At 45.0% G+C, this 71,845-nt stretch overlaps 3 protein-coding genes across 3 annotated transcripts; all 3 read left to right on the top strand.

Annotated features, from left to right (window-relative positions):
- The first annotated feature begins 30,891 nt into the window (after positions 1-30,891).
- LOC119308095 (dihydrolipoyllysine-residue acetyltransferase component 5 of pyruvate dehydrogenase complex, chloroplastic-like) lies at positions 30,892-34,362 on the top strand. The gene is made up of 6 exons (XM_037584206.1): positions 30,892-31,908; positions 31,999-32,190; positions 32,285-32,372; positions 33,615-33,685; positions 33,769-33,852; positions 33,948-34,362. Exons 1-6 carry the CDS (start codon positions 31,069-31,071, stop codon positions 34,050-34,052), a joined length of 1,380 nt encoding a protein of 459 aa, XP_037440103.1. The 5' UTR covers positions 30,892-31,068; the 3' UTR covers positions 34,053-34,362.
- Positions 34,363-34,485: 123 nt separating this feature from the next.
- On the top strand, positions 34,486-35,990 carry LOC119308096. The gene has a single exon (XM_037584207.1). It carries the CDS (start codon positions 34,983-34,985, stop codon positions 35,898-35,900), a length of 918 nt encoding a protein of 305 aa, XP_037440104.1. The 5' UTR covers positions 34,486-34,982; the 3' UTR covers positions 35,901-35,990.
- Positions 35,991-36,551: 561 nt separating this feature from the next.
- LOC119309320 lies at positions 36,552-38,253 on the top strand. Its single transcript, XM_037585346.1, has 2 exons — positions 36,552-36,610; positions 37,414-38,253. Exons 1-2 carry the CDS (start codon positions 36,552-36,554, stop codon positions 37,847-37,849), a joined length of 495 nt encoding a protein of 164 aa, XP_037441243.1. The 3' UTR covers positions 37,850-38,253.
- Positions 38,254-71,845: the final 33,592 nt, after the last annotated feature.

The raw sequence follows: 71,845 nt of genomic DNA, 5'->3' as shown, positions 1-71,845 counted from the left end.
CCTCGAGCCGCGGCCCCGCCGTCCGCCGACGCGCCCGCCGCCGCCGAACCTCGCCGTGGCCACCACCGGGCCCCGCCGCCCTCGTCCGGCTCCTCCGGCGGCCGGGTCGGGCTCCGGCGAGCCTCCCCACGCCCCTGCGGTCCTCCACCGGCGAGCTCCAACTCCGGTGAACAGTGCCCCGCGGTCAACCTCGAAGTCCGTGCCCGCGAGATCCCGATCTGGATCTCAGATCCGAAATTCTAGGGTTGACTTTTTCCCTCTCCCTCTAATTTTTATGCATTCTTTGACTGCTCGTATCTCCGCAACCGTAGATCCGTTTTAGGCGTATCATATATCAAAATCTTTGACTCGACATGTACATCATTTCATTCCATTGCATCATTTGCATTTGAGGTCATCTTGATACCCAAAATGCTGTTAGAAGGAGGCTTCGTGAGTTAAATTGCAGATCCGTTAGTTCATCATGCACTTTTGTCATTTTTGCTATGTTTAATCCGTGCATGATATGCCTGTGCCCCTTTGGGATGTATTGTGAAGCATTTTGTCTTCTTTCCAGAGGTGTCACCCATGCATTTTTAGGATGTGTGTGTTGTCTTGTGCAAGCTTGCGAAGAGAGGTACCTGAGATTGCAGATTTTAGGGACTTAGTGATTTTCGCTAAGTCTGGGATATTTTAGTTCATGATGCTATATGTCCAGCTTGTTTCCTAATGATCCGTGCCTCTTTTGAGGATGATCAGTAAGGGAGTTTTGATATTTATGTCATGCTCTATCCATCCATGTCTTTGTTGGCATTTGTGGAGTGCTCTAGGTTGACTCAATCGAGCTCAACTTTTGCTTCGTTGTTAATCTGGGCAGATCGTCAACTTGTTTGCGATTTCGCCGATGCTACCGTTAGCGTTCCATGCATGCTATGCCTTCGTTCTTGCCATGAGTAGCTAGCACTTTGTGCCTTCTTGCTGGTTATATGCTTTCCTTGCCATGACTTGCACCGTAGTGAGTGCATCGAGCTCGTTTACATGCCTTCGTGAGTTAAATTTCAGCATGTCTCAGTTTTCACTAAGTCTGAAAACTGATTGTGTTCGAGCGATGTTCGTGAGCTCGGTAGAGTATTTTGTGAACCCTTTTGGCCCCAGGTCACTTTGGGTGTTTTGTTAAGCTTGTTGAGTAGCTCCATGCCATGTTCTTACTTGTCATGTTCAGGTTTTCTATCATGTTGTTTTGCTGCTCCGAAGAGAGCATCGTGATCTGAGATTTCAGACTAGTGTTAATTTCACTAAGTCTGAAATCTGTTTTGCATTTGCGTTTTAGCCATGCTTGTTTGAACCTCTTAATGGATGAATTTGCCTATGGCTCAGTGCTAGTGTTTTGTCAATCATCTTGTGTACTTCACTGCCATGGTTTTTGTTTTCATGTTTGGTGGCTGTAGCATGTTCATTTCGTTGCGTTTAGATGCCTACTTGCTGTAAATCGCAGACCGGTGTCATATCTTAAAACGCTCGCCATTTTCAAACCGTAGCTCCGATTCCATTGATCTTTATATCGTTTTCAAGCGATTTCATCCCCTCTATCCAGTGGCACACTTGGTTTTCCAAGTTGATACCAGGTTCATGCATTTCCTGCCATATCTGCATTTTGCATCCCGCATCGCATCCCGCATGGCATATCGTCATTTCATCATATTGCTTGGTCTTGCCCGTGGTTGATTGAATCCTTGTTGCTTGTTTGTCTTGTTGGGTAGAGCCGGGAGACGAGTTCGCTACCGAGGAGCCCGTTGAGTTTGCTTGTGAGGGTCCAGTTAACTCTGACAACTGTGCAGGCAAGATGATCATACCCTCGAAATCACTACTATCTTTGCTATGCTAGTTTGCTCGCTCTTTTGCTTTGCAACTGCTACAATGCCTACCTTTTGCTTGTCAGCCTCCCAATTGCCATGTTGAACCCCTAACCCACCCTTGTCCTAGCAAACCGTTGATTGGCTATGTTACCGCTTTGCTCAGCCCTTCTTATAGCGTTGTTAGCTGCAGGTGAAGATTGGAGCCGTTCCTCGTTGGAACATTTATTTACTTGTTGGGATACCATTATATTGCTATGTTATCTTAATGCATCTATAAACTTGGTAAAGGGTGGAAGGCTCGGCCTCTCGCCTAGTGTTTTGTTCCACTCTTGCCGCCCTAGTTTCCGTCATATCGGTGTTATGTTCCCGGATTGTTGCGTCCCTTACGCGGTTGGGTTATAATGGGAACCCCTTGATAGTTCGCCTTGATTAAAGCTTCTCCAGCAATGCCCAACTTTGGTTTTACCATTTGCCACCTAGCCTCTTTTTCCCTTGGGTTTCCGGAGCCCGAGGGTTATCTTATTTTACCCCCCCGGGCCAGTGCTCTTCTGAGTGTTGGTCCACCTGTCAGCTACCGGCGGCTACCAGGGGCAACTCTGGGCTGGCCTACCCGTACCTAAGACAATCTGAGTGTGCCCTGAGAAAGAGATATGTGCAGCTCCTATCGGGATTTGTCGGCACATTTGGGCGGTGTTGCTGGTCTTGTTTTAACCTGTCGAAGTGTCTTGAGTTACCGAGATACCGAGTCTGATCGGAACGTCTTGGGAGGAGGTATATTCCTTCGTTGACCGTGAGAGCTTGTCATGGGCTAAGTTGGGACTCCCCTGCAGGGATTGATCTTTCGAAAGCCGTACCCGCGGTTATGGGCAGATGGGAATTTGTTAATGTCCGGTTGTAGATAACTTTAATTAAACTTAATTAAAATGAATCAACCGTGTGTGTTACCGTGATGGCCCCTTCTCGGCGGAGTCCGGGAAGTGGACACGGTGTTGGAGTTATGCTTGCGCAGGATGTTCCTTTAGCTTCTCGCTCGTGCTTCGCCTTCTCTTCTCGCTCTCTTTTGCGTATAAGTTAGCCACCATATATGCTAGTCGCTTGCTGCAGCTCCACATATATTTGCCTTATCCATTCCTATGAGCTTAAATAGTCTTGATCGCGTGGGTGTGAGATTGCTGAGTCCCTGTGGCTCACAGATACTACAACTCCAGATGCAGGTCCAGGTGATTCCGCTCCAGGTGACGAGTACGAGCTCAAGTGGGAGTTCGACGAGGACTCTCAGCGATACTACGTGTCCTTTCCGGATGATCAGTAGTGGTGCCTAGTTGGGGTTGTCGATTCAGGACCTTGTCGCATGTTGGGGGGTCTTTTCTATTCTGGCGCCGTAGTCGGGCCATGAGTGTTTGTTTGATGGATGTTATTTATGTACTCTGATGTGACGTGGCGAGTGTAAGCCAACTATGTTATCTTCCCCTTTTATTATGTATTACATGGGATGTTGTAATGATTGCCTGACTTGCGACATTGCTTTCAATGCGGTTATGCCTCTAAGTCGTGCCTCGACACGTGGGAGCTATAGCCGCATCGAGGGCGTTACAAGTTGGTAATCAGAGCCTTCCCTGACCTTAGGAGCCCCATTGCTTGATCGTTTTTAGCAGCCGAGTTGTGTCTAGAAAAATGTTTTGAGTCCTTAGGAGTTATATATCGGAGAGCTTAGGAATTCTTTTTACTTCCCAGTCTCCTCATCGCTCTGGTAAGGCATCCTGGCGTAGAGTTTTGATTCTTCTCTTCTCAAATTTCACAAAAAAAAATTTTAGGATCACGCGAGTATCTTGGTTTTGTTCCGATGGTTTTGTGACGAGAACATTGTTCTTGGTGCCTCCTGTCTTTAGGGGTTGTGGCAGTGTCCCGGGGAGTTGAGCTCCGAGGTGTTGTCGTCACAATTTCATCGTTGCAATTCTGGTATACTTGAGATATGTTCGCCGACATCGAAAATCTCTTTTATGCAGTTCGTTGGTGAGATAACCTCGACGCCACCCAGTACTGGGGCGGGAGTTCGGGAGTATCGCCATAACTTGTATAACGGATGCTTTTCGAAGGTTGAGGTAGATGGTTTCCGAAGTTTTCTTGGTTATGTGTTGAAGGATGGATACAGCTGGATGTAGGATTTGCTAGTTTGGGTGAGATATTGTGCTTCCCCTGTATCCCCAACACCTGATTGCATAACCGGAAAGGTTCGGGAGTTTCATAGGTGGGAATTCTAGTAGCTCTAGTTCTTCTTCCACGGATATTGGTTTGAGATTGGGATTTCTTACCGATTATTCGTTCTTGATCCGTACCTTGTTGAATTATTTTTTCTTCCTTAATTCTTCGTGGCTTCTCAATTTATGGATATGTGACCATTTGAAGAGGAATGCATTCGTTCATTTTGTTCGGATGTGAAGACTATATGTTGCAATTTTCATTCCGTTGGATTCAGCTTCTATATTGTTGTCTATCTATGTGCTAATGGTGGTCAACCTCTTCAGGATGGCTCCTCCAACGCGCACGACTCCGAATCCTGATCTGCCTCCGCCTCCCCCTCCTCCGGAAGCATGGCAAGCTGTGATGGCCGCTACTAATGCAAACACACAGTTGATCATGCAAATCCTTCAAGAGCGCAATCAAGGCAGTCAAGGAAATCAAGGCCATAATCAGCACCACTTTGCTACTCTGAACCAGTTCCTTGCTAATGGCCCAAAGACGTTCAGCAGTTGTGTTGAGGCTAATGTGATTGCTGACGCTTTGAGCAGAAAAGCATATTGCAACAGTCTGATTCTCAAGCCTTATCAACCCGAGCTTTGTGAAGCTTTCCGCAAACTTAATCTGCAAGTTGTTCCTCAAGGTTTCCTCGCCAACCTTCAAGTCTCTCCTACCTTAGAAGACCAGATTCGCCAAGCCCAACTTCTTGATGCTATGGTGAAGAAGGTGAAGATTGGTATTGCAAAGAGTCAGTCCAAGTACAAGTGCTACCGACTTGATGACAAGGACGCTCTCTTCTTCGAGGATCGAATTGTTGTGCCCAAAGGTGAACTCCGTAAGGTGATCATGAACGAGGCTCACAACTCTCTCCTCTCCATCCACCCTGGTAGTACGAAGATGTATCAGGACCTCAAGCAAACTTATTGGTGGACTCGAATGAAGCGCGAGATCGCTCAATTCGTGAACGAGTGTGATGTCTGCAGAAGAGTGAAGGCAGAACACCAAAGGCCAGCAGGTCTCCTCCAACCTCTTGCCATTCCAGAATGGAAGTTTGACCACATTGAAATGGACTTCGTGACTGGGTTTCCAAAGTCCAAGCGTGGCAATGATGCTATCTTCGTTGTCATCGACAAGCTCACCAAAGTGGCTCACTTTCTGCCTATCAAAGAGTCAATCACTGCAGCTCAATTGGCGGAACTCTATACCTCTCGCATTGTCTCTCTGCACGGTATTCCTCAAGTGATATCTTCAGACCGTGGCAGCATCTTTACCTCCAAGTTTTGGGATTCTTTTCAGAAAGCCATGGGCACCAACATCCGCTTCAGCACAGCTTTCCATCCTCAAACAAGCGGTCAAGTCGAGCGTGTCAACCAAATTCTTGAAGATATGCTCAGGGCTTGTGTGATTTCTTTCGGCATGAAGTGGGAGGATTGTCTTCCTTATGCTGAATTCTCACAACAGCTTTCAAGCAAGTTCGGGCAAGGCCCCCTCAAATTCTGTATGGCAGGAAGTGCCGTACCCCTCTCAACTGGTCTGAAACCGGTGAACGTCAGCTGCTGGGTAATGACTTAATCACAGAAGCAGAAGAGATGTGCAAAGTCATTCGTGATAACCTCAAAGCAGCCCAGTCCCGCCAGAAGAGCTACTATGATAGTAAGCATCGTGATCTGGCTTTCGAGATCGGAGATCATGTTTACCTCCGCGTCTCTCCCATGAAAGGTACTCGTCGCTTCGGTATCAAAGGGAAGCTTGCCCCTAGATACGTGGGACCTTTCAAGATTGTCAGCAAGAGAGGCGACCTCGCCTATCAACTCGAGCTTCCTTCAAACTTTGCAAATGTTCATGATGTGTTCCATGTCTCTCAGCTTCGAAAGTGCTTCAAGACTCCTGACCGCACCGTCAACTTCGAGGACATTGAGCTCCAAGAAGATCTCTCCTATCGTGAGCACCCAGTTGCTATTCTCGAAGAGACTCAACGCAAGACTCGCAACAAGTCAATCAAATTTCTCAAAGTCAAGTGGTCACACCATTCCGACCGTGAAGCTACCTGGGAACGCGAGGATCACCTCCGTTCTGAGTACCCGGAGTTCTTTCAGTCCTAGATCTCGGGACGAGATCTTTTCGTAGTGGTGGAGTGTTGTAACGCCCCAGATATACTTTCCATATTTGTATCCAACTCTTGCCGTTTTCGGTGTCAAGTTATAATTATTTCTCGGGTTCGGGTCCTTGTCTCCATGTGTTGTTTTCGTTTTCATGCATCTCATACCATGTCATCTCGTGCATTGCATTTGCATACATGTTCATCTCATGCATTCGATAATTTTCCCCGTTGTCCGTTTTGCATTCCGGCGCTTCGTTCTCCTCCGGTGGTCATTTCTAGTTTTCCTTCGTGTGTGGGGATTAAACATTTCCGGATTGGACCGAGACTTGCCAAGCGGCCTTGGTTTACTACCGGTAGACCGCCTGTCAAGTTTCGTATCATTTGGACTTCGTTTGATACTCCAACGGTTAACCGAGGGACCGAGAAGGCCTCGTGTGTGTTGCAGCCCAACACCCTCCAAATTTGGCCCAAAACCCACCAAACTCTGCTCCATGTCCTAGAGCGTTCGATCACGATCGTGTGGGCGAAAACCGCACCTCATTTGGACTCTCCTAGCTCCCTCTATGCCTATATATACACCCCTCCGTTTTCGGATCTCTCCCTCTCCCCGAAACCCTAATAAAAAAAACATCCTCCGCCGCCGATGGACACGTCCGCCCCAGCGCCGGACGCGTCCGCCGCCGCCCGCCTCCGCCACTCAGGCGCTGCCACGTGGGCACGCGCCCACTTCGCCGCCGCCGGCCCGGGAGGCCCAGGAGGGGCCCCCGAGGCCCGATCGTCGCCCCGCCGCCTCACGCCCGCAGCCGCCGCCATCCTCCTCGCGGCCGGCCACCCGGGGCACCGGCGCCGCCGCTCGCCATCGTCGCCGGCCCACACCTCGAGCCGCGGCCCCGCCGTCCGCCGACGCGCCCGCCGCCGCCGAACCTCGCCGTGGCCACCACCGGGCCCCGCCGCCCTCGTCCGGCTCCTCCGGCGGCCGGGTCGGGCTCCGGCGAGCCTCCCCACGCCCCTGCGGTCCTCCACCGGCGAGCTCCAACTCCGGTGAACAGTGCCCCGCAGTCAACCTCGAAGTCCGTGCCCGCGAGATCCCGATCTGGATCTCAGATCCGAAATTCTAGGGTTGACTTTTTCCCTCTCCCTCTAATTTTTATGCATTCTTTGACTGCTCGTATCTCCGCAACCGTAGATCCGTTTTAGGCGTATGATATATTAAAATCTTCGCCTCGACATGTACATCATTCCGTTCCATTGCATCATTTGCATTTGAGGTCATCTTGATACCCAAAATGCTGTTAGAAGGAGGCTTCGTGAGTTAAATTGCAGATCCGTTAGTTCATCATGCACTTTTGTCATTTTTGCTATGTTTAATCCGTGCATGATATGCCTGTGCCCCTTTGGGATGTATTGTGAAGCATTTTTTCTTCTTTCCAGAGGTGTCACCCATGCATTTTTAGGATGTGTGTGTTGTCTTGTGCAAGCTTGCGAAGAGAGGTACCTGAGATTGCAGATTTCAGGGACTCAGTGATTTTCGCTAAGTCTGGGATATTTTAGTTCATGATGCTATATGTCCAGCTTGTTTCCTAGTGATCCGTGCCTCTTTTGAGGATGATCAGTAAGGGAGTTTTGATGCTTATGTCATGCTCTATCCATCCATGTCTTTGTTGGCATTTGTGGAGTGCTCTAGGTTGACTCAATCGAGCTCAACTTTTGCTTCGTTGTTAATCTGGGCAGATCGTCAACTTGTTTGCGATTTCGCCGATGCTACCGTTAGCGTTCCATGCATGCTATGCCTTCGTTCTTGCCATGAGTAGCTAGCACTTTGTGCCTTATTGCTGGTTATATGCTTTCCTTGCCATGACTTGCACCGTAGTGAGTGCATCGAGCTTGTTTACATGCCTTCGTGAGTTAAATTTCAGCATGTCTCAGTTTTCACTAAGTCTGAAAACTGATTGTGTTCGAGCGATGTTCGTGAGCTCGGTAGAGTATTTTGTGAACCCTTTTGGCCCCAGGTCACTTTGGGTGTTTTGTTAAGCTTGTTGAGTAGCTCCATGCCATGTTCTTACTTGTCATGTTCAGGTTTTCTATCATGTTGTTTTGCTGCTCCGAAGAGAGCATCGTGATCTGAGATTTCAGACTAGTGTTAATTTCACTATGTCTGAAATCTGTTTTGCATTTGCGTTTTAGCCATGCTTGTTTGAACCTCTTAATGGATGAATTTGCCTATGGCTCAGTGCTAGTGTTTTGTCAACCATCTTGTGTACTTCACTGCCATGGTTTTTGTTTTCATGTTTGGTGGCTGTAGCATGTTCATTTCGTTGCGTTTAGATGCCTACTTGCTGTAAATCGCAGACCGGTGTCATATCTTAAAACGCTCGCCATTTCCAAACCGTAGCTCCGATTCCATTGATCTTTATATCGTTTTCAAGCGATTTCATCCCCTCTATCCAGTGGCACACTTGGTTTTCCAAGTTGATACCAGGTTCATGCATTTCCTGCCATATCTGCATTTTGCATCCCGCATCGCATCCCGCATGGCATATCGTCATTTCATCATATTGCTTGGTCTTGCCCGTTGTTGATTGAATCCTTGTTGCTTGTTTGTCTTGTTGGGTAGAGCCGGGAGACGAGTTCGCTACCGAGGAGCCCGTTGAGTTTGCTTGTGAGGGTCCAGTCAACTCTGACAACTGTGCAGGCAAGATGATCATACCCTCGAAATCACTACTATCTTTGCTATGCTAGTTTGCTCGCTCTTTTGCTTTGCCACTGCTACAATGCCTACCTTTTGCTTGTCAGCCTCCCAATTGCCATGTTGAACCCCTAACCCACCCTTGTCCTAGCAAACCGTTGATTGGCTATGTTACCGCTTTGCTCAGCCCTTCTTATAGCGTTGTTAGCTGCAGGTGAAGATTGGAGCCGTTCCTCGTTGGAACATTTATTTACTTGTTGGGATACCATTATATTGCTATGTTATCTTAATGCATCTATAAACTTGGTAAAGGGTGGAAGGCTCGGCCTCTCGCCTAGTGTTTTGTTCCACTCTTGCCGCCCTAGTTTCCGTCATATCGGTGTTATGTTCCCGGATTGTTGCGTCCCTTACGCGGTTGGGTTATAATGGGAACCCCTTGATAGTTCGCCTTGATTAAAGCTTCTCCAGCAATGCCCAACTTTGGTTTTACCATTTGCCACCTAGCCTCTTTTCCCCTTGGGTTTCCGGAGCCCGAGGGTCATCTTATTTTACCCCCCCGGGCCAGTGCTCTTCTGAGTGTTGGTCCACCTGTCAGCTACCGGTGGCTACCAGGGGCAACTCTGGGCTGGCCTACCCGTACCTAAGACAATCTGAGTGTGCCCTGAGAAAGAGATATGTGCAGCTCCTATCGGGATTTGTCGGCACATTCGGGCGGTGTTGCTGGTCTTGTTTTAACCTGTCGAAGTGTCTTGAGTTACCGAGATACCGAGTCTGATCGGAACGTCTTGGGAGGAGGTCTATTCCTTCGTTGACCGTGAGAGCTTGTCATGGGCTAAGTTGGGACTCCCCTGCAGGGATTGATCTTTCGAAAGCCGTACCCGCGGTTATGGGCAGATGGGAATTTGTTAATGTCCGGTTGTAGATAACTTTAATTAAACTTAATTAAAATGAATCAACCCTGTGTGTTACCGTGATGGCCCCTTCTCGGCGGAGTCCGGGAAGTGGACACGGTGTTGGAGTTATGCTTGCGCAGGATGTTCCTTTAGCTTCTCGCTCGTGCTTCGCCTTCTCTTCTCGCTCTCTTTTGCGTATAAGTTAGCCACCATATATGCTAGTCGCTTGCTGCAGCTCCACATATATTTGCCTTATCCATTCCTATGAGCTTAAATAGTCTTGATCGCGTGGGTGTGAGATTGCTGAGTCCCTGTGGCTCACAGATACTACAACTCCAGATGCAGGTCCAGGTGATTCCGCTCCAGGTGACGAGTACGAGCTCAAGTGGGAGTTCGACGAGGACTCTCAGCGATACTACGTGTCCTTTCCGGATGATCAGTAGTGGTGCCTAGTTGGGGTTATCGATTCAGGACCTTGTCGCATGTTGGGGGGTCTTTTCTATTCTGGCGCCGTAGTCGGGCCATGAGTGTTTGTTTGATGGATGTTATTTATGTACTCTGATGTGACGTGGCGAGTGTAAGCCAACTATGTTATCTTCCCCTTTTATTATGTATTACATGGGATGTTGTAATGATTGCCTGACTTGCGACATTGCTTTCAATGCGGTTATGCCTCTAAGTCGTGCCTCGACACGTGGGAGCTATAGCCGCATCGAGGGCGTTACAACAGCATTCTCAATCCCAATTAAAAGTACTCATTAACAACCCAACAATATTAATTAAAGTAACATGATGAGATTCACATGATATCCAAATACTAGATACTCAAGATGTCCATAACCGGGGACACGGCTAACCATGATTAGTTTGTACACTCTGCAGAGGTTTGCGCACTTTTCCCCACATGACTCGATCTCCTCCGTTTGGTTTCTCGCACTACATGGTGTTTGAGAAACGGATGACCGAGACATAGTCTTTCAGAAGCGCTTGCACCTTAGTAACGGGTAGACCGTACCAACCTACATCCCCTACATCTGCTAGTCTACCACTGTAAGAGTTCGCACAACTTAGTCAACTATGCTAGAGCCCATAGTAGCATGTGGCTGCACACGGAAGTTTCTAGCATGAATTATCTTATGATCCCTTTGAGCCTGGGTGGCGGTCCGAAGAAAAACAGGCAAGTCCTGGAAACCAGGTGCCTCAATCCACCCAGATGTGTGTTTAAGTTGCCACCTTAAATAAACCATTAATTAACAAACTCGCATCTGTCATGGATACACTCACCCAATCCACGTCTACTAGCATAGCATGGCATAATAAGCAAACATTGAAGTAACTTCCAAAGGTTTGAATAATAAAATAGGTAATAGGTACTACCTCAAACTACTTCCCAAAACCCACAATTTAATTCAGATCATAATCATGCAATTGTTTGGAGGATTGATCTAATGCATAAAAATTGGGTATGAGAAAAGGTATGATCAAAGTGTGAACTTACCTGCAATGTTGATGAAGATGATTCGCACTCAAAACTCTTGATAGTTCTACTCGTCACACTCCGGTCAATCTATCGTGAGCAAGCAATGGTAACCACACATAAGCAATCACTCAAAAGATCGGAAAGAACGAAGAGTACGATTCGGAAAACATCAAAACCAAACAAATGACTCTTGCAGCGTAAAACAATTTCTAGCAGTACCAAAACTATGTGCATTTGGCCTTATTAGAAAGTTTAGTTCAAGAGCTTCAAGTTGCGAAAAGAATCACTCAAATCGGAGTTATAAAACTCAAGTTATGATCAAACGAAGTTCAAATACTAAACTGTTTAAATTCAAATTTTAGAACTTACAAATACATGTTTAAGTTGATCATCTGGATAGAGGGGATCATAACGAAGAAGTGGGCGTTGGTTTCGTTGAATTTTGACAAACGAGTAAAACGTTGCGAGTGTTTGAAGTCTAGGGGATAATCTGTAAATAAAAACATCTACAAAGAAGTCCTTGAATAAAACTAACAGAAAAAGAAAAAGGTCTATATAACGAAGGTTCGTTACAGAACGCTAACGAACGAAAAGTCGTTTGCTGAGTATACCTAACTAGTGAACGTTCGCAAAATAACTTAACCTAAAAAAATTAACCGTCTAATAATATAAAACCGATCTAAACTAGGAAAACCGGGCGGGTTTACGGGTTATACCGGCTCGGCGGTTTAGGCTGAGAAAACCGCCGGCGAAACAGGACGGCGAACGGCGGACGGCGGGCGGCTCCGACGAACTCGAGGACGGCGGCTCCGGGCGTCGCGGGAGGCGGCGAAGAGCATGGGGAGGGGCGGTGTGGAGCGGTGGTTGCGGTGGTGGCGTCGGCGGCGGCCGACGGCGACGAGGGCGGCGGTTGCGGCTTTGCAGCAGCGGCGGCGGCGCGAGATGCGAGGGCGGCGGCGGCTCAAGGCATCGCGGGGCTCGAGGGGGCTGGGCTATTTATGGAGGAGGGCGGCGCGGTGGCATGCAGGAGGGGGCAGAGGAGGCCGGGGCGGGCACAGCGAGCATGGCGGTGCGGCGGCGGACTCGGGAGGAGTCCCCGTCGGGGACGACGGGCGAGGCGGCGCGGAGCTGGGCCTTGGCCTGCCTTCGGCTGGGCCGGCCCAGTACGGGGAGAAGTTTTTTTTTAACAGACAGTCAAAGAAATAAATAAAATAAATAAATACAAAAATATAATATAGGCATATTATATATCAAAATTTTCAGAAAAAGATTTTCTACGACATGAACACTTTTTTCAAAGTCAAATAAAATACACACAAATTCAAATAAAGCAAAGAGTGCTTCTGCTCTAGTAAAATCCAGTAAAAATCATTTTAAAAATACCAAAATAAATTCAAATTTATTTCTCTCCAATTTTCTGATGTAGGGAATCATGTTACCCTATTTTCTATATATTTTATTTTTGGAGAAAAATAATTTGAATAAAACCCAAATAACTCCAAATTGAAAATAAATTCAAAAGAACTTTGAATTTAATTCTTTGAAACTCCCAACTCATATTTCATATGTTTTGAAGAAGTCATTTTATCTTCGCTCGTGAAAATCATTGAGTTGCATAAAGTTTCTGAAATTGAAATATTTCCAGGTGAAATTCAAATATTTTCAAAAACCCTTTTCATTTATTAAAATGGAAGAAGTCATGTCATCTTCTCTCTAGGGTTTTGTATTTGAAAAGAATTTGAATTCACAGAAATCATAAAAGCAAGATGAAAGTTTGGGAATGTCCTTTTATTCCCTCTCATTTAACTTTCAAAAGTTTCAAATTTCACTCAATCAATTACACAACAATCAAACAAACAATCAATCTATCTATTTATTATAACATTCCAAAATTTAGAATTTTGGGATGTTACATGTGATGGACAAGACCCAATCCTAAGCATAGCACAAAGATCGTGTAGTTCGTTTTGCTAGAGCTTTTCCAAATGTCAAGTATCATTTCCTTAGACCATGAGATTGTGCAACTCCCGGATACTGTAGGAGTGCTTTGGGTGTGCCAAACATCACAACGTAACTGGGTGGCTATAAAGGTGCACTACGGGTATCTTCAAAAGTGTTTGTTGGGTTGGCACGAATCGAGACTAGGATTTGTCACTCCGTATGACGGATAGGTATCTCTAGGCCCACTCGGTAATGCATCATCATAATGAGCTCAATGTGACCAAGTGTTTGGTCACGGGATCATGCATTACGGTACGAGTAAAGTGACTTGCCAGTAACGAGACTGAACAAGGTATTGGGATACCGACGATCGAGTCTCGGGCAAGTAACGTACCGATTGACAAAGGGAATTGTATACGGGATTAATTGAATCCTCAACATCGTGGTTCATCCGATGAGATCATCAAGGAGTATGTGGGAGCCAACATGGGTATCCAGATCCCGCTGTTGGTTATTGACCGGAGAGGCATCTCGGTCATGTCTGCATATCTCCCGAACCCGTAGGGTCTACACACTTAAGGTTCGGTGACGCTAGGGTTGTAGAGATATTAGTATGCAGCAAACTAAAAGTTGTTCGGAGTCCCGGATGAGATCTCGGACGTCACGAGGAGTTCCGGAATGGTTCGGAGGTAAAGAATTATATATGGGATGTCGAGTTTTGGCCATCGGGAAAGTTTCGGGGGTCACCGGTATTGTACCGGGACCACCGGAAGGGTCCCGGGGGTCCACCGGGTGGGGCCACCTATCCCGAAGGGCCCCATGGGATGAGGTGGGGAGGGAACCAGCCCCTGGTGGGCTAGTGCGCCCCCCCTTGGGCCCCCCTGCACCTAGGGTTGGAAACCCTAGGGTGGGGGCGCCTCCACTTGCCTTGGGGGCAAGCTTCCCCCCTGGCCGCCGCCCCCCTGGAGATCCCATCTCCAGGGCCGGCGCCCCCCCTGGGGACCCTATATAAAGAGGGGGGAGGGAGGGCAGCCGCACCCTTGCACTTGGCACCTCCCTTCTGATAGAGGCGGAGGTGTCCCGATCTTTCGATGAGATGATAACTATTGATTTGGTGGAGACGACTTTGACGATCCGACTACAAACGTGCACGACATTGCGCCTTAGCAATCGCTAAACCAACTCCGAGAGGTTATTGACCACGCCGGAGCACGATCAACCTGACCACGAAGGTCTATTCCTGCAAGCAATCGAAGAACAAGCAAAAATATGATAAAGCAATCTGAATATTGCAAATATATATGAACTACTGATAAAGGTGGGGATCCGTAAGCGGTCTTGGTCTGGTCATTGGACACAAACGAAGTACACGAAGTTGCAATGGCTAACTTTTAACTAAACAAATCCCAAGAAAAAAGCTACTAGATGGATCTACTTATATAGGAGCAAGGGGTGGTGGCCAAGGAGGTGGGAGAACGTCCCAAGGCAGCCTAAAACTAACCCTAGGTCGTACAAGGCCAACGGGCCCAAGTGGAGGTGACGTAACACCTTTGGACTTGTAGTTTGACTCGGATTCTGCTGCAGCATCAGATTGTTTCGTCCATAACTCAACGCTCCGGACGAATTTTAAGGTGAATCCAATTGGTTTGGAAAGAGCACAAAATCTACTTTCCAACAAAAAAAGAATCACCCAATTCGGAGTCTGTATGAAAAAGTTGTTGACATTTTGAGTCAGGTATGTTTGTGAAGTCCGAATCTGAGTCTAGAACGTGAGAGACTTGGACTCTATCTTCTCTTGGGGCAAAAGTGACGTGAGAGAACTTTTTGAACAGCAAATAAACATCTCTTTCTTCCTTATCTTCATATGTGGATTGTACAAATGTCCCATACACCTGCAATTAGACAAAACACAAAAGTGTGTGAAGTATTTTTGTTTTGGATAACATAAATAGATTATTGAATAGTTTGCACTAGAAATCACCTGACAAATATGCATGTATGCAATATTTTTGGTCATATCCAAGGTAGTCATGTCCTCGTCACCTTCCCCCTTGCTACACCTCTCCCTCCCGTAGACGCTTGGCGAAGCCCTGCCGGATCCCTGCTGCATCCACCATCACGCCGCCGTGCTGCTGGATCTTCATCAACCTCTCCTTCCCCCTTGCTGGATCAAGAAGGAGGAGACGTCACGCTGACCGTATGTGTGTTGAACGCGGAGGTGCCGTCCGTTCGGTGCTAGGATCTCCGGTGATTTGGATCACGACGAGTACGACTCCCTCAACCCCGTTCTCTTGAACGCTTTCGCTCGCGATCTACAAGGGTATGTAGATGCACTCCTCTCTCTCTCGTTGCTGGATGAACTCCTAGATTGATCTTGGTGAACGTAGGAAAATTTTTATTTTATGCAACGTTCCCCAACAGTGGCATCATGAGCTAGGTCTATGCGTAGTTCTCTTTGCATGAGTAGAACACAATTTGTTGTGGGCGTAGATGTTGTCAACTTTCTTGCCACTACTAGTCTTATTTTGCTTCAGCGGTATTGTGGGATGAAGCGGCCCGGACCGACCTTACACGTACGCTTACGTGAGACAGGTTCCACCGACTGACATGCACTAGTTGCATAAGGTGGCTAGCGGGTGCCTGTCTCTCCCACTTTAGTTGGAGCGGATTCGATGAAAAGGGTCCTTATGAAGGGTAAATAGAAGTTGTCAAATCACGTTGTGTCTTTAACGTAGGTAAGAAAACGTTCTTGCTAGATCACCTATAGAAGCCACGTAAAAACTTGCAACAACAATTAGAGGACGTCTAACTTGTTTTTGCAGCAAGTGTTTTGTGATGTGATATGGCCAGAGGATGTGATGAATGATATATGTGATGTATGAGATGATCATGTTCTTGTAATAGGAATCACGACTTGCATGTCGATGAGTATGACAACCGGCAGGAGCCATAGGAGTTGTCTTTATTTTTTGTATGACCTGCATGTCATTGAAGAACACCATGTAAATTACTTTACTTTATTGCTAAACGCGTTAGCCATAGAAGTAGAAGTAGTCGTTGGCGTGACAACTTCATGAAGACACGATGATGGAGATCATGATGATGGAGATCATGGTGTCATGTCGGTGACGAAGATGATCATGGCGCCCCGAAGATGGAGATCATAGGAGCAATATGATATTGGCCATATCATGTCACTATTTGATTGCATGTGATGTTTATCATGTTTTACATCTTATTTGCTTAGAACGACGGTAGCTTAAATAAGATGATCCCTCGAAATAATTTCAAGAAAAGTGTTCCCCCTAACTATGCACCGTTGCGAAGGTTCGTTGTTTCGAAGCACCACGTGATGATCGGGTGTGATAGATCCTAACGTTCGAATACAACGGGTGTAAGCCAGATTTACACACGCAATACACTTAGGTTGACTTGACGAGCCTAGCATGTACAGACATGGCCTCGGAACACTGAAGACCTAAAGGTCGAGCATGAGTCGTATAGAAGATACGATCAACATGAAGATGTTCACCGATGTTAACTAGTCCGTCTCACGTGATGATCAGACACGGTCTAGTTGACTCGGATCATGTTTCACTTAGATGACTAGAGGTATGTGTGTCTAAGTGGGAGTTCAATGAATAATTTGATTAGATGAACTTAATTATCATGAACTTAGTCTAAAGCCTTTGCAAAATGTCTTGTAGATCAAATGGCCAACGCTCATGTCCACCTCAACTTCAACGTGTTCCTAGAGAAAACCAAGCTCAAAGATGATGGCAGCAACTATACGGACTGGGTCCGGAACCTGAGGATCATCCTCATAGCTACCAAGAAAGATTATGTCCTAGAAGCGTCGCTAGGTGAAGCACCAATCCCAGAGAACCAAGACGTTATGAACACTTGGCAGTCTCGTGCTGATGATTACTCCCTCGTTCAGTGCGGCATGCTTTACAGCTTAGAACCGGGGCTCCAAAAGCGTTTTGAGCAACACGGAGCATATGAGATGTTCGAGGAGTTGAAAATGGTTTTCCAAGCTCATGCCCGGGTCGAGAGATATGAAGTCTCCGACAAGTTCTTCAGCTGTAAGATGGAGGAAAACAGTTCTGTCAGTGAGCACATACTCAAGATGTCTGGGTTGCACAACCGCTTGACTCAGCTGGGAGTTAATCTCCCGGATGACGCGGTCATTGACAGAATCCTCCAGTCGCTTCCACCAAGCTACAAGAGCTTTGTGATGAACTTCAATATGCAGGGGATGGAAAAGACCATTCCTGAGGTATATTCAATGCTGAAATCAGCAGAGGTAGAGATCAAAAAGGAACATCAAGTGTTGATGGTGAATAAAACCACTAAGTTCAAGAAAGGCAAAGGAAAGAAGAACTTCAAGAAGGACGGCAAGGAAGTTGCCGCGCCTGGTAAGCCAGTTGCCAGGAAGAAGTCAAGCAATGGACCCAAGCCTGAGACTGAGTGCTTTTATTGTAAGGGAAGCGGACACTGGAAGCGGAACTGCCCCAAGTACTTAGCGGACAAGAAGGCCGGCAAAACCAAAGGTATATGTGATATACATGTAATTGATGTGTACCTTACCAGTGCTCATAGTAGCTCCTGGGTATTTGATACCGGTGCGGTTGCTCATATTTGTAACTCAAAGCAGGAGCTGCGGAATAAGCGGAGATTGGCGAAGGACGAGGTGACGATGCGCGTCGGGAATGGTTCCAAGGTCGATGTGATCGCCGTCGGCACGCTACCTCTACATTTACCTACGGGATTACTTTTGAACCTCAATAATTGTTATTTAGTACCAGCTTTGAGCATGAACATTGTATCAGGATCTCGTTTAATTTGAGATGGCTACTCATTTAAATCCAAGAATAATGGTTGTTCTATTTATATGAGTGATATGTTTTATGGTCATGCCCCGCTGGTGAATGGTTTATTCTTAATGAATCTCGAGCGTAATGTTACACATATTCATAGTGTGAATACTAAAAGATGTAAAGTTGATAACGATAGTCCCACATACTTGTGGCACTGCCGCCTTGGTCACATTGGTGTCAAGCGCATGAAGAAGCTCCATGCTGATGGACTTTTAGAGTCTCTAGATTATGAATCGTTTGACACATGCGAGCCATGCCTCATGGGCAAGATGACCAAGACTCCGTTCTCCGGAACAATGGAGCGAGCAACCAACTTATTGGAAATCATACATACTGATGTGTGCGGTCCAATGAGCGTTGAGGCTCGCGGAGGATATCGTTATGTTCTCACTCTCACTGATGACTTGAGTAGATATGGGTATGTCTACTTGATGAAACACAAGTCTGAGACCTTTGAAAAGTTCAAGGAATTTCAGAATGAGGTAGAGAATCAACGTGACCGAAAGATAAAGTTCTTACGATCAGATCGTGGGGGTGAATATTTAAGTCACGAATTTGGTACACACTTAAGGAAATGTGGAATCGTTTCACAACTCACGTCGCCTGGAACACCTCAGCGAAATGGTGTGTCCGAACGTCGTAATCGCACTCTATTGGATATGATGCGATCTATGATGTCACCTACCGATTTACCGCTATCATTTTGGGGATACGCTCTAGAGACAGTTACATTCACTTTAAATAGGGCACCGTCTAAATCCGTTGAGACGACACCGTATGAATTATGGTTTGGAAAGAAACCTAAGCTGTCGTTTCTAAAAGTTTGGGGATGCGATGCTTATGTCAAGAAACTTCAACCTGAGAAGCTCGAACCCAAGTCAGAAAAATGCGTCTTCATAGGATACCCTAAGGAAACCATTGGGTATACCTTCTACTTAAGATCCGAGGGCAAGATCTTTGTTGCCAAGAACGGGTCCTTTCTGGAGAAAGAGTTTCTCTCAAAAGAATTAAGTGGGAGGAAAGTAGAGCTTAATGAAGTACTACCTCTTGAAACGGTGAGTAGCGGAACTCAGGAAGATGTTCCTGTGGTGCCTGCACCGACAAGAGAGGAGGTTAATGATGATGATCAAGACACTTCGGATCAAGCTCCTACTGAACTTCGAAGGTCCACAAGGACACATTCCGCACCAGAGTGGTACGGCAACCCTGTCTTCGAAATCATGTTGTTAGACAACGGTGAACCTTCGAACTATGAAGAAGCGATGGCGGGCCCAGATTCCAACAAATGGCTTGAAGCCATGCAATCTGAGATAGGATCCATGTATGAAAACGAAGTGTGGACTTTGACAGACTTGCCCGATGATCGGTGAGCAATAGAAAACAAATGGATCTTTAAGAAGAAGATGGACGCGGATGGTAATGTTACCATATATAAAGCTCGACTTGTCACTAAGGGTTATCGACAAGTTCAAGGGATTGACTACAATGAGACATTCTCTCCCGTAGCGAAGCTGAAGTCCATCTGAATCATGTTAGCAATTGCCGCATACTATGATTATGAGATATGGCAAATGGACGTCAAAACGGCATTCCTTAACGGCCACCTTAAGGAAGAATTGTATATGATGCAGCCAGAAGGTTTTGTCGACCCTAAGAATGCTAACAAGGTATGCAAGCTCTAGCGCTCCATCTATGGGCTGGTGCAAGCATCTCGGAGTTGGAACATTCGCTTTAATGAGATGATTAAAGCATTTGGGTTTATGCAGACTTATGGAGAAGCCTGCGTTTACAAGAAAGTGAGTGTGAGCTATGTAGCATTTCTCATATTATATGTGGATGACATACTTTTGATGGGAAATGATATAGAACTTTTGGACAGCATAAAGGCCTACTTGAATAAGTGTTTTCTCAATGAAGGACCTTGGAGAAGCTGCTTACATATTAGGCATCAAAATCTATAGAGATAGATCAAGACGCCTCATAGGTCTTTCACAAAGCACATACCTTGATAAGATATTGAAGAAGTTCAATATGGATCAGTCCAAGAAGGGGTTCTTGCCTGTGTTGCAAGGTGTGAAATTGAGCTCGGCTCAATGCCCGAGCACGACAGAAGATAGAGAAAAGATGAGTGTCGTCCCCTATGCCTCAGCCATAGGGTCTATCATGTATGCCATGACCTGTACCAGGCCTGATATAAACCTTGCCGTAAGTTCGGTAGGAAGGTACCAAAGTAATCCCGGCATGGAACACTGGATAGCGGTCAAGAACATCCTTAAGTACCTGAAAAGGACTAAGGACATGTTTCTCGTATATGGAGGTGACGAAAAGCTTGTCGTAAAGGGTTACGTCGACGCTAGCTTCGACACAGATCTGGATGACTCGAAGTCACAAACCGGATACATGTATATTTTGAATGGTGGGGCAGTAAGCTGGTGCAGTTGCAAGCAGAGCGTCGTGGCGGGATCTACATGTGAACGGAGTACATGGCAGCCTCGGAGGCAGCACATGAAGCAATATGGGTGAAGGAGTTCATCACCGACCTAGGAGTCATACCCAATGCGTCGGGGCCGATTACACTCTTCTGTGACAACACTGGAGCTATTGCACTTGCCAAGGAGCCCAGGTTTCACAAGAAGACCAGGCACATCAAGCGTCGCTTCAACTCCATTCGTGAAAATGTTCAAGATGGAGACATCGATATTTGTAAAGTACATATGGACCAGAATGTAGCAGATCCGTTGACTAAACCTCTCCCTAGAGCAAAACATGATCAACACCAGGACGCAATGGGTGTTTGATACATCACAATGTAACTAGATTATTGACTCTAGTGCAAGTGGGAGACTGTTGGAAATATGCCCTAGAGGCAATAATAAAATGGTTATATTTATTTATTCATGATAATTGTCTATTGTTCATGCTATAATCGTATTATCCGGAAATCGTAATACGTGTGTGAATACATAGACCACAACAAGTCCCTAGTAAGCCTCTAGATGACTAGCTCGTTGATCAACAGATAGTCATGGTTTCCTGACTATGGACATTGGATGTCATTGATAACGGGATCACATCATTAGGAGAATGATGTGATGGACAAGACCCAATCCTAAGCATAGCACAAAGATCGTGTAGTTCGTTTCGCTAGAGCTTTTCCAAATGTCAAGTATCATTTCCTTAGACCATGAGATTGTGCAACTCCCGGATACCGTAGGAGTGTTTTGGGTGTGCTAAACGTCACAACGTAACTGGGTGGCTATAAAGGTGCACTACGGGTATCTCCGAAAGTGTCTGTTGGGTTGGCACGAATAGAGACTGGGATTTGTCACTCCGTATGACGGAGAGGTATCTCTAGGCCCACTCGGTAATGCATCATCATAATGAGCTCAATGTGACCAAGTGTCTGGTCACGGGATCATGCATTACGGTACGAGTAAAGTGACTTGCCGGTAACGAGACTGAACGAGGTATTGGGATATCGATGATCGAGTCTCGGGCAAGTAACATACCGATTGACAAAGGGAATTGTATACGGGATTAATTGAATCCTTGACATCGTGGTTCATCTGATGAGATCATCGAGGAGTATGTGGGAGCTAACATGGGTATCCAGATCCCGCTGTTGGTTATTGACCGGAAGAGGCATCTTAGTCATGTCTGCATATCTCCCGAACCCGTAGGGTCTACACACTTAAGGTTCGGTGACGCTAGGGTTGTAGAGATATTAGTATGTAGCAAACCGAAAGTTGTTCGGAGTCCCGGATGAGATCCCGGACGTCACGAGGAGTTCCGGAATGGTCCGAAGGTAAAGAATTATATATGGGAAGTCGAGTTTGGCCATCGGGAAAGTTTCGAGGGTCACCGGTATTGTACCGGGGCCATCGGAAGGGTCCCGGGGGTCCATCGGGTGGGGCCACCTATCCCGGAGGGCCCCATGGGATGAGGTGGGGAGGGAACCAGCCCCTGGTGGACTGGTGCGCCCCCCCTTGGGCCCTCCTGCGCCTAGGGATGGAAATCCTAGGGTGGGGGCGCCTCCACTTGCCTTGGGGGGCAAGCTTTCCCCCTGGCCGCCGCCCCCGTGGAGATCCCATCTCCAGGGCCGGCGCCCCCCTAGGGACCCTATATAAAGAGGGGGGAGGGAGGGCAGCCGCACCCTTGCACTTGGCGCCTCCCTTCCCCCTTGCTACACCTCTCCCTCCCGTAGACGCTTGGCGAAGCCCTGCCGGATCCCTGCTGCGTCCACCACCACGCCGTCATGCTGCTGGATCTTCATCAACCTCTCCTTCCCCCTTGCTGGATCAAGAAGGAGGAGACGTCACACTGACCGTACGTGTGTTGAACGCGGAGGTGCCGTCCGTTCGGTGCTAGGATCTCCGGTGATTTGGATCACGACGAGTACGACTCCCTCAACCCCGTTCTCTTGAACGCTTCCGCTCGCGATCTACAAGGGTATGTAGATGCACTCCTCTCTCTCGTTGCTGGATGAACTCCTAGATTGATCTCGGTGAACGTAGGAAATTTTTTATTTTATGCAACGTTCCCCAACACGTCGCGCCTTCGCAATCACTAAACCAACTCTGAGAGGTTATTGACCACGCCGGAGCATGATCAACCTGACCACGAGGGTTTGTTTCCTGCGAGCAAACGAAGAACAAGCAAGAAACTGAGATTGCAATCTAGATATTGCGAATATAAGATGAAAGCTTTATTGATCAAGGTGGGGTTCTGAGACGTCTTTGTCTGGTCATTGAACAAAACCCAAAGTCTAAACGGTGCCCTATGGGCTGTATATATGGAGGAAGAGGGGGGAATTTCATGGCCCTTGGTGGAGGGATCCGAAATCAACCCTATCTCTTGTTTCCCCACACATACGAACTCTAAAAATAGCCTATACTTATGTATTTCGAAATTACATGGGCCTGGCCCAATAATAAGGTGACGCAACACCTAGAATAGCCTCGGGACGAAATTTATGAAGTGGCATCTTGTATATTTCGTCCAAGGCTTCATGGACCCATTATGGTGGCTTCAAAGTCCTGAAATCATCACTTGTAACTCCGTTCTTGTTCCCCTTGCGCATGCCATCATCTCCATGCTTGTTCATGCTCCAATGTTCATCCTTCTCCAAGCTAGGCCCTTCATTTGTAAGCAAAACAAATGTATCCAATTTAGGCAGCATCATATTCTCATGAACATTAGAATCATTACCAAGAAACGAAAGTACCTGATAATTTAATTAGCGTGCGCGAGCTCTAGTAATTGGTTCAGTATATGTAGCAATAGGGGTTGTGGGTGTAACAATGTTATTGATGTCCTCATCATCCTCCCCTTCTTGAAATGAAGTCGTCCTCGACGGAAGCTCATCTTCTTCACCCAAATAAGGCTTCAAATCTGCAATGTTAAAAGTGGGACTAACCCCAAAATCTGCAAGCAGCTCAAGTTTATATGCATTATCATTTATTTTCTCCAACACCTTAAAAGGACCATCAGCACGAGGCATTAGCTTTGATTTGCGCAAATCAGGAAATCTATCCTTATGCAAATGTAATCAAACAAGATCTCCAGGTGCAAACACAATATGTTTTCTACCCTTATCTCCAGCAAGTTTATATTTAGCATTCATACGCTCAATGTTTTCCTTAGTTAACTCATGCATTTTTAAAATCAATTCAGCACGTTGTTTAGCATCAAAATTAACCTTCTTCGAAGATGGAAGAGGCAACAAATCAATAGGTGCACGAGGTAGGAAACCATACACAGTTTCAGAAGGGCACATCTTATTAGTAGAATGCAATGAACGATTATAAGCAAATTCAATATGAGGCAAGCATTCTTCCCATATTTTCTTATTATTCTTCAAAACGGCCCTAAGCATAGTAGACAATGTTCTATTGACTACTTCAGTTTGTCCATCAGTTTGGGGGTGACAAGTAGTACTAAAAAGCAGTTTAGTCCCCAACTTAGCCCATAAACATCTCCAAAAGTGGCTACGAAATTTAGTATCACGATCTGAAACAATAGTATTTGGCACACCATGCAAGCGAATAATTTCACGAAAGAACAAATCAGCAACATTAGTAGCATCATCGCTTTTATGACATGGTATAAAGTGTGCCATTTTCGAGAATCTATCCACGACAACAAATATGCTATCCCTCCCCTTCTTTGTTCGAGGTAAACCTAAAACAAAGTCCATAGATATATCCTCCCAAGGAACACTAGGTACAGTCAAAGGCATATATAAACCATGAGGATTGAGTCGTGACTTAGCTTTTTGACATGTAGTGCAGCGAGCAACAAAGTGCTCAACATCCCCTCTCATCTTTGGCCAAAAGAAATGTGTAGCAAGTATGTCCTCCGTCTTCTTCACGCCAAAGTATCCCATTAGTCCTCCTCCATGCGCCTCCTGCAACAACAAAAGACGAACGGAGCTAGCTGGAATGCATAGCTTGTTAGCACGGAACACAAATCCATTATTAACGATGAACTTGTTCCATGTTCTTCCTTCTTTACAATTCTGCAATACATCTTTAAAATCAGCATCATGCACATATTGATCTTTGATGGTCTCTAAACCAAATATTTTGAAGTCAAGTTGTGAAAGCATAGTATAGCGACGAGACAAAGCATCAGCAATAACATTTTATTTACCCTTCTTGTGTTTAATGACATAAGGGAAAGTCTCAATGAATTCAACCCATTTAGCATGTCTACGATTCAGCTTAGCTTGACTTTTAATATGTTTCAAAGATTCATGATCAGAATGTATAACAAATTCTTTGGGACATAAATAATGTTGTCATGTTTCTAAAGTCCGAACAAGAGCATATAATTCTTTATCATAAATAGAATAATTCAGACTAGGCCCACTCAATTTTTCAGAAAAGTATGCAACAGGTTTGCCATCTTGTAATAACACACCTCCTAATCCAATTCCACTAGCATCACATTCAAGCTCAAATGTCTTATTAAAATCAGGAAGTTTGAGTAAAGGAGCATGTGTCAACTTATCTTTCAACACCGTGAAGGCTTCTTCCTATGCGGTACCCCAAAAAAAAGGCACATCCTTCTTTGTAAGCTCATTGAGAGGTGCAGCAATAGTGCTGAAATCTCTCACAAAACGCCTATAAAATCCAATGAGGCGAAGAAAACTCCTCACTTGTGTGACCGTTTTGGGCTGCGGCCAATCCTCAATAGCTTCAATCTTGGCTTTATCAACTTCAATTCCCTGTGGAGTAACAACATAGCCAAGAAAAGACACTCGATCGGTGCAAAAGGTGCACTTCCCAAGGTTACCAAACAAACGTGCATCACGTAGAGCAATAAAAACAACACGTAAATGTTCCAAATGTTCCTCCAAAGATCTGCTATAAATCAATATGTCATCAAAGTAAACTACCACAAATCGTCCAATGAAAGCACGTAAAACTTCATTCATTAATCATATGAAAGTACTAGGTGCATTAGTTAACCCAAAAGGCATGACTAACCACTCATATAATCCAAACTTAGTTTTAAATGTTGTTTTCCATTCATCCCCCAATTTCATATGAATTTGATGGTATCCACTACACAAATCAACTTTGGAGAATATTGTAGAGCCACTCAATTCATCAAGCATATCATCTAGCCTAGGAATAGGATGACGATAATGTATAGTAATATTATTAATGCCTCTACAATCAACACACATACGCGATGTACCATCCTTTTTTGGCACTAGAATAATAGGAACAACACAAGGACTAAGGGATTCGCGTATATAACCTTTGTCGAGAAGCTCTTGTACTTGACGCATAATATCCTTCGTCTCCTCTAGATTGGTACGGTATGGCGCACGGTTTGGCAGTGAAGCACCGGGAATTAAGTCAATCTGATGCTCAATCCCTCGAATAGGCGGTAATCCCGGTGGCACGTCTTGTGGAAAATGTCAGCGAACTCCTGCAAAATGTTAGTGACAGCAGGAGGCAAAGAGGAAGGCACGTCCTCGAATGAAAATAATGCCTCTTTGCACACAAAAGCATAGCAAATAGATTTGCTGAAATCTAGCTCATCAATATCAGATTTGGTGGCAAATAAACATGCACTTTTCAATTTAATTTCAGAAGCAACACTAGAAGGTTTATTATTAGGCTTCATTTGTTGCTCAAATTCTTTTGCCACAATCTGATTTTCACTCTTATTCTGCTCCTGTTTTGCTTTATTAGCTCTATTAATATCATCTTTCAAAATGGAATCAGGAGTCACAGGAAGCAAAGTAATATTTTTATCCTTATGAACAAGAGTATACTGATTATTTCTACCATGGTGTACAGAATTTTTATCAAATTGCCATGGTCTACCAAGTAATAAGGAACATGCTTGCATAGGTACCACATCACAATCAACATAATCAGCATATGTAGAGATACTAAAATGCACACGAACATTACGTGTTACCTTAACCTTGTCGCTGTTGTTGAACCATTGGATGTAGTAAGGATGTGGATGTGGTCTTGTGGTGAGAGAGAGCTTCTCCACCATCTCCATGTTAGCCAAGTTGTTGCAGCTCCCCCCATCTATGATGACGCGCACAGAACGTTCCTTCACAACTCCCTTTGTATGGAACAAATTATGCCTCTGATTTTGCTCAGCTTGTGTGACCTGCACACTCAAAACACGTTGAGCAACTAAACATTCGTACCTGTTAGTGTCTTCAGGAGCCATGTATTGCGCCTCATGATCAGAATCATCTCCAACATGTTCTTCACGTGTAATAAGAGCCAATGTCTCCTCATCATAGTCACTAGCGGACTCATACCCACCATCCTCTGTAGCAATCATCACACGCTGAGATTTGCATTCTCTCGCATAATGACCTGTTCCCTTACAACAACGATAAATAATATCACTTGTGTGCCCAGTTAATGCCATGGAAGAAGAAGAGCTCTGTGCAGGCCCGACAGGTGCGCTCTTGGCAGATAGTGATGGTTGTGCCTGCTTTCTTGTATCACGGCTGGAGGTGGCACCTAATGGAGGTGCTGGTGCAGTGGAAGTAGAAGATGCACGCGATGTCCATGATGAAAGTCGACCTGCAGAAAAGTTAGTTCACGCCAATGCTTGTCGATCCTGCACTTCACGTTCAGCTTTACAAGCAAGATGAAATAAACGAGTGATATTAGTATACTCCTTATACTCTAGAATGGTCTGAATCTCTCTATTTAATCCACCCATAAAACGTGCAAGCATAGCTTCATTCTCCTCAACAATACCACATCTAATCATGCCAGTTTGTAATTCCTGATAATATTCTTCTACAGAATTTTTTCCTTGTCTTAAACGCTGCAATTTTTGAAGCAATTTACGTTGATAATATGGTGGAACCCAACGAGTACGCATAGCAGTTTTCAAAGCAGCCCAAGTAGTTGGAATAGGATATAATCTGCAATGTTCAGACCACCATACACATGCAAAACTAGTGAAAGCACAAACAGCAACAACAACCCGTCTCTCCTCGGGATATTGTAAACATGTAAAATGTTGTTCAGTTTCTAACTCCCAAGTAAGATATATATCAGGAACATATCTACCCTCAAATGGTGGAATATTCAATTTCAATTTAGGAATATGGTCATTTTCTCGTACCTGAGGTGGTGGTGCAGGCCTACCGTTGCGAATATATACCCGAGGTCGACCTGCTGGTGGTGGTGCTGGTGGCTGCACGTAGTTCTGATTTTGATCAACCTCGTCCTCTTAATAGTCCTTCACCTCTACTACGGCAGTAGCAGCAGGAGCTACAGAAGCACCAACAACAGTAGCAGCGGCACCAGAATTTTGTCCTAGCTCAATAGGAACACGTTGTGCTCGCCCTACTGTATCGCGGCGTGAAACTGGTGGTGGGAGACGTTTGAGTAATTCATCGAACTTGGCGTCCAACTTGGTGTCAATTGTCTTCTCAATGTCATCCATCTTCTCCATTGCCTTTCCAAAGCTGGCCATCACGTCTTCCACCTGTTGACCCAACATTTGATGAAACTTATCATGAAGCTCCTTGTTCGTCATGTTCTCCCAGTCAATCTCGTCGGCTTGTGATCCTGGCATGGTTAGCAGCAATGGAAACACACAAGAATATGATCCTACAGGCTACTAACAAGTGGTGGTGGTGGGTGTCATAAATCCGTCAAGCAAAACTCAAATTCTTACCAGTTCTTACCCAGTAGCAGGTGGTGATCGGCAACCGTTGTAGTCAAAACTCTCAAAGCTTGGATTGAGCGATTACCAGGGAGAGTCAAACGCACGACTTAGATGTATGTGGAGCCGGGAAGGCTTATGATATGGTAGCAAAAAGGGTCAGCAATAATCAATTCAGAGATGCAAAGTTGAATAAACGCTCAACGACGGTACTGTGCTGGTCCTAGGCTAGACCGTGCTAGAGACGCGAGCCTAGAACACTAACAAAATCACGACGCGGCACGTAATCAAGGGAGGAGCACACTCTGAATTTATTTTTCTCTTTTTTTTTCACTTTTTTTGCACTTGTTTTTCCCTCTTTTTTTTTGCTCCGCAACATATTTTTTTTCGAAAAAGTCTACAAATGACCTAAAAACTGCCTAGCCAGAATTTTCCAGACTTAGTTTTTTTTTAAACTGGAACTATTTTTCTTGTGTGGGTAGCGCGGAAGTTGGGGAATCCGACTTGTTCACGACTCGTAGTATCGCGTGCTCTGGAACTCGAAGATAAAGGAACAAATACTGGACTCGAACTAGGACTGGTGGCGGAGATGAATCTGGTGGAACTCGCACTGGTGATGGTATATGACAGTGGTATTTGTGGACTCGGATTGGTGGTGGTATATGAACTCGGACTGGTGGTGGTATGTGGACTCGAATCGGTGATGGTATATGGACTCGGATTGGTGGTGGTATATGGACTCGGATCGGCGGTGGTGGTGCGGCGGCGGCGTGACGAACTTGTGAACATGACTCGAAACTCTAAGAACTAGACCTAAGACCAGCAACTTGACACGACGAAGCAACCGCAAATTCAACAACGCAAATACAGAAAAGGTTATGCAAGGGCTCAGACTAGTTCAGATATGATGAACTAACCCTAAAATTTTTTTGTGGCTTTTTCGTGGACTATAGGTATGAAGAACAGACTCGATCTAAACTACGAAAAACTGTAAAATCTCACCGAACAACCTGGAAATCTGATACCACTTGATAAAGGCAAAGGTGTCCCATCTTTCGATGAGATGATGTATATCGCTTTGGTGGAAGTCGAATTTGACGATCCGACTATGAACGTGCGAGGACGTCGCGCCTTAGCAATCGCTAAACCAACTCCGAGAGGTTATTGACCACCCGGAGCACAATCAACCTGACCACGAGGGTCTGTTTCCTGCGAGCAAACGAAGAACAAGCAAGAAACTGAGATTGCAATCTGGATATTGCGAATATAAGATGAAAGCTTTATTGATCAAGGTGGGGTTCTGAGACGTCTTTGTCTAGTCGTTGAACACAAACGAAGTACGCGAAGTTGCAGCTATGGCGAACTTTAATCTAAACAAAACCCAAAGTCTAAACGGTGCCCTAAGGGCTGTATATATGGAGGAAGAGGGGGGGGGGTTCGTGGCCCTTGGTGGAGGGGTCCGAAATCAACCCTATCTCTTGTTTCCCCACACATACGGACTCTAAAAATAGCCTATACTTATGTATTTCGAAATTACATGGGCCTGACCCAATAATAAGGTGACGCAACACCTAGAATAGTCTCGGGATGAAATTTGTGAAGTGGCATCTTGTATATTTCGTCCAAGGCTTCATGCATCCATTATGGTGGCTTCAAAGTCCTGAAATCATCACCTGTAACTCCGTTCTTGTTCCCCTTGCGCATGCCATCATCTCCATGCTTGTTCGTGCTCCAATGTTCATCCTTCTTCAAGCTAGGCCCTTCATTTGTAAGCAAAACAAATGTATCCAATTTAGGCAGCATCATATTCTCATGAACATTAGAATCATTACCAAGAAACGAAAGTACCTGATAATTTAATTGGCGTGCGCGAGCTCTAGTAATTGGTCCAGTATATGTAGTAGTAGGGGTTGTGGGTGTAATAATGGTATTGATGTCCTCATCACATCGGAGAGAAAATATTATACTTCTTGATTCAGTCATGGCGTACTTTACCGAGTAGGTGAGGTTCCTCCTCAAAAATCATTTAGGAGACTACAAACACAACACCTATAATTCAAAACCAGAGAGATCGGGTGAGGAGTAGAGCAGGAATTCCGCAGACTTACAAAGTCATTGGGAATCAGGGTGCCCAGGAAATGGTGATGGCGGCTCCACACCATCGCCAACGCTGCCGCAGGAGGAGGCTAGGGCGAAGGGGATCGTCGCGCGGTTTCGATTGTTGGTGCCGCCTTCACCGTAGATGGGAGCGAACAGGGAAGTCGCTCTCGAACCGTCGCCTTCGCATCCGCACAGCAACCACATAAACGCTCGTCATCCCTCGCTGAACTAATGGGCCGGTCCCTTAAGTCCTATCAACCAGCATATTGCGTTTCACCCGCCGGAGTAGCCTCCCCCAGAACAACTAGCCCACGAAACGTAAACGTGGTGCATAGATCAGATTGAACGGTCAGATCATGAAAATTAACGGTCCCAACGTCTGATGGTGTGAGAGGGCATAGATTAGGTGCGGTTATACTTTTTTTATAATAATAAATTGTAGAAATGTATCATGTTAGAAAAATGGTAAGCCATATTAAGCTTTTTTTTAAGGAGTTTGATGGCAATATGGCAATTGGGCTTGTTGTTGCTAGTCAGATTGGAGGAAAACCCAAAGCAGGCAGGGCAGTCAGCGACCGGCCCAAGCCTCCAGCATCGTGCTCCTCGGCTAATCCGCCCCGCCTCCGATACTCCCAAGGCGGCAGCAGCAGCGGCAGCAACAACAACAGCAAGGGAGCCAAGGCGAACTATCTCATAGCCTCACTACCACCCTCTTTCCCTCCTCCTGCCCCTCCCGTCCCCGCAATGGCCGGTCTCCTCCACCTCCACTCTACGCTGCTGCCCTCGGCGTCCCTGCTCCGCCAACGCGGCGGCGCGCAGGCCGTGCCACGGCGCCGGCGCGCGTGCCGGGTGGAGGCCAAGATCCGGGAGATCTTCATGCCGGCCCTCAGTTCCACCATGACGGAGGGCAAGATCGTCGCCTGGAACGCCGCCGAGGGGGACCGCCTCGCCAAGGGCGACCCTGTTGTTGTTGTGGAGTCTGATAAGGCCGACATGGACGTCGAGACCTTCCACAACGGGTTCCTCGCCGCCGTACTCGTCCCCGCAGGAGAGTCCGCGCCCGTCGGCTCCGCCATCGCGCTCCTCGCCGAGTCCGAGGAGGAGATCCCGCTCGCCCGGTCCCAGGCTGCCAACTTCTCCTCCTCCGCCGCCGCTTCGCCGCCGGCTCCCCAGGAAACCGTAGCCCAAGAAGCGTCCCCTGCTCCGCCGCCGCCGCCTCCTCCGGCGCCCGTAGCAGTCTCTGCTCCAGCACCGCCCTCACCGGCCACACAGGGCGGGGCGCGCGTGGTTGCCTCGCCGTACGCCAAGAAGCTCGCAAAGGAGCTCAGCGTTGATCTATTCGCAGTCACTGGCTCTGGCCCAGGGGGGAGAGTTGTGGCAAAGGACGTAGAGGCTGCGGCAGCTGCCCCCAAGAAAGCTGCGCCAGTGCCAGCTGCTCGACAAGATGTTCCATTGGGATCCACGGTGCCATTCACCACAATGCAGGGCGCTGTGAGCAAGAACATGGTGGAGAGCCTTGCTGTGCCGGCGTTCAGGGTCGGGTACACCATCACAACCGATGCTCTCGATGCGCTCTACAAGAAAGTAAGCGCTTAGTGCTCTGTTCAGTACTTACCACCCTTATGTTAGCTGTATGCTGTGAGATAGCTGGATAATTGAGTGAATCTTTTGCAGATTAAGGCAAAGGGGGTGACAATGACAGCGCTGCTGGCGAAGGCTACAGCGATGGCGCTGGTGCAGCATCCTGTGGTGAACTCCAGCTGCAGAGATGGGCAGAGCTTTACTTACAACAGTAGCATCAACATTGCTGTCGCGGTGGCCATCGATGGTGGATTGATAACCCCCGTGCTCCAGGATGCTGATAAGGTTGAATGCTTTGTGTATTTGTTGATTGTTCTGAAGGTTGATGTTTAAACTGATGCTTTTGTCCGAGTTAATCGAGAACTGTTGGTTTGTGCAGCTTGATATTTATTCACTGTCAAGGAAATGGAAGGAGCTGGTTGATAAGGCTCGTGCAAAGCAGCTGCAGCCCCAGGAGTACAACTCGGGTACTTTGTTTACTTCACACAAACTTGAATGTCTAGTGCATTGGATATGCATGTTCTCTGTACGCTGATTCAGATTGGTATAGCCTTATAAAAAACGTCTTACATTATAGGACGGAGGGAGTAGTAAATTCTCAGTGGGGCCTGAAGACGTGCGTCCAGTAGATATTGCTTTAACCAGTTCCACCATTTTTCTTATGATATTGAAATTTACTTCAGTAATAAATAATGTTTATGGCTAACAAACCTCCAGATCACAGTGTGTATAAGTTTCCTTGGATGAACATGTAGTTAATTTCAGGTTGAGAGCAGACCAGAAAAGAACTGAAGTAATTTATATTTTCTTTGTTCTGTTGAAACGTTTTTATAGTCTGGTAGAAAGCTTAACTCATACTTGTGTAATTTAAATTCTTGAGTTATTGTATGGCTGGTTTACAACTCTCTCACACACACATTGATTGAGAGGTTCATCTGAAAAACATTGCCAGCACTGTTATGTCTCTTATTGGACTGTAGCTGAAAAACAAGAGCTGCCTGAAACAGTTGTATTGTTTAATTTGGAAGAAATAGCTATATGAATGTGCTTTACAGAATTTATCGTCTATTAAGAAAGAAATAGAAGGCAAGGTGAGGCACCATGTTATATGTGCCAAACTATACTAATATTGTGCTATGATCTATCCACGGAGCTTCTGAGTCTTCTCTCCTTGGTATATGCTTGTATAGAGTTTCTTTTTAAAAATATAATGTGCTTCATGCCAATGATAGTATTTAGTTTGCATGTACAGGGTTCGTTTGGGTGTTGTTTATGTCAAAAAAGATGACATTTGCTACAGAAACCAGAGCTTGCAAACTAATTTGGCATTTGTTCGGTTGTTCTTATGCTTTCGAAACGTAAGATTAAGTTCAAATCCAGCTGTAGATTGTGGACTGCATGTTTTTTTTTTTTTGCACTGAAGAGATCTGACTGAATTTCTAAAATTCACACGACAAAGCACTGGAATTATTTTTAATCGCATTTTGCTGTGCTACTTGTACCATGTTAAAATCATATGGTACTTCATGGCTAAAGTATCTTGGCCAAAAATTAAGCAGTCACATATAAACTTACCGAAGCTACAAAGTTGCCTATGACCATCTCCTTTACTTTGGTAGTACTTTAGATGTTGGGCACAAGAAACTTGTAGGATCCAACTGTACGTGTATGCTCATGTATGCTAATAACCATCAGTGTTCAATCTGCAGGTACCTTTACTCTTTCAAACCTCGGTATGTTTGGAGTTGATAGATTCGATGCGATCTTGCCACCTGGAACTGTAAGATGAACTCTCCATGTTTCCACTTCTGTTTCATTTAATGCACGACAACCCTTTGGTAATAATGTTTTATCTCAAAACAGGGAGCAATCATGGCTGTTGGCTCATCACAACCGACAGTTGTTGGTACAAAAGATGGTAGAATTGGGATCAAGAGCCAAATGCAGGTAAAAATTAATTGTAGTTTTGGCACTTTTGCTTTCGCACCAACCAATTTGAAGTTAATGATTTTGTGCTTATCTGACCTGACCAATAAATCTAGGTCAATGTTACTGCTGATCATCGGGTTATTTATGGATCTGATCTTGCTGCTTTTCTGCAAACTCTGTCCAAGATAATTGAGGATTCCAAGGACCTTACATTCTAGACGCACCAAATGATTCTTTTTCCCTGATGCGATCACATAGGATGCTTGTCAGTAGATGTGTAGCATGTTGGTGGTGTGAATTAGTTACTTAAGTTGCCAGCTTTGTTGGTATCAGGTAACCTTGTTACCGTCTCCCCATTGGTTTGTTTCTCAATAATCCTTTTACCTTCTGTTCAGATAGGTGTAAGGCATGAGTATCTACCTGAGTGTTTATTAATTGTTGATTACGTTGAGCTCGATGTACAAGTACAATGGATCATGTCACTGCCACCCTTGAATACAAAGAAATGAAATGAACTTTTATCGTCAATGTGGTTAAATTTTATTATTGGATCCACACTGATTTCTGAATTATTTGATCTGTATGTTCCCAAATCTGAGCATATCAATCTCACCAAAAGATGTGACACGGGAGACAAGAAATAGCGAGCTTGGTCGGGTTGTTGCACTTGCAAGGGTGCCAAGGTGAAATTGCTTAAGAAGAATCAGAAGATGAGTGAAATGTGGCACCATATCTGATATGTTTGAATGTTTGTTTTACAAGTGAAGGCCCATGAGTTCTCCCAACCACTCTCATCACACCATAGTCGGGCTATCTGATATTTTGTCTTGTTGTACGTTCCTGGGGCAGCAGATAGTACATTACTTAATTTGCTGGGAAAGCATTCCAGCCTCAGCTCAGCTGTACTGCCACTCATCTATACTTGAAGGGTTCTATTAGGTGGCTGGTCTTGTCTCTTGCTTGACGGCCTTGCCATTTTGTAGTGGAAGCAAAGCAAGCCAGCTGCTTTGATCGATCGCCTTCATAAACCCCTCAAGGAGCTTATTCTTGCTTCCATTTCCATAGCCTGGTGGGAAGCTATTGCCTCCAAAAGCTGCTGCTTCCATTTCTATAGCCTGGTGGGAAGCCATTGCCTGCAAAGCTGCGGCATGGCTGCTGCCTCGTCTGGCTGTGCAGAGGTCGACACCTCTCGCGCGTTCCGGTCTGTCAAGGAGGCAGTCGCCGTGTTCGGTGAGCGCATTCTCGCGACTGAAGCACAGTTCAGGCCGGGTGCACATGCCAACCATCGTGTTGTTAGGGAGAGGAGTTCTTGGCGAGACTCTGTCGCCATTGCTTCCTCAAAAGAGAAGCTTGAGGGCAGTTCTGACCTCATCAAGGGAAGCCACTCAACCAATCCAAACGCCATCGCCGTTGCCATTGCCAAGCACGAGGGAAATAGCAGTGAGCCTGCTAGAATTGTAATGCCAGTGTCTAATGCCCAGCCAATGTACCTGGTCCCGTTGTCTCCACGGTCCCAGGCATCATCGTCGCTGTCTCTAGCCCACGGCGACGGCTACGACAAGCAGGACGGGAAGGAAGCCAATCTCATGATCATGAACTCCATCAAGAAGGTGGAGGAAGAGGCGGCCAAGACAAGGCTGGAGGCGGTGCAGGTCAAGAGGAGGCTGGCCGACCTGGAGCTAGCCATGGCGAACCTCAACGCGAAGCTCCACAGTGCCCTCTCGAGGCTGGCATACATTGAGGCCGACAAGGCGGCGGCCGCAAGGGCCAGCATCCAGCAGAGGGACATCAACACGTCGGCGCTGACGGTCTGGGCCGAGGCCAAGCCCGAGCGGCATCCATTGCGACACCTGCTGAGCCTCGACGATGCCGACGAGGAGGTGAAGCATGGCCAGGAAAGGGAGATGACGACGACAACGACAAAGAGGAAGATGCAGAAGCAGAAGCCAATCATGCCCCTTGTTGTTCCGCTCATCAGTGAGGTGCTTTTCTCCAAGAAGAAGAGGATGAACGACAAGGAGAGGTTGTACCTGAAGGAGCTCTACAGCTTGCTAAGGCTGTCTTGATCGGTGGTATCCATGCTGATTAAACTTGTGCTGATGTGTATGATTGTTTGATCTGCACACATACCTAACTAATTTGAAAATATTTTCTCAGGTTCTGTGTTTAACTATTTTATTAATCGCGTGAATGAATGGATTAGGGGGAATGATCAAATGTTTGCAGTTTGCAAATTATAGTAATTATTACGTATAGCATTATGCACGTGAGGTTAATCGATCCCATATATTTCATGCAATTGACCATGCTACTATTATAGGGCATCCTCAAGTGACTCCCTGCCTTTCAGTTACCATGGGTTGAATATTGAGCTCTTTTACAGTACCCCTAAATGATTATGAGCCCTCCATTTCTGTTAATCCAATGGATGATCTTAATTGGTACTCCAACAAGTGTACAAGAGAGTACCAGCTAAAAAAGCAAGGGAGTACCTCGAGCTTAGGGGTAAAAATGTAATCTAGAAGCAAATTGTTTAATTTATTATTATCGTCTAAGTATGGCTGCTACATAATAACGTTTCAACTTGAACGTGATTAATTATATTTGGAACCATAATTCTTCACTGGGATAGACGTCGGCAGAGGCGGCCCCGTGGCAGAGGCGGCCATCAAGATATGGTCGCCAAGCCAAGAACTTGTTAGAGGCGTCGACCGGGTATGGTCACCAACCAGGGCCACGCTGAAGCAAGAGGACCAGGGGGAGGCAAGATCACCAGGTCGGTCGGAGCTCCATCATGCGGGCGTTGTCTAAATACTGGACGTTCATATGTGCGGTTGATCTGGCTGATAAGGTTCAACATGAAAGGACGGGGATCTGGCTGCTTTTATAGAGGCAGGCTTGGTATCTGGCGGTGGTGATGAACGAGTTGCTTGCAATCGATCCCTCTTACCATAACAATGATATTTTTTGTTTTATTTGCCTGTGTAAATGAGCGATCTTGTATGATTTTCCAGAATTTGTAGCCAAGGTCTATTAGATTGATATACATCCCGTGCAATGAAAATCAGATCCGTCCACTGATTGATAGAGTTTTTTATCCTTGTTTGATTTGAGAGATCAATCTGCGCTTGTTATCTATTCATTGGCCGTGCTTTGCGAAAGAGAGCAGGCGGCAATGGCGCCGTCGTCAACACCACGGTGCAGCGAGGTAGGAAGCCCTGCACGAGGGATTACATTGGCGGCGGCACGCGTAACAGATAGGCCGATAAACACTCTCGTTGCCAAACAGTTTTTACGAGATCTAGTCACAAAGAAATCAGTTAAGACCATGAGAAAAATGACTAGACTACCCTTTGAAGTGGACGGTCGGATTTTAGTGGTACTCCATCCCTTCTTAGGAGAGTACCAGGGTACCGTTTTCCAACCGCATTGGCGACGCGCGCCACAAAAGAACGAACACCGAAGACAGATCAAAACTTTTGCCGGTTTACAATTAACAACCAAGAATCAATGCAATTGCGAAGATCGATCGCATGATTTTCGGAGCGCAGTGTTCATCATGGTCTTTTGATTAACCAGAGGTTCTTGGAGGTCTGGTGCTGAGGGTCGATTGATCGATGGGGCAGCCCGATCAGGCAAGGCCGCCGGGAGCGTGTGCGTGTGTGTGGTTGCGGTGCTCCTCCTCGCCGTGCTCGCCGGAGGCGGGTGCCTGGTGCTCTACGTGACGCTGCCGCCGGCCGAGGTGCCGCAATTGCTTCCCATTGCCGGACTCGCGCTCGTCGCGCTCCCCTGGGCGTTCTGGATCGCCACGTGCGCCTACAGTTGCTGCTGCTCGCGTTCGTCGCCTCCGGCTCAGGCGGCGGGGGCCGTGGAGCGGCAGCCTTCCAGGTCGGCCGCGGTGGTACCGCTGCCGAGCAGCACGAACATCAAGAGCGCGCTTAGAGCATCTCCAGCCGTTGAGCCCCTCAGGAGGCTTTTTGTTCGCCGCTTGGGGGGCTGCCAGCGGAAATTTTGACCTGGGGACGAAAATGTTTTCAGCCGTGTTCACCCCCAAACCGTGCCCAGACCGCGCCCGCCCCAGGCCACGGCCGGCCCGGCCTCGCCGCCGAGCTCGCTCCTCCGCATGAGGGTTCGCTGGCCACCTTCATTCCTGTGCGTACAAGTACTCGTGCCCAGCTAGCTAGCTAGCAAAGCAGAGCCAATTGATTCGGCTGTGTGCGCGCTTGCTAGCTAGCTAGCTTGGCTCGTTTGACACAGGCGGCCAGCCACACCTGCGGCGTCCACGCGAACGGCCGGTCACCTCGAGCATGCTCCGACCGCGCCTCTTCGTTTCTCCACCGCGTGCCCTGCATCTTCGGCCCCAGCGTCGGCGCGCCCGCTTTGTCCTGCGCCTACATCGACCCCGACTCCGCGCAGGTCTGCACCGTCCCGCTCGGCCTCCGTTCCCGCGCCTCGGCCGTCTTCGCATTGGCCCGGCCTCCGCCCGAGCCTGCCGTCTCACGCGCCCGCGTCCGGCCCTGCTCCCGAGCCGGCTGCTGCTCCGTGGTTGGCAGGAGGCTCCGTCGACGCGCCCGCCTCATCCCGGGCCGGCTGCGCCCCGGTCCTTCGTCGCCGGGTCCCCCGCACCTCCCGCTACCTGGCCCCGTGCCGCGTTGCATCGCATGCGGCCCCGCTCGTCCTCGCCCGAGCTTGCCCTGCCACTGGCTTGCCGGCCGCCTCCCCGGACGGCTACGAGGCGCTGGAGAGGGATTCGGGGCCTCCTCGAGCACGCCGGACGCCGACCACGCCCACCCGAGCTGGACACCAGACTCCTCCAGCATCGCTCCGCCCCGCGCCGATGTTCTCCGCGCTCGAGAGAGAGAGAGAGAGGGGCAGGCGAGAAGAAAGAGGAAAAGAGAGGAGAGAGGTTGTGGGAGGCCGATAGTGGGCCAACCGCAAGAAAAAGGCGTCGCCGGCACGCCCATGTGCTCCCCAGGGGGCTGGGTTTGGGGTGGTACTGCCGACGTCAATTTTCTTTAAATCTGGCGAAAAGTGGGGCTTTGGGAACGCGAGTGGGGAAATATTTTAGTGCCGACGCCCAAAAAATAACCGTGGGAGACGTCTTGGGGGGCCGGCTGGAGATGCTCTTAGCAAGAAGCACAAGCGATCTCCAGCGGCGTCAACCAGCGACGCGCGGCGGATGCACTTCGGGGAGTCCATCATTCTCGGAGACGAGGAGAAGGACGATACCTCGTCGGTGAATTCGCACGAGAGCGAGGCGCCGCTCGCCTGCTCCGAGCATCCTTCCTGATTTAGATATGTACAGGACGTACACCACACACGTAATAGATTACTCCTTCCATTCCAAAATACAGGTAATACAAAGTGGACCGCGGAATAGTTTCTTCATATCCACGTGACATTTAACAACACAACAGTTTCTTTGGAGAAATCCATTTTTCTTCAGAGGAAGACATTTTCTTCTAACTGTCACCATTTAATCTCGCGCTGCAACTAAAATTGCCAGAAAAATGCATTCACTTGTCATCTCCCTCCCAGGGATCATTCACATGTTAGTATATCTGATATAAATACGGTTGATTGTGACAATACGAGTGCGCAGGGAGAGAGACATGCTTCTCACCATTGACCTCTCCCTTGCGATTGCTGATCAACCATTTCTTTCTCTTGGACAATTTGATGCGGAGCATCCCTCGCTCATCCCCATGGACGTATCGACATCTTCCTCAACACCACTTGGACCCATGACAAGAGCTAGAGCAAAGGCTATCGAAGATAAGGTGAACTCGCTCCTTTCCGAACTTCCTCTCTCTACTCACGAGACTTGGCTACTACCTCATATGGACACTCTGTGTGTGATCAGATACCTGGAGGAAAGCCATGGTGCATCTACATCCATCGAACAAGGAGGCAAAGCTACCAACCGCGAAGATCAAGAAGAAGATCCATCGGAGAAAGCTCCAGCCACCGGACGACCGGTCGGGACCGGACGTCCGGCGCCTGAAGCCCCAGCTGCCAAGTCCCAGCCAACGCAGGCCCCAGCGAGCGGACATCCGTCCCAGACCGGACGACCGGCCACGCTCTCCAGCGATCGGACGACCGAAGTCCCCGGACGTCCGGCACCTCCCAATAGAATGAATATTTACGGAAGTATGAAGATTCCGGACGTCCGGCGCCTCCTCCACAGAACGCATCCAGCGGACGTCCGACGACACCGGACGACCGGACCCCCATGAGCCACCGGACGACCGGTCCCCAGCAGACGTCCGGTACCTGTCTGCGCACAGTTTCGGGCCGAAGCCCATGTACCCCTCCACTCCGTCCCCTTTGCACTAAGACTATAAATAGGTCTCTCCTACCTCCTAGCTAGGGTTAGCATTGGATTAGCTCATGTTTGTGTGAGAGCCTTTGCTCATCCACTTGGATACTTCTCCTCGGAGTTCACGACCTCTTCGGAGAAGATCCCCCAAGCGGATTCAAGACCCCTTTCTAGGGAAGAACATCAAGGCCTCCTTGCGGAGAAGAACGGTCCGTTTGTATCCTTACCTTTGTTGATCTTGAACCTTGTGCTACCTTATGTGTGTGGTGATCTAGCACTTGTGTGATTGATTCCTTGTCGGTTTAGTGTTTCTCTCTCGTTTTCCCCCCGTGTTTCCCCTTTGTGCTTACGCGTGTTCTTCGTGATTCCCCGTAGGATTCACTCCAAACGTGAAAGATCGTCGCCATAGGGTTCCGCCCTACATCATCTTGGTATCATGAGCCACGTTGATCACGTTTTTGGAGCCCCTACCCCGTGTTTTCTAGCTTGATTTTGTTGTTTTCGTTCTAAATCCGAAAATCCCCACCAAAAATAGCCCCAATTTTTTTTTTGTGATTTGTTGGTGAGTTGAGATTTTGTTGGATTTGGTTCATGGATTTGAGTTGCTACGTGTGGATCTAGCTTTCTCCTCCCTCCCCACCTTTTTCCATCCACCAATCCGCTCGATTTCGACATCACCACCTCCATCCACCCCGAAATCGTGCAGTTCATCTCGTGCCCGAATTTCGCCCAGGCACCGGACGACCGGAATCTACCGGACGTCCGACGACCGGACGACCGTAAAAACCGGACGTCCGTGAAACTCTGACAAAACTGAATTTTTCAGTTCGGCCACCACCACAACCCCACCTTCCACCACATCTTCCAAACTCACATACACCACCATCCTCCCCAATACCTCCGATGACGATTTTAACATATTTTGGTCCTTGAGATTTTGAATTGTGGCTCCCGTGTCCTATTGTGTTTTGGCTATTTAGGTACGGTTCGACTTCATCATCACCACGGCTCATCTTCACAAGGGTCTCATCATCGCCAAGGACGGTAACTTCGACGACATCTTTGTCATACCTTGCAATTGCATTGATACCCCACATGGCCCTACTTTTGCGTAGCTTACCCATCGAGACTAGCCATTGAGTATTGCCGGCAACGTCACTTGTGCACATTAGTGATAATACTCCATATCATACATACCATACCATCGTGGTGCATATCTTGGAATCAACTTGTGTGTCACAAAGTTGTCATCGCATACACAATTTCTATCTTGGTTCGTGAAGTTTTGCATGAGAAAAGAGCTCAGAAGTGAAAGAGCCACCCAAGCTTTTAAGCAAAGAGGAAAGATAAGCAAAGAGCTTATGAGGAAGAACCATAGCATCATACACCATTAAGATTGTCATATAAGATCATCTTGGATCATAGCACCGAAACACCATACATATAGCATACTTGGGATAGAGATCGTTGCATTTTTGCCTAGTAGGTTGTGCACAAGTTCCGTATCCGCCTATTGTGCAATCGTGCTAGCGTCTCTCTAGTATTGTGCAACAAGAGCATTTTCGTGGGTTCCACATTTTGGCTCACTTTTGGTTTGCACAATCCCATCTATCTATTTGCGTGTGTGTTCCCGTGTTCCACTATTTTGCTTGGTCTACTTGTTGCATTTGCAAATTTGTGAATCATTTCCAACATTATTGAAGATCACTTACTATTGCATCAAATTTTATGCCACCATCCTAACCAAGCTCCACCATAAGCTTTTACTTGTGTAGGTGTGAGAACCAACAAGAATTGGTACCAATAGTGCTATTTCATTGTCCGTATTTGAGTGAACTTGATTCATCATCAACATCGGTCAAAGGTACATTGGTATAAGTTCTTCTCCTCCTACCACTCACATTTTGCTTGAAATGATGGATAGGCCAAGTACTTCTACCAACCCACTCTTCATCGAGCAAGACGACGACATGTCATCATACGTCACCAAGAGCCACCTCTTTGGTGCACAACGAGCATTGCATCAAGAGCAACAAGCAATGAACGACCTCATCAACAACCTCGCCACCGACTTGCGACTCTCCGAGCAACGTACAAGAGACTACTTCGACAACAAGCTCGACGCGCACAAGCAAGAGAACGATGCAAGAATGGACGAGATCCGCGCCTTGTTGGTGAACCGGTCTCCTTCTACATCGTCATACTCAAGACGGAGCCACTCAAGTCGACACTCCGATGACTCCTTCTCCGGCTCAAGTACACCGTCTTCGAACACTCTTCGACGAGCCGCGCGTCAAGACCGTCATGCATCTCGCAACCCGCTACACGTCAAGCATTCACAAGAGCAAGTCGATGAGCAAGTCCCTCGTCCTCAATCAAACCAAGTAGCGTTTGCTCAAGCTCAAGAACAACAACGTCTTCATCGCCAAGAAGAACAAGAACGAGCGCGTCTACACCAAGAGCAAGAAGACGCCGAGGCTCAATGTCTTTAACAACAACAACGAGAAGCACAAGGTCTTGAGGCGGAACGTGCCCTTCAAGCATCAAGTCGAGCTATCGCCAACCGCAATCGCGAACGGTGCAATCAAGAGGAAGCCCTTCGAGAAGAAATCCAAGAGAGGAACTACCATCCACGTGTCCAACGTCAAGCTACACAAGCTCCCTCACAAGCTCATCAAGCTCAACCTCAACCTCAAGGTCAACAAGAGCAAGTTGATCATGGACTTCCTCCACGCCAAGAGCAACATGAGGATGATTACCCTCCACGTCAAGGGCGTCATCATCACCATCGCCAAAAACACAATGAAGATCAACGCTATGGCAAGCTCAAATTCACAATGCCCAAGTTCAATGGAAGCAATGATCCCGAAGAGTACCTCTCATGGGCATTGAAGGTCGACAAAATCTTTCGTTTGCACAACTATGAGGAAGAGAAGAAGATCGCTATGGCATCACTTGAGTTCCAAGACTATGTGCTCATATGGTGGGAACAAGTCCTTGAGCGCTGACAAGCAAGAGGTGAACCTCCAATCACCACTTGGGCTCAAATGAAGGATGTCATGCGAGCACGTTTTGTGCCAACCTACTATAACCGCGATCTCTTAAAGAAGCTACAACTCCTCAAGCAAGGAACAAAGAGTGTTGAAGAATACTACAAGGAAATGGAGATTGCCATGATTCGAGCCAATGTCACGGAGGATGATGAGCAAACAATGGCACGATTCTTGAATGGACTCAATCATCCCATCAAGAAGATCGCCGACTTCCAACCCTACTGCAACCTCATTGAGCTCGTGCATCAAGCTACAAAGGCGGAACGCCAAGTGCAAGATGACTTCAAGTACGCCAAGTACTCCTCCAAGACCTACGGCTTCTCCAATAACCAAGTTTCAACAACTACTCCAACTTCGACATCAACCAAGCCTTCTCCAAGCAACGACGACAAGTTAAGTTACAAGAAAACTTCCACAAGTTCGAGTCGTCTTCCTCCTACTACAAGCAACTTCAAGTCGCGTGCTTCGTCATCTACTCCAACCGATGAGAGTGTCAAGACAAGCTCCTTCAAGTGTTTCACTTGCGGCGGCCGAGGCCACAAGTCCTATGAATGCACAAACAAGCGCACCATGATCCTCAACGATGATGGCACCTACGACTCAATGAGTGAAGATGAAATGGAAGCTCTTGAGCAAGTGGCCATGCATAGGCGAGTGAATGAGGATAAAGATGATAGAGTCTTTTGTGATGAGGATTCGAGCCCCGCTCTCGTTGTCTCCAAGGTCTTGACCCTTCAACATCAACAAGAAGAAGACCAACGATGCCACATCTTCCACACAAAGGCCGGGATCAATGGAAGGTCCGTCAAGGTCATCATCGACGGAGGTAGATGCCACAACTTAGCAAGTGAAGAACTATGCTCCAAGCTTCAATTGGTCAAGAAGAAGCATCCGCACCCCTACAAGGTTCAATGGCTAAGTGACTCCGGCACTATACGAGTTGAGCATACGGTCCAAGTCTCCTTCAAAATAGGTGCATATGAGGACACTTTGGAGTGTGATGTGGTCCCAATGACCGTTTGCCACCTCCTTCTTGGTCGACCATGGCAATTCGACCGTGGTGTCTTCCACAACGGGCGTACCAATCATTATAGCTTCAAGATGAAAGGGAAGGAATATGTGCTACGACCTATGTCTCCTAGTCAAGTGATAGCCGACAAGCAAGCCACCCACCATAGAGAGAAGAGTGAAAAAGAGATCCACCAAAAAGTGAGTGAGAGCCACAAGCCAAACTCGAGCGCCTCTTCGCCTAGAGAGAAAAATCTCATACTATTTGCCACAAAAAGTGAGATGAGGGAAGTGTGTGAGAACCCATCGAGTGTGATGCACTTCGTCCTTGTGAGCAAGGATGGAGAACCAAAAACTAATACCATTCACGAGCTACCTTTGGTGTTTCAATCTCTTTTGCAGGAATTTCAAGATGTCTTACCCGATGAGCTACCTCCGGGTCTACCTCCTCTACGAGGCATTGAGCATCGAATCGACCTCATCCCCAGAGTGCCACTTCCAAACAAAGCTCCATACCGTGTCAATCCTGAAGAAACCAAGGAGATTCAACGGCAAGTACAACAACTAATCGACAACGGTCATGTACGTGAAAGCTTAAGCCCTTGTGCCGTTCCCGTTATACTAGTGCCTAAGCCCGATGGAAGTTTCCGCTTGTGTTCCGATTGTAGACCTATAAATGCTATCACCGTTCGCTATAGGCATCCCATCCCTCGCTTAGATGATATGCTTGATGAACTTAGTGGAGCCAAAATTTTCTCAAAAATTGATCTTAAAAGTGGCTATTATCAAATACGCATTCACGAGGGTGATGAATGGAAAACTGCTTTCAAAACCAAATTTGGCTTATATGAGTGGTTAGTTATGCCTATGGGTTTATCGGAGGCTCCCGGTACTTTTGTGCGTCTCATGCATCATGTACTTCGACCTTATATTGGAGTCTTTGTTGTGGTTTACTTCGATGATATTCTTGTGTTTAGCAAAACCATGAAAGAGCACCTTGATCATGTTAGGGCTGTTTTACAAACACTTCGCAAGGAAAGTCTTTATGCCAACATGAAAAAGTGCACATTTGGTGTTGACAAAGTGGTTTTCTTGGGTTTCGTTGTATCTTCCAAGGGTGTCCATGTTGATGAAACTAAAATTGAAGCAATTAAAACTTGGCCCCAACCCACCAATTTGCAACAAGTGCGTAGTTTTCTTGGTCTTGCGGGTTTTTATCGCCGCTTTGTGAAAGATTTTAGCACAATAGCTGCTCATTTGCATGCTTTGAGTAAGAAGAATGCTCCTTTTGTTTGGGGATCTCTGCAATCCACCGCTTTTGATGAGCTCAAATCTTTGCTTACTCATGCTCCGATTCTTGCTTTTCCCAATTTTGACAAAACTTTTGAGGTTCATTGTGATGCAAGTGGTACCGGAATTGGCAGAGTTTTGATGCACGAAAAACGAGCCATTGCATATTTTAGTGAAAAACTCTCCGGTGCTCAACTTAACTATCCCATATATGACAAAGAATTGTATGCTTTAGTGCGTGTACTACATGTTTGGGAACATTATCTTAGACCTCATGAGTTTGTCATCCATACCGATCATGAAACGCTTAAGTACTTGAAAGGTCAAAATAAGTTGAACAAGCGTCATGCCAAATGGAGTGAATTTACCGAATTTTCCCCCTATGTGATCAAATACATTAAGGGTAAGGAAAATGTAGTTGCGGATGCGCTTTCACGCATATGTACGCTTGTCACTAAACTTGAGTTGATTGTTATTGGTTTTGAGCACATCAAAGACTTGTATGCTAATGATCCATCTTTTGCTATTCCTTATGCTAAGTGTTTGACACATACTTCTTGGGAACAATATTATATCAAGGATGCTTATCTTATGAAAGCTAACAAACTTTGCATTCCCGAGTCTTCCCTTCGTTTGCTACTTTTGCAAGAGGCTTATGGAGGTGGACTCATGGGAAACTTTGGACGAGATAAGACATTCCCCACGCTCTCCAAGAACTACTTTTGGCCCAAGATGTTTCGAGACATCTCACGCTTCACCACCCGATGCTCTACATGTCGCAAAGCTAAGTCTAAAGCTCAATCTCATGGTCTTTACATGCCTCTTCCTATTCCTTATCAACCTTGGGAAGACATTAGCATGGACTTTGTACTTGGTTTGCCTAGAACTCAAAATGGAAAGGATTCCGTGTTTGTTGTTGTGGACCGATTTTCTAAGATGGCACATTTCATTCCTTGCAACAAGATAGACGATGCTTCACATGTTGCAAATCTCTTTTGTAGGGAAATCTTGCGTCTCCATGGAGTACCAAAGACAATCGTCTCCGACCGCGACGTCAAGTTCTTGAGTTACTTTTGGAAGACCCTATGCGCCAAGCTCGGAATCGAGCTCTTGTTCTCATCCGCATACCATCCTCAAACCGACGGCCAAACGGAGGTGACAAACCGGACTCTCTCCACTCTACTTCGCGTGTTGATCAAGAAGAACATCAAGGAGTGGGAGGCATGTCTACCCATCGCCGAGTACGCCTACAACCATGCAAGACATTCGACTACCGGCAAGTCCCCCTTCGAGGTCGTCTACGGCTTCAACCCGTTGTCACCATTGGACATTCTACCTCTTCCTCTACAAGAGCGCACCAACATGGATGCGAGTGCACGGGCAAGCTACATCAAGAAGATGCATGAAGATACATGGCACACCATCGAGCGCCAAGTACAATGACTAGCGACCAAGCTCAACGTCAACAAGCAACCCATGATCTTCAACATCGGCGATCTTGTGTGGATACATCTTCGAAAGGACCTCTTCCCGAACGAACGCAAGTCCAAACTTCTCCCTCGAGCCGATGGATCCTTCAAGGTGATAGCACGCTACAACGACAATGCCTACAAGATAGACCTACCACGAGGCAAGTACAATGTGAGCGACATCTTCAACGTCAAGGACCTTGCGCCATACCATGGAGATGAAGTTTTTGATCCGTGGTCGGATCTTTCCCAAGGGGGGGGGAGATGATGCGGAGCATCCCTCGCTCATCCCCATGGACGTATCGACATCTTCCTCAACACCACTTGGACCCATGACAAGAGCTAGAGCAAAGGCTATCGAAGATTAGGTAAACTCGCTCCGTTCCGAACTTCCTCTCTCTACTCACGAGACTTGGCTACTACCTCATATGGACACTCTGTGTGTGATCAGGTACCTAGAGGAAAGCCATGGTGCATCTACATCCATCGAACAAGGAGGCAAAGCTACCAACCGCGAAGATCAAGAAGAAGATCCACCAGAGAAAGCTCCAGCCACCGGACGACCGGTCGGGACCGGACGTCCGGCGCCTGAAGCCCTAGCTGCCAAGTCCCAGCCAACACAGGCCCCAGCGAGCGGACGTACGGCCCAGACCGGACGACCGGCCATGCTCTCCAGCGAGCGGACGACCGAAGTCCCTGGACGTCCGGCACCTCCCAACAGAATGAATATTAACGGAAGTATGAAGATTCCGGATGTCTGGCGCCTCCTTCACAGAACGCATCCAGCGGACGTTCGACGACACCGGACGACCGAACCCCCATGAGCCACCGGACGACCGGTCCCCAGCGGACGTCCGGCACCTGTCTGCGCACAGTTTCGGGCCAAAGCCCATGTACCCCTCCACTCCGTCCCCTTTTGCACTAAGACTATAATTAGGTCTCTCCTACCTCCTAGCTAGGGTTTGCATTGGATTAGCTCATGTTTGTGTGAGAGCCTTTGCTCATCCACTTGGATACTTCTCCTCGGAGTTCACGACCTCTTCGGAGAAGATCCCCCAAGCGGATTCAAGACCCCTTTCTAGGGAATAACATCAAGGCCTCCTCGCGGAGAAGAACGGTCCCTTTGTATCCTTACCTTTGTTGATCTTGAACCTTGTGCTACCTTATGTGTGTGGTGATCTAGCACTTGTGTGATTGATTCCTTGTCGGTTTAGTGATTCTCTCTTGTTTTCCCCCCGTGTTTCCCCTTTGTGCTTCCGCGTGTTCTTCGTGATTCCCCGTAGGATCCACTCCAAATGTGAAAGATCGTCGCCATAGGGTTCCACCCTACATCACAATTTTTCAAGCGAGGACGCGTTCTGGTCTGGGTTTGGATAAGAGGTTTTTTACTGGGGTTTCCAATGCTTGGAGCATCTACAACCGGAGTCCTCATATTCTCCCCAAACGTCCGAACGGAGAACCCAACCACTGCCCGGACATGAGAGAAGGAAAAAAGTCGCCCAACCGGACCACACACTTTGTATGGGCGTGTTCGAGCAGTACACAAATTACTATACCCAACCCATATATGAAGAAGATACAGGGATGTTCGGGTAGTGCGCCACATAGGATGTGGCCCACCGCGGGCCACCTTTTCTCGTTCTTTATTCTTTCTTTTCTCCCACCTCTCTCTCTCTTCATCTCCACCAATCACATGTGACCGAACAAATTGGGATGTGTGGTTGTTTTGCAAGGAATGTAAAGGGTCAAAGTGGACACCTATCAGACGCTTTCACAGAAATTTGAGGGGTCAGATTTGTGCATCGTGGTTGTAGATGCTCTTACCGAGCTTAGAGAGAAGGCCGATCCGAGAAGAGGGGGGAGGTCGATGAGAGAGAGAATGCACTAAAATGAACATCCAAGGGCCCAGGTAGTCGTTGCGATATGATGCAACAATCTCTTAAAATAGTTGAGATGGTAGAGAACAAGCATATTAATGGACCAGAAAAAACGCAGGGTCAAAAACAAGTAGCCTTGGTACGATGGTAACAGAGGCATATGATTTTACCTAAGTTCGGGCTCTCTCGAAGAGATAAACCCTACGTCTTGCTTTGATTGTATTAATTTCGAGGCAGTACAACTTACAGGTTGATCTATGATAACCCACAAGTATAGGGGATCGCAACAACTTTCGAGGGTAGAGTATTCAACCCAATTTTTTTGATTCGACACAAGGGGAGCCAAAGAATATTCTTGAGTATTAGCAGTTGAGTTGTCAATTCAACCACACCTGGATAACTTAGTATCTGCAGCAAAGTGTTTAGTAGCAAAGGTGGTATGATAATAAAGGTAGCGGTAGCAAAAGTAAAGATAAATGTTTTTGGGTTTTTGTAGTAGTTGTAACAGTAGCAACGGAAAAGTAAATAAGCAAAGAACAATATGTGAAAAGCTCGTAGGCAATGGATCAGTGATGGATAATTATGCCGGATGCGATTCCTCATGCAATAGTTATAACATAGGGTGATATAGAACTAGCTCCAATTCATTAATGTAATGTAGGCATGTATTCCATAAATAGTCATACGTGCTTATGGAAAAGAACTTGCATGACATCTTTTGTTCTACCCTCCCGTTGAAGCAGGGTCCTAGCGGAAACTAAGGGATATTAAGGCCTCCTTTTAATAGAGAACCGGAACAAAGCATTAGCACATAGTGAATACATGAACTCCTCAAACTACGGTCATCACCGAGAAGTATCCCGATTATTGTCACTTCGGGGTTGTCGGATCATAACACATAATAGGTGACTATAGACTTGCAAGATAGGATCAAGAACACACATATATATTCATGAAAACATAATAGGTTCATATCTGAAATCATGGCACTCGGGCCCTAGTGACATGCATTAAGCATAGCAAAGTCATAGCAACATCAATCTCAGAACATAGTGGATACTAGGGATCAAACCCTAACAAAACTAACTTGATTACATGGTAAATCTCATCCAACCCATCACCGTCCAGCAAGCCTACGATGGAATTACTCACGCACGGCGGTGAGCATCATGAAATTGGTGATGGAGGATGGTTGATGATGACGACGGCGATGAATCCCCCTCTCCGGAGCCCCGAACAGACTCCAGATCAGCCCTCCCGAGAGAGATTAGGGCTTGGCGGCGGCTCCGTGTCGTAAAACGCGATGCAACTTTTTCCCTGATTTTTTTCTCCCCGAACGTGAATATATGGAGTTGGAGTTGATGTCGGTGGAGGTCCAGGGGGCCCACGAGATAGGGGGCCGCGCCCTAGGGGGGGCGCCCCCCTGTCTCGTGGACAGGCTGTGGCCCCCCTGGCATTAATTCTTTCGCCAAAAATTCTTGTTAATTCCAAAAAGTGCCTCCGTGGATTTCCAGTACATTCCAAGAACTTTTCTTTTCTACACATAAAACAACACCATGCCAGTTCTGCTGAAAACATCGTCAGTCCTGGTTAGTTTCATTCAAATCGTGCAAGTTAGAGTCCAAAACAAGGGCAAAAGTGTTTGGTAAAGTAGATACGTTGGAGACGTATCAACTCCCCCAAGCTTAAACCTTTGCTTGTCCTCAAGCAATTCAGTTGATAAACTGAAAGTGATAAAGAAAAACTTTTACAAACTCTGTTTGCTCTTGTTGTTGTAACATGAAAAGTCAGCATTCAAGTTTCAGCAAATATTATGAACTAACCATACTCACAATAACACATAGGTATCACAATTACTCATATCAATAGCATAATCAGCTAGCGAGCCATAATAATAAAACTCGGATGACAACACTTTCTCAAAATAATCATAACATGATATAACAAAATGGTATCTCGCTAGCCCTTTCTGAGACCGCAAAACATAAATGCAGAGCACCTTTAAAGATCAAGGACTGACTAAACATTGTAATTCATGGTAAAAGAGATCTAGTCAAGTCATACCCAATATAAACCAATAATAATGAATGCAAATGACAGTGTGCTCTCCAGCGGGTGCTTTTAATAAGAAGGGTGATGACTGCTACGTCTTGAGCTTGCGTTGGTTTTCCTCGAAGAGGAGAGGGTGATGCAGAAAAGTGTAGCATGATTATTTTCCTCAGTTTTGAGAACCAATGTATCAATCCAGTAGGAGGCTCCTCAAAAGTCCCACGCACCTACACAAACAAACTGAGAACTCGCAACCAACGCAATAAAGGGGTTGTCAATCCCTTCACGGCCACTTGCGAAAGTGAGATCTAATAAAGATAGTATGATAAGATAAATATATTTTTGGTATTTTATGATATAGATGCAAAAAGTAAAGATGCAAATAAAGGTAGATTGAAAGCAAATATGATAAGAGATAGATCGGGGGCCATAGGTTTCACTAGTGGCTTCTCTCAAGATAGCATAAGTATTACGGTGGGTGAACAAATTACTGTCGAGCAATTGATAGAAAAGCGCATAGTTATGAGATTATCTAGGCATGATCATGTATATAGGCATCACGTCCATAACAATTAGACCGACTCCTACCTGCATCTACTACTATTACTCCACACATCGACCGACTCCTGCCTGCATCTAGAGTATTAAGTTCATAAGAACAGAGTAACGCATTAAGCAAGATGACATGACGTAGAGGGATAAACTCATGCAATATGATATAAACCCCATCTTGTTATCCTCGATGGCAACAATACAATACGTGCCTTGCAACCCTTTTGGTCACTAGGTAAGGACACCGCAAGATTGAACCCAAAGCTAAGCACTTCTCCCATGGCAAGAAAGACCAATCTAGTAGGCCAAACCAAACTGATAATTCGAAGAGACTTGAAGAGATAACTCAATCATACATAAAAGAATTCAGAGAAGATTCAAATATTATTCATAGATAAACTTGATCATAAACCCACAATTCATCGGATCTCGACAAACACACCGCAAAAAGAGTTTACATCGAATAGATCTTCACAAGAGAGGGGGAGAACATTGTATTGAAATCCAAAAAGAGAGAAGAAGCCATCTAGCTAATAACTATGGACCCGTAGGTCTGTGGTAAACTACTCACAACTCATCGGAGGGGCAAGGATGTTGATGTAGAGGCCCTTCGTGGTCGATTCCCCCTCCGGCAGAGTGCCGGCGAAGGCTCCAAGATGGGATCTCGCGGATACAGAAGGTTACGGTGGTGGAAATTGTGTTTCGTGGTGCCCCTGGATGTTTTCGGGGTACATAGGTATATATAGGAGGAAGAAGTACGTCGGTGGCCGCCCGAGGGGCCCACGAGACAGGGGGCGCGCCCTACAGGGGGGGCCTCCTGTCTCTTGGCTTCCTCGGAAGCTTCTTGACTTGCACTCCAAGCTCTCCGCATCATGTTCGTTCCACGCTCCCGAAGGTTTCATTCCGTTTGGACTCCGTTTGATATTCCTTTTCTTCAAATACTGAAATAGGCAAAAAAACAGCAATATGGGCTGGGCCTTCGGTTAGTAGGTTAGTCCCAAAAATGATATAAATGTGTAAAATAAAGCCCATAAACATCCAAAAGGGGTAATATAATAGCATGGAACAATCAAAAATTATAGATATGTTGGAGACGTGTCAAGCATCCCCAAGCTTAATTCCTACTCGTCCTCGAGTAGGTAAATGATAAAAAGAGAATTTTTTATGTGGAATGCTACCTAGCATAATTCATAATGTAATTTTCTTTATTGAGGCATGAATGTTCAGATCCAAATGATTCAAAATAAAAGTTCATATTGATAAAAGAAATAGTAACACTTCAAGCATACTAATGAAAGTAATCATGTCTTCTCAAAATAACATGGCAAAAGAAAGTTCATCCCTACAAAATCATATAGTTAGGCTATGCTTCATTTACGTCACACAAAGACGTTCCCAACTTCTATACCCCCGATGACAAGTCAAGCAATTGTTTCATACTTAAATAATCTCAAACTTTTTCAACCTTCACACAATACATGAGCGTGAGCCATGGATATAACACTATGGGTGGAATAGAATATGATGATGGGGATTGTGTGGAGAAGACAAAAAAGGAGAAAGTCTCACATTGATGAGGCTAATCAACGGGCTATGGAGATGCTCATCAATTGATGTCAACATGAGGAGTAGGGATTGCCATGCAACGGATGCACTAGAGCTATAAATGAATGCTCAACAAAAGAAAACTAGTGGGTGTGCATCCAACTTGCTTGCTCACGAAGACCTAGGGCATTTGAGGAAGCCCATTGTAGGAATATACAAGCCAAGTTCTATAATGAAAAATTCCCACTAGTATGAAAAAGATAACTCATGAGACTCACTATATGAAAAACATGGTGCTACTTTGAAGCACAATATATGAGACTCACTACATGGAGAACAAGGTGCTACTTTGAAGCACAAGTGTGGAAAAAAGATAGTAACATTGCCCTTTTTATTTATTTTCTTATTTTCTTTTTTTTCTTTCTTTTTTTGGGCCTTTCTTTTTTTCTTTTGGCCTTTCTTCCTTTTTTCTTTTTCTTTTTTTTCTTTGGGCAATGTTCTAATAATGTTGATCATCACACTTCTATTGATTACAACATAAGGATTAGAACTCGAAACTAGAACAAGATATGACTCTATATGAATGCTTCCGGCGGTGTACCGGGATGGTGCAATGAATCAAGAGTGACATGTATGAAAAATAATGCATGGTGGCTTTGCCACAAATATGATGTCAACTACATGATCATGCAATGGCAATATGACAAAAATAAAGTATATCATGATGATGATGAGCGGAACGGTGGAAAGTTGCATGGCAATATATCTCGGAATGGCTATGGAAATGCCATAATAGATAGCTATGGTGGCTGTTTTGAGGATGATATAAGGAGGTTTATGTGTGATAGATCGTATCGTATCATGAGGTTTGGATGCACCGGCGAAGTTTGCACCAACTCTCAAGGTGAGAAAGGGCAATGCACGGTACCGAAGAGGCTAGCAAAGGCGGAAAGGTAAAAGTGCGTATAATCCATGGACTCAACATTAGTCAAAAGAACTCATATACTTATTGCAAAAATTTAGAAGTCATCAAAAACCAAGTACTACGCGCATGCTCCTAGGGGGATAGATTGGTAGGAAAAGACCATCGCTCGTCCCCGACTGCCACTCATAAGGATGCACAAGCCAGGTACACTTCATGTTTCAAATTTGTTACACAACTTTAACCATACGTGCATGCTACGGGACTTGCTAACTTCAACACAAGCATTCTTTGAATTCATAATCACCCAACTACCACGACTTTAATATCACTACCTCCATATCTCAAAACAATTATCAAGTATCAAATTGATCATAGCATCCAATTCACTTCCTATGATAGTTTTTATTATACCCAACTTGGATGCTCATCATTCTAGGACCAACTTTATGACCATAGCAAATACCATGATGTTTTAAAAGACTCTTAAAATAATATAAGTGAAGCATGAGAGACTAGAAATTTCTTCAAAATTAAGACACCACCGTGCTCTAAAAGATATAAGTGAAGCACTAGAGCAAAAACTTATCAAGCTCAAAAGATATAAGTGAAGCACATAGAGTATTCTAGCAAATTCTAATCAAATAGGCTTCTCCCAAAAGGTGTGTACAGCAAGGATGATTGTGGTAAACTAAAAATCAAATACTAGTATAATACACGACGCTCCAAGCAAAACACATATCATGTAGCGAATAAAAATATAGCTCCAAGTAAAGTTACCAATGCACGAAGACGAAAGAGGGGATGCCTTCCCGGGGCATCCCCAAGCTTAGGCTTTTTGCTATCCTTGAATATCTTGGGGTGCCATGGGAATACCCAAGTTTAGGCTCTTGCCACTCCTTATTCCATAGTCCATAAAAACTTTTCCCAAAACTTGAAAACTTCACAACACAAAACTCAACAGGAAATCTTATAAGCTCCGTTAGTGAAATAAAACAAAAACACCACATAAGGTACTGCAATGAACTCATTCTTTATTTATTTTGGTGTAAAACCTACTGTATTCCAACTTCTTTATGGTTCATAGACTGTATTACTAGCCATAGATGCGTTGAAATAAGCAAACAATACACGAAAAACAGAATCTGTCAAAAACAGAACAGTCTGTAGCAATCTGTAACTAACGCGAACTTCTGGAACTCTAAAAATCCTACCAAAATAGGAAGTCCTGGACTTGTTTATTGAACAGCAGCAAAAAGAATCAACGCAAAAGCACGTTCCTGTGATTTAACAAAATTATATTCGTGCGTGCAAAGTTTCTGTTTTTCAGCAGAATCAAATCAACTATCGTCGTAGGTTATCCTATAGGTTCTACTTGGCACAAACACTAATTAAAAGATAAAAACACATCTAAACAAAAGGTAGATGCAAGATTTATTACTAAACAGGAGCAAAAACAAAAAACACAAAGAAAATTGGGTTGCCTCCCAACTAGCGCTATCATTTAACGCCCCTAGCTAGGTATAAAAAGCAAAGATAGATCTAACGAGTGCCATCTTTGGCACTAAATTCATCAATAGAGCACTTGTGATCTCTAGGGATTTCTCCCTTGTTAGCAATGGCTAAACCCTTAGGCAAAAATTCAAGAAATTCATTGGTAGCAAAAGGTTCCTTAACGATAGAAAGACAATTGGGAAGAACACTTATGGATTTGAGATCCGCGTCTCCCTTACTAAAATATTCACCCTTATTTTTAGGAACATAAATAAACTTGGTAGTTTTAGTAGGGGGTTTTGGAGTGTTTTTCATGGGGGAAAACGCGGAACCTAAGTTTGTAATGATATCCTCAAGTTTACCAATTCTAGCAGAGTCTAGATCTATTTTTTCATTGACTATAGGTTCTTTGTCTTTAAGATTTTTCAAAGTAACTCCAACCCTAGATCCAAATTGGGTAATGTGATTATGGATCTTTTTATCCAAATTTTCAATTAACTCAATAGTGGCAATTTTATTTCCAATAATATCAAGTCGTTGCATCACATGTTCTAAAGTTAAAACCGTTCCATTAACCAAAAGAGGTGGTGGGCCAAACAAATCTAACATAGCATTATAAGCATCAAACGTATGGCTACTCATGAAATCACCACCGGTAGCAATATCAAGAACACATCTATTCCAAGGAGTAATGCCTACATAAAAATTGTGGAGAAGAACGGAAGTAGCAAGCTTCCTAGTAGCTTTGCATTGGGCATTGCAAATTCTATGCCAAGCATATTTTAAATTTTCTCTCTCCCTTTGCTTAAAATCGAGAATTTCTTGTTCGGGAGTGAGAATAAGGATAGGAGAACTAGCCATAACGACAAGGTAAATGAGCTAACACACGGGCAACTGGGAAAATGGCAAGCGAGAAAGAAAGGAGGAGATTGGGAAAGAGAGGGCGAATAAAACGACAAGGGTGAAGTGGGGGAGAGGAAACCGAGAGGCAAATGGCAAATAATGTAAATGCGAGGGAGATGGGTTTGTGATGGGTACTTGGTATGCCTTGACTTGAGCGAAGACCTCCCCGACAATGGCGCCAGAAATCCTTCTTGCTACGTCTTAAGCTTGCGTTGGTTTTCCTCGAAGAGGAGAGGGTGATGCAGCAAAGTGTAGCGTAAGTATTTCCCTCAGTTTTGAGAACCAAGGTATCAATCCAGTAGGAGGCTCCTCAAAAGTCCCACGCACCTACACAAACAAACTGAGAACTCGCAACCAACGCAATAAAGGGGTTGTCGATCCCTTCACGACCACTTGCGAAAGTGAGATCTAATAAAGATAGTATGATAAGATAAATATATTTTTGGTATTTTATGATATAGATGCAAAAAGTAAAGATGCAAATAAAGGTAGATTGAAAGCAAATATGATAAGAGATAGACCCGGGGGCCATAGGTTTCACTAGTGGCTTCTCTCAAGATAGCATAAGTATTACAGTGGGTGAAGAAATTACTGTCGAGCAATTGATAGAAAATCGCATAGTTATGAGATTATCTTGGCATGATCATGTATATAGGCATCACGTCCATAACAAGTAGACCGACTCCTGCCTGCATCTACTACTATTACTCCACACATCGACCGACTCCTGCCTGCATCTAGAGTATTAAGTTCATAAGAACAGAGTAACGCATTAAGCAAGATGACATGATGTAGAGGGATAAACTCATGCAATATGATATAAACCCCATCTTGTTATCCTCGATGGCAACAATACAATACATGCCTTGCAACCCTTTTTGTCACTCGGTAATGACACCGCAAGATTGAACCCAAAGCTAAGCACTTCTCCCATGGCAAGAAAGACCAATCTAGGCCAAACCAAACTGATAATTCGAAGAGACTTGCAAAGATAACTCAATCATACATAAAAGAATTCAGAGAAGATTCAAATACTATTCATAGATAAACTTGATCATAAACCCACAATTCATCGGATCTTGACAAACACACCGGAAAAAGAGTTTACATCGAATAGATCTCCACAAGAGAGGGGGAGAACATTGTATTGAGATCCAAAAATAGAGAAGAAGCCATCTAGCTAATAACTATGGACCCGTAGGTCTGTGGTAAACTACTCACAACTCATCGGAGGGGCAAGGATATTGATGTAGAGGCCCTCCATGGTTGATTCCCCCTCCGGCAGAGTGCCGACGAAGGCTCCAAGATGGGATCTCGCGGATACAGAAGGTTACGGCGGTGGAAATTGTGTTTCGTGGTGCCCCTGGATGTTTTCGGGGTACATAGGTATATATAGGAGCAAGAAGTACGTCGGTGGCCGCCCGAGGGGCCCACGAGATAGGGGGCGCGCCCAACAGGGGGGCGGCCTCCTGGCTCGTGGCTTCCTCGGAAGCTTCTTGACTTGCACTCCAAGCTCTCCGGATCACGTTCGTTCCAAAAATCACGCTCCCGAAGGTTTCATTCCGTTTGGACTCCGTTTGATATTCCTTTTCTTCGAAATACTGAAATAGGCAAAAAAACAGCAATATGGGCTGAGCCTCCGGTTAGTAGCTTAGTCCCAAAAATGATATAAATGTGTAAAATAAAGCCCATAAACATCCAAAAGGGGTAATATAATAGCATGGAACAATCAAAATAGATACGTTGGAGACGTATCAATGACTCAACATAAAAGTAAATAGATAGGCCCTTCGCAGAGGGAAGCAGGGATTTGTAGAGGTGCTAGAGCTCGATTTTAAAAATAGAGATTGAATAACATTTTGAGCTGCATACTTTTGCTGTCAACGCAACAACTATGAGATGGTTGTATCTTCCATACTACATGCATTATAGGCAGTTCCCAAACAGAAGGGTAAAGGTTTATACTCCCCCAACCACCAACAACCATCAATCCATGGCTTGCTCGAAACAACGAGTGCCTCCAACATACAACAACCCTGGGGGAGTTTTATTTAATTATTTTGATTTGCTTTGATCTTTTTGGATCATGGGACTGGGCATCCCGGTTACCGGCCCTTTCTCGTGAATGAGGAGCGGAGTCCACTCCTCTTGAGAATAACCCACCTAGCATGGAAGATATAGGCAGCCCTAGTTGAAACATGAACTACTCGAGCATACAAAATAGAATTTCATTTGAAGGTTTGGAGTTTGGCACATACAAATTTACTTGGAACGGCAGGTAAATACCGCATATAGGAAGGTATAGTGGACTCATATGGAACAACTTTGGGGTTTATGGAGTTTGGATGCACAAGCAGTATTCCCGCTTAGTACAGGTGAAGGCTAGCAAAAGACTGGGAAGCGACCAACTGAGAGATCGACAACAGTCGTAAACATGCATTAAAATTAATTCACACCGAGTACAAGCATGAGTAGGATATGATCCACCATGAACATAAATATCGTGAAGGCTGTGTTGATTTGATTCAACTACATGTGTGAACATGTGCCAAGTCGAGTCACTCAATTCATTGAAAGGAGGATACCATCCCATCATATCACATCATAATCATTCTAATAGCATGTTAGCACGCAAGGTAAACCATTATAACTCATAGCTAATCAAGCATGGCACAAGTGACTATAATCTCTAAATGTCATTGCAAATATGTTTACTTCATAATAGCTGACTCAGGAACGATGAATCATCATATTTACAAAAACAAGAGAGGTCGAATTCATACTAGCTTTTCTCATCCCAATAAGTCCATCATATATCGTCATTATTGCCTTTCACTTGCACGACCGAATGATGTGTATAATAATAAGAGTGCACGTGCATTGGACTAAGCTGGAATCTGCAAGCATTCAACTCAAGAGAGAAGACAAGTAATATGGGCTCTAAATTAAATAAACAATCATGCATATAAGAGCCATTAAGCATTTTCAATATGGTCTTCTCGACCCCCAAAAGAAAGAAAAGAAAATAAAACTATTTACAAGGGAAAGCTCCCAACAAGTAAAAGAAGAACGAGAAATCTTTTTGGATTTTCATTTTAATTTCTACTACAAGCATGGAAATTAAACTAACTATTTTTTTTGGTTTTTCTTAAGGTTTATCAAACACACAAGAAGAAAAACTAGAAAAAGAAATTTAAACTAGCATGGATAATACAATGAAAGAGTATGCGCACCGACGACTAGTGTGTGAACAAGAATGTAAAGTCGGTGAGAAATACGTACTCCCCCAAGCTTAGGCTTTTGGTCTAAGTTGTTCTAATACCAAGGACCGCCGCTACTCTCCCCGGTATAATGGGAGGTGTAATCAGGATACCACTGGCTGGTCATCTCCGGATCCCACTGGACAGATGATGCACGATAAGGGTCCAGCTCAGGTTCTGACTCAGGTTCAGGTTCTGGAGTAAAAGCTTGAGCTCGGTGATTGTTCACCGTTTCCGGCGTGACAAGACGATTTTCTGCAAGCAAATCAAACAACAGAGGCGCATGCAAAATAATAAACTCAAAGTGTTTCTTATTGAATCTAAGTCTATACAAGAGCATCTTCTCTTTGTTGTCAACAATAAACTTGTGTGCTACCATGCTCTTGTAATCTAAAATGTGAGGAGGTAATTTTGTCTCCTCGTCATAGTGCCTAATGGGTATCTGAAAATGTTCAGCAAGACGTGCAGCATAGATTCCTCCAAATATGGGGCCTTTTGTACGATTTAGGGCTAGTCGTTTAGCAACGACGACACCCATACTAAAAGTATTGTCTCCTAGCAAAGCATGTTGAAGAATAATAACATCTGGAACGCTCAAGTTTCCACTATTTCATCGACCAATTAAGCATCTACTAGCAAATATGGCAAAGTAGCGTAAAACAGGAAAGTGTATGCTAGAGACCTTCACCTCAGAGCCCTTCTTTGGCTCCTCTACAGCAATAGTATTAACAAAGCCACCCACATCTTCACGATGGGGTTCATCTAATTCTCCCTCATAAGGTATCCTACATACCGCGCAAAAATTACGTAAAGACATTTCTTTGAATTCATCATATAAATGAAATGATACTGCAGGCGGTGATTTCTTAGGATAATAATAAAAGTTTTGCACGAAAGTATTGGTGAGTAAGAGATACTGATCGATTCGGTCGTTCATGAAACCGGTGAGGCCTGCAGTCTCGATTAAAGAATAAAAGTCTTCATGAATTCCGGCTTCTTTCAAGAAATCCTCACATGGCCATTCGCACGAGCGTACTTCCGCTAAGCGAGGAAGATTATACTTGGCTTTTTCCTTCTCTTTGTCTTGTTTTTCCTTAGAGCTTTGGCTAGAAGAGCCTTTAAAGAGCCTCCTTAACATTTTCTGAAAATTTCTGAAATTTTAGTAACTTCAAAATAAAAGTGAATAAAACTAAACAAGATTGATAGCAACTACTCCTACAAGTGCCTAGAGCCTATATCATGCATTGGAATTGCTTGGGACCTCATAAATTTAACATGCAAGCTCAAGAACATGGTCACCTATGCAGCAAAAATTTGCAATGAATAAAGGACTAGAACAAAAACTAATTGGACCAATGGAGGAGTCACATACCAAGCAACAATCTCCCAAAGCAGTTTTGCGAATGGAGCTTTGAGCTAAGAGATCGAAAATCGCAGCAAAACGAGCTAGAACTCGTGCTTGAGTTGGATGCGGATTTTCTTGGGTAGAAGATGAAGTGTGTGGGTGCTGGCATAAGTGGAGGGGGGCCACCAGGGGCCCACGAGATAAGGGCGCGCCCTACAGGGGGGGCGCCCTCCTCTCTCGTGGCCTGGTGCTTGCCCCTCCTGCAGTGTTTTCAGTGCCTAAAATCCTCAAATATTCCAGAAAAAATCATACTAAATTTGCAGGGCATTTGGAGCACTTTTATTTCCGGACTATTTTTTAATGCACGCATAATTCAGAAAACAGACGGATAATACTATTTTTGCTTTATTTAGTATAAATAATAGAAAGTAAAAAGAGGGTACAGAAGGTTGTGCCTTCTAGTTTCATCCATCTCGTGATCATCAAAATGAATCCACTAACAAGGTTGATCAAGTCTTGTTAACAAACTCATTCCAAATAACACGGAACCGGAGAAATTTCGAGTAACACTAAGTTACCTCAACGGGGATATGAAAATCCCCAACAATAAGAATATCATACTTTTTCTTGACAGTAGGGAGAGGAAATTCAAAACCTCCAAAAATGATAGTTGGAACTTTTTCAATAGAATTGATGCTATGAACTTGAGATTGTTTCCTCGGAAAGTGTACCGTATGCTCATTACCATTAACATGAAAAGTGACATTGCCTTTGTTGCAATCAATAACAACCCCTACAGTATTAAGAAAAGGTCTACCAAGGATAATAGACATACTATCGTCCTCGGGAATATCAAGAATAACAAAGTTCGTTAAGATAGTGACATTTGCAACCACAACAGACACATCCTCACAAATACCGATAGGTATAGCAGTTGATTTATCGACCATTTGCAAAGATATTTCAGTAGGTGTCAACTTATTCAATTCAAGTCTACAATATAAAGAGAGAGGCATAACACTAACACCGGCTCCAAGATCACATAAAGCAGTTCTAAATAATTTCTTTTAATAGAGCATTGTATAGTTGGTACACCCGGATCTCCAAGTTTCTTTGGTATTCCACCCTTAAAAGTGTAATTAGCAAGCATGGTGGAAATTTCGGCTTCCGGTATCTTTCTTTTATTTGTGATGATATCCTTCATATATTTAGCATAAGGATTTACTTTAAGCATATCAGTTAAGCGGATACGTAAGAAAATAGGTCTAATCATTTCAGCAAAGCGCTCAAAATCCTCATCATCCTTTGACTTGGATGGTTTAGGAGGAAAGGGCATGGGTTTCTGAACCCATGGTTCTCTATCTTTATCGTGCTTCCTAGCAACAAAATCTCTCTTATCATAACGTTGATTCTTTGATTGCGGGTTATCAAGATCAACAACAGGTTCAATATCTACATCATTGTCTTTGCTAGGTTGAGCATCAACATGAACATTATCATTAACATTATCACTAGGTTCATGTTCATCACCTGATTGTGTTTCAGCATCGGAAATAGAAATATCATTGGGACTCTCAGGTGTGTCTACAGTAGGTTCACTAGAAGCATGCAAAGTCCTATCGTTTTTCTTCTTCTTCTTTTTAGAAGAACTAGGTGCTTCTAAATTATTTCTCTCAGAATCTTGCTCAATTCTCTTAGGGTGGCCTTCAGGATACAAAGGTTCCTGAGTCATTCTACCAGTTCTAGTAGCCACTCTAATAGCAAAGTCATTTTTATTATTTAATTCATCAAGCAAATCATTTTGAGCTTTAAGTACTTGCTCAGCTTGAGTAGCAACCATAGAATCATATTTGCTAACGCGGTGAAGTTCATCTTTAACTCTAGCCAGATTATCACCTACGTTCTTTAACTCTCTACCAACATAAGCATTAAAACTTTCTTGTCTAGCCATAAAGTCATCAAATTCATCTAAGCACGGGCTATGAAATTTAGTAGAGGGTATTTCAACTTTATCATATCTATAGAGAGAATTTACCTTTACTACCTGTGTCGGGTTATCAAGACAATGTGGTTCTTCAGGCGGTAAATTAAGACCATGTATTTCTTCAATAGGAGGTAAATTCTTAACATCTTCAGCTTTAATACCTTTTTCTGTCATTGATTTCTTTGCCTCTTGCATATCTTCAGGACTGAGAAATAAAACACCTCTCTTCTTCGGAGTGGGTTTAGGAATAGGCTCAGGAGTTGGCTCAATTGGTTCAGGAATTACTTCAGGAATTGGCTCAGGAAGAGTACAATTATTTTCATTAGTCAACATATTATTCAATAATATTTCAGCTTTGTCGACTGTTCTTTCCCTGAAAACACAACCAGCACAACTATCCAAGTAGTCCTTGGAAGCATCGGTTAGTCCATTATAAAAGATATCAAGTATTTCATTTTTCTTAAGAGGATGATCAGGCAAAGCATTAAGTAACCGGAGAAGCCTCCCCCAAGCTTGTGGGAGACTCTCTTCTTTAATTTGCACAAAATTATATATTCCCGCAAGGCAGCTTGTTTCTTATGAGCAGGGAAATATTTAGCAGAGAAGGAATAAATCATATCCTGGGGACTATGCACACAACCAGGAGCAAGAGAATTATACCAAGTCTTAGCATCACCCTTTAATGCTAACGGAAATATCTTAAGGATGTATAAATAGCGAGACTTCTCATCATGAGTAAATAGGTGGCTATATCATTCAACTTGGTAAGATGTGCCATAACAGTTTCAGATTCAAGGCCATAAAAAGGATCAGATTCAACGAAAGTAATAATATCAGGATCAACAGAGAATTCATAATCCTTATCAGTAACACAAACAGGTGAAGTAGCAAAAGCAGGACCGGGTTTCATTCTAGCATTAAGAGACTGCTGCTTCCATTTAGCTAATAATTTCTTAAGATCATTTCCATCATTGCAAGCAAGAATTTCCATAGCAGCTTTTTCATTCATAACATAACCCTTAGGAAGAACAGGTAATACATAATCATTGGGGGAACCTTCATCAACACTATCATCAGTAATAGGATCTTCAATAGTTTCATTCCCCTAGCTCTAGCAAGTTGTTCATCTAGAAATTCACCTAATGGCACAGTAGTATCACGCACAGAAGTAGTTTCATCATGCATAGCAGAAGTGGCATCATCAATAACATGCGACATATCAGAATTCATAGCCGTAGTAGGTTTAGGTGTCGCAAGCCTACTAATAACGGAAGGAGAATCTAGTGCAAGGCTAGATGGCAGTTCCTTACCTCCCCTCGTAGTTGAGGGCAAAATAGTAGTACGATCGTCTTTCAAGTTCTTCATAGTAATCAACAGATATAAATCCCAAGTGACTCAGAGAATAGAGCTATGCTCCCCGGCAACGGCGCCGGAAATTAGTCTTGATAACCCACAAGTATAGGGGATCGCAACAGCTTTCGAGGGTAGAGTATTCAACCCAAATTTATTGATTCGACACAAGGGAAGCCAAAGAATATTCTTGAGTATTAGCAGTTGAGTTGTCAATTCAACCACACCTGGATAACTTAGTATCTGCAATAAAGTGTTTAGTAGTAAATGTGGTATGATAATAAAGGTAGCGGTAGCAAAAGTAAAGATAAATGTTTTTGAGTTTTTGTAGTAATTGTAACAGTAGCAACAGAAAAGTAAGTAAGCGAAGAACAATATGTGAAAAGCTCGTAGGCAATGGATCAGTGATGGATAATTATGTCGGATGCGATTCCTCATGCAATAGTTATAACATAGGGTGATATAGAACTAGCTCCAATTCATCAATGTAATGTAGGCATGTATTCCATAAATAGTCATACGTGCTTATGGAAAAGAACTTGCATGACATCTTTTGTCCTACCCTCCCGTTGAAGCGGGGTCCTAGCGGAAACTAAGGGATATTAAGGCCTCCTTTTAATAGAGAACCGGAATAAAGCATTTGCACATAGTGAATACATGAACTCCTCGAACTACGGTCATCACCGAGAAGTATCCCGATTATTGTCACTTCGGGGTTGTCAGATCACAACACATAATAGGTGACTATAGACTTGCAAGATAGGATCAAGAACACACATATATTCATGAAAACATAATAGGTTCAGATCTGAAATCATGGCACTCGGGCCGTAGTGACAAGCATTAAGCATAGCAAAGTCATAGCAACATCAATCTCAGAACATAGTCGATACTAGGGATCAAACCATAACAAAACTAACTTGATTACATGGTAAATCTCATCCAACCCATCACCGTCCAGCAAGCCTACGATGGAATTACTCACGCATAGCGGTGAGCATCATGAAATTGGTGATGGAGGATGGTTGATGATGACGACGGCGACGAATCCCCCTCTCCGGAGCCCCGAACAGACTCCAGATCAGCCCTCCCGAGAGAGATTAGGGCTTGGCGGCGGCTCCGTGTCGTAAAACGCGATGAAACTTTTTCCCTGATTCTTTTCTCCGCGAACATGAATATATGGAGTTGGAGTTGACATCGGTGGAGGTCCAGGGGGCGCACGAGATAGGGGGCCGCACCCTAGGGGGGGGGGGCGCCCCCCTGTCTCGTGGACAGGCTGTGGGCCCCCCGGCATTAATTCTTTCGCCAAAAATTCTTATTAATTCCAAAAAGTGCCTTCGTGGATTTCCAGCACATTCCGAGAACTTTTCTTTTCTACACATAAAACAACATCATGGCAGTTATGCTGAAAACAGCGTCAGTCCGGGTTAGTTTCATTCAAATCATGCAAGTTAGTGTCCAAAACAAGGGCAAAAGTGTTTGGAAAAGTAGATACGTTGGAGACGTATCAATCTACCACGAGATCGTGTGTGTATGAGGTGTCATCTACAAGCCTCACCTCTCAGTTTATATAGACGTCGAGGGTGTCTAGGGTTTACACATAGACCGGGTGCATCTAGGGTAATTGTCATGTAGATGACCTCGAAGTCTTGGAGTATGTGCCAAGTCTTTGGAAGTTTCCATCTTGGCGCTCGTAGGCTCGATGAGTTTGGCCCACGGGTAAATTATCAGGGGGGGTCCTCGGCTCGGCCCACATGTCCGGGAGATGACGTGGCAAGCAGCCCCCTAGTCCAGAACACCATCACTCTTGGAAACCAAGACCGTAAGCACCATGCTTTGATCTATGTGAATGTCGTTATTATTTTCATCAAGCCATGCCTCTAGGACACAAATGCTATTGCTGCTCCGTTGGAATTATTTGGTGCTGCCTCTGGCCTCAAAGTCAACTTGACTAAGGGTAGAATCCTTCCTATAAGATGTGAATATATGGATTGTCTGATATATAGGTCGGGCTTGGCTACCAAATCGCGAGCTTTCCTTGCACCTATCTAGTTATGTCTTTTTCTAATAGAAGACTAAGGTGGAGTAATTTTTAGGAACTGTTGGTTTAACTCAGCTGGGTACTTTACTCAGGTTCATTTTGTGATCTCGATAATGACAATCTTCCAAGTAATGTCTATTCACATGGCCAAATGGGTCATTAGTCAGATTGACAAGCTCAAGCACACCTTCCTTCAGAGTGGTGTTGACCATGCTAGTGGGGGCAAGTGCCTTGTCAAATGGAGCCAGATCGACTCTCTAGTCCAATTTAGTGGATTGGGCATCCCTAACCTGTAGCTCCAAGGCAAGGCACTAAAATTAAGGTGGTTGTTGGCAATGTTGCACGAAGCTAGATAAGCCGTGGGAGGGTTTGCCTTTTCCTATTGATAATGATGTGTGTGCGCTGTTTAAGGCTTCCACTATAGTTCACCTTGGTGATGGCAGGTGCACATCCTTTTGGCATGATCATTGGATGCAGGATAACACGCCAATGATGCTTCTCCCAAACCTATTCAAGTAAAGCACACATTGTAAGATTATAGTGTGTCAGAGCCTGCATAACAACAGATGGATTGGCATCATTAGGAACAAACCAAGCAAGTTAGTTCTTGAAGAATTCATTTACCCATGGCACATGTGCCAAGTAATCACCTTAACCCAAGCGTAAGATGCTATCAAATGGAAGTGGATGGAGAATCAATCCTATTCGGCAAGCTTAGAATCCTTATGCTAGTTTGAGGGAAGAGCCGCCACTCATTCACCGTTGTACATTTTGAAGCTAGAATGATTTGATCACCCAACAGTCAATACCAATGATGCAACTCAAGAAGAAGCAACAACAAGGACGATCCAACCATCACATGTGAGTCCACATTCCGTACCAAGAACTGCCTGCTTATGTACCAACGAACATTCGATGCATTCTATTTATGAAGATGTGGAAGGTGGCACACATGGATTGTATGCATTAGCCCATCCAAGGGAAGTGTCTCACTGCCGATAATCTTGCTAAGTAAAATTTGCCTCATGATCCTATCTATCCTTTGTGCAACTTGTGTGAGCAGCATGCCACTCATCTGTTTGCTCAATGCCCTTTCTCTGCTAGCATTTGGGGTTTCCCTCTCACCAAATTCAAGTTCCCATATCCATGTTGTCAAATATGCAAACTAAAAACTTGAGGAAATGGTGGGCAATGGCAACTGAGAAGCTCTTTGGTGCAAGGAAGAAGTCCTTCTCATCCGTGTTATAGATGTGTGGTGGCACATTTGGAAAGAGAGGAATAACATAATTTTCAACGGTCAAGTTGTCTATTTCTTCACCATTTGTGATGCTCTATATGTCGAGCTGAGAACATGGATGACGCTGGTTTGAAGGGAGTTTTAGTGGATTACCAAGGTGTAGGACTTTTGCCCTTTTTTATTTTAGTCTTTCTTTCCTAGTTCTTTGTCCTTGTACATATTACATCTTGTAAACATGTCTTTATGTCTTTCTCTTAATGAACAAAAAGCAACGTCACTGCTTTTTTGTCATTTTTTTTTGAAAATCAAAGTTACAACATGACTTTTTTCTACGTGCGTAGATCAAGATACATAATCATGCTAGACTTTACTTTTGGACTATATGCTTCCATTGTCAATTGCACAGGGTAAAATTACATCGGATATTGGTCATATACCACACTCGAACACAGCGAGACACATTCTATGAAACAGTTTTAGCTATGTTTCTATAGTAATATTTTTTGAGTCTATGGAGGGTTGTCTTTGTTCTATTGCGGGACAATGGTAGGAAATGCAAGTGGTGCTGAGCAAAATTGATGTGATCAAGGACAAACTAAAGGAGAACTCATTCATATCTGCCTGATATGCAACTCGACAGTTATGAATCAATAATGAGTCTATGTTTAGCATACGGACTGAATCATGTATTAAGCATGCACAACGATGCACTAATCATTAGTTACATGTGGTTTTGGTTCCTTAATAACTATGGTGTTGTTTTTAGTCTAGGTTGTTAGTGTGTGATTGTGTGTTATGAAGTAACTGATGTGTAGAAAAGATAACTTGATTAAGAGAGATATTTTTTTGCCATCATGAAATACAAAGATATATAGCTTAATGTGGAGAAGTCCCCCAATGTTTCCATTAGAAGGGTGACAAACCCAAGAATGTGTTGGATAATTAGGCAATTCATGATTAATTTCAGAATAGAAATCACAACTAAAACTATTATTAGCATGCAACAATTTAGTACTAGTATACTAGATGAAAAGAACATGTACAACAACATCGCACATGTAACAACAATCATAATCAGAGACATGAACAAATCACGATGCATGTAACGTTCATTTGTAGCCATAACTACTGCAGGAGCAATATTGTTAACAACGGCGTTTGTGAAGAATGGTCGAAGCAGACGACTTTGGTGCCTCCCAAACACCTATTTTTTCCTCTCCTGGTGCATGATCACAAGTACGAGAGGGACCTTCTCTTCCGCTCCTTGGTGCGTGTCACCATTCAGGATGGAGTAAACTATGATGACAACGCAAGCTGCGAGATAAGGCAAAACGTAGCTTGTTTTCGGTGTGTCTTTGGTTGTGACGGGTAAGTCATATATATAGGAGAACCCACATGATATTGTGTCGCAATCATGATCTCAAACCGTCTTCCTTTTCAAGTCATGAACTTAACGAATAAGATAATCAACTTGTCTTCCAAGAAACCAAAAAATAAAATGGCAAAAGGAACCTGCGCTCCTGCAAGGCAACATTCCAGATTTTTGTGGATCATTCATGTGCATATCGGCCCATGACCGTCTTGGGGAACGTTGCATGGGAAACAAAAAAATTCCTACACTCACCAAGATCAATCTAGGAGATGCACATCTACGAGAGGAGAGATTGGATCTACATACCCATGTAGATCGCTAAGCGGAAACGTTAAGAAACACGGTTGATGTAGTCGAACGTCTTCGCGATCCAATCATGATCTGTCCACGAACTCCCGATCAAGTGTCGAACGGACGACACCTCCGAGTTTAGCACATGTGTGGCTCGGTGGTGTCCTCTCCTTATTGATCCAGCAAGTGAGGGTGAAGGGGTAGATGAGATCGGGACCAACACGACAGTATGGTGGTGGTGGTGGCAGCGGAATTCTGGCAGGGCTTCGCCAAGCACGTACTGGTGAAATGTGGGAGGAGTTGGGAGAGGTAACAGGCAAGGGTCGAAGGGTGGCTGCCCCCTATGCCTCCCCACATTTATATAGGATTGGAGGGGCCTGGTGGCTTTCCCTCCAAGGCCCTAGGGTTGTTGGCAAAAGGGGGAGGAAGGAAATCCCACCTCGCCTTCCCCACCGAACGTTATCCCCCCTTTTTAGGGATCCTGATCTTATCCCCTTGGGATATGATACTATTCCTTTTAAGGGAGGATCTTGGTGCGCCTAGACCAGGGTTGTGGAGACTTTCCCATTTACCCACGTTCATGTGGGTCCCCCATGCAGGTGGGCCCCACTCCGAAACCTTATAGAACCTTCCCGGTACAATATCAAAAAACTCAAACTTTTTCCAGACCCCCGATAACAACTTTCCATATATGAATCTTTACCTCCGAACTATTTCGAAGCTCCTCGTGATGTGCCGGATCCCATCTGGGACTCCAAATAACCTTCGGACTTTCCACTATTAATATCTCAATACTACCCTAGCGCTCCCGAACATTAAGCGTGCGACCCTACGGGTTTGAGAATCATTTAGACATGACCGAGACTCCTCTACCTGGATGCCCATATTGATCCCTACATATTCCACGAAGATCTTTATCGATTGAACCACAATGTCAAGGATTCAGTTAATCCCATATACAATTCCCTTTGTCCGGCGATATGTTATTTGCCTGAGATTCGTTCGTCGGTATCTCCATACCTAGTTCAATCTCGTTACCGGCAAGTCTCTTTACTCGTTCCGTAATACAAGATCATGTGACCAAACTCATATGTCACATGCTTGCAAGCTTCTTGTGATGTTGTATTACCGAGAGGGCCCCGAGATACCTCTCCCTCATACGGAGTGACAAATCCCAGTCTTGATCCATGCCAACTCAACAAACACCCTCGGATATACCTGTAGAGCATCTTTATAGTCACCCAATTACGTTGCGACGTTTGATACACACAAGGTACTCCTCCGGTGTCAGTGAGTTGCATAATCTCATGGTCATAAGAACAGATACTTGACATGCAGAAAACGATAGCAATAAACTTGATACGATCATATGCTACGTTTACAGTTTGGGTCTTGTCCACCACATCATTCCCCTAATGATGTGACCCCGTTATCAAATGACAACTCATGTCTATGAATAGGAAATCATAGCCATCTTTGAACAACGAGCTAGCCCGGTAGAGGCTTGAAGGAAATACGCCCTAGAGGCAATAATAAAGTTGTTATTTTATATTTCCTTATTCATGATAAAGGTTTATTATTCATGCTAGAATTTTATTGATCGGAAACTTAAATATATGTGTGAATACCGTGTCCCTAGTAAGCCTCTACTAGAGTAGCTCGTTGATCAAATATGGTTAAGGTTTCCTAACCATGGACATGAGTTGTCATTTGATAACGGGATCACATCATTAGGAGAATGATGTGATGGACAAGATCCATCAGTTAGCTTAGCATAATGATCGTTTAGTTTTATTGCTATTGATTTCTTTATGTCAAATACATATTCCTTCAACTATATGAGATTATGCAACTCCCGGATACCGGAGGAATGACTTGTGTGCTATCAAGCATCACAATGTAACTGGGTGATTATAAAGATTCTCTACAGGTATCTCCGAAGGTGTTTGTTGAGTTGGCATAGATCGAGATTAGGATTTGTCACTCCGAGTATCGGAGAGGTATCTCTGGGCCCTCTCGGTAATACACATCAGCTTGCAAGCAAACGACTAAGGAGTTAGTCACGAGGTGATGTATTAAGGAACGAGTAAAGAGACTTGCCAGTAATGAGATTGAACTAGGTATGAAAATACCGACGATCGAATCTCGGGCAAGTAAAATACCGATAGACAAAGGAAATTACATATGTTGTCATAACGGTTCGACCAATAAAGATCTTCGTAGAATATGTAGGAGCCAATATGACCATCTAGGTTCCGCTATTGGTTATTGACCAGAGAGGTGTCTCGGTCATGTCTACATAGTTCTCGAACCCATTGGGTCCGCACACTTAATGTTTGATGACGATATTGTATTATATGAGTTATGTGATTTGGTGACCGAATGTTGTTCGGAGTCCCGAATGAGATCAGGACATGATGAGGAGTCCCGAAATGGCCGAGAGGTAAAGATTGATATATAGGACGATAGTATTTAGACACCAGAAGTCTTCCGAAGGGTACCGTGTACATATAGGGTCACCGGAAGGGGTTCCGGGCACCCCAGGCAAAAGATATGGGCCTTATTGGCCAAGAGGGGAAACACACCAGCCACCAGGGGCTGGTGCGCCCCTCATATGGGCCGAACCACGGGGAGAAGGAAATAGGGGAAG

The sequence above is a fragment of the Triticum dicoccoides genome, chromosome 5B (assembly GCF_002162155.2).
Source record: "Triticum dicoccoides isolate Atlit2015 ecotype Zavitan chromosome 5B, WEW_v2.0, whole genome shotgun sequence".
NCBI classification, from domain to species: Eukaryota; Viridiplantae; Streptophyta; class Magnoliopsida; order Poales; family Poaceae; genus Triticum; species Triticum dicoccoides.
The sequence above is the reverse complement of the archived record's forward strand: the minus strand, read 5'-3'. Positions and strand labels throughout refer to the sequence as shown.

Bases quoted from the DNA above. Each gene is read 5' to 3' on its own strand.
- LOC119308095 (XM_037584206.1), top strand. From the start codon at position 31,069: ATGGCCGGTCTCCTCCACCTCCACTCTACGCTGCTGCCCTCGGCGTCC. The intron at 31,909-31,998 runs GTAAGCGCTTAG...AATCTTTTGCAG, and splicing joins TCGATGCGCTCTACAAGAAA to ATTAAGGCAAAGGGGGTGAC. The intron at 33,686-33,768 runs GTAAGATGAACT...ATCTCAAAACAG, and splicing joins CGATCTTGCCACCTGGAACT to GGAGCAATCATGGCTGTTGG.
- LOC119309320 (XM_037585346.1), top strand. From the start codon at position 36,552: ATGGTCACCAACCAGGGCCACGCTGAAGCAAGAGGACCAGGGGGAGGC. The intron at 36,611-37,413 runs GTCGGTCGGAGC...TTGATTAACCAG, and splicing joins GGGGGAGGCAAGATCACCAG to AGGTTCTTGGAGGTCTGGTG.
- LOC119308096 (XM_037584207.1), top strand. From the start codon at position 34,983: ATGGCTGCTGCCTCGTCTGGCTGTGCAGAGGTCGACACCTCTCGCGCG.